The following is a 72089-nucleotide window of genomic DNA, read 5'->3' as shown; positions in this document are numbered from 1 at the left end:
ACATATACTGTAAACCATTTAGTTTTATTCCATCTGAATCTGTCTTATTGTGAATCTATAATCCTTTTTTGGCCAGGAGAAATTTTAAACTGCTAAAACAGGTGAGCTGCATGGCTAGGACCAACACAGCAGCCTTCGCTGCTGACTCCACCTCCCTCAGCTTCCCAACATGGCAGAGATACATTTACCTCCAGCTCTGGGAGCCATGCTCACCACTGACTGTAATAAGCAGTGGGTCTATGTCTCCATCAAGCAGCATGTAGCTCAGAAACTTTTTTTCATATTAGCAACAGCTAAACCTACCATGCAGTGCACTGTGTGGCTTAGAGATGCCTCTGTGTACTGTAGCAGGAATCTGTCATGCTGCTTAGCTTATGGCAGCTGATGGCCAGCTCCAGCTTGCAGGCAGCTGTTCGGAGACAAGTCTCTATGCTGGTGCTGGCATGAGACTAGGAGGCCTAGTGTAGCTCCATTTCTGTGCATTCAGAATCTTTAAGCTTTCTTAGGTCTATGTGGATCAATTCACAGTGGTGAGCACCAAATATAGCCAGAAATTACTCTGGTCCCAACCAGCCCTGTGGTCCTGCAGCCACTTATAAAATAATCACTCAGAGGCTTATATTAATTACAAACTATACCAACTATGGCTTCAGGTTCTTACTAGCTAGCTCTTTCATCTTAAATTAACCCATTTCTATAAATCTATATGTTGCCATGTGGCTGTGGCATTACCTGCCTGCTGACATCTTGTTGCTCCTTCAGTGGCAGGCTCATGTCTTTCTCAACTCTACCCGCCTTCTCTCTGTATTTCTGCTTGGATTTCTCACCTGGCTGTAAGCTTTCTTGCCACAGGCCAAAACAGCTTTATTATTATCCGATGGCAGCTACACATACTACAGCATACAGAAAGACATCCCACAGCATCTTTGGGGCATTTTTTTTAATACTAATTGATGTGGGGTGGCTCAGCCCACAGTGGGTGGTCGGGGTCATGGAATGTATAAGAAAGCTAGCTGAGCAGAGACTGTAGAGAGCAAGCCAGTAAGCAGCATTTCTCAATGGTTTCTGAATCAATTCTTATTTGAGATCCTGCCCTAATTTCCCACAGTGATTGACCATTACCTGGAAGGGTAAATAAATGATTTCCTCTCCGAATTTCTTTTATTCATAGCAACAGAAAAGGAAACTAGAACACAAGCACATGCACACACAAATAAAAATGAATTCTTACCTGCTGTTGTGTCCCTGCCCACATCTCAGGCAGATATTTACTACTCAGGAATAAGCCATACCAGTCAGAAGGACAGGTAACAGATCTACTGCATTCAGAAATGTCCCATTCCCTCTGTACTGGTCCCAAAGTGCCAGCACAGGGCTAATGTTTCCTAACCCAACTCTCACCACCACCCTCTATGCTAAAGTAACCTACCCTCACCACAGACAAATATCTATTACTCAGGTGCAGGCCACACCAGTCAGGAAAACAAGTGAGAGGCCCACTTCCCCTCAGAACTCTACCATGCCCTAGGTTGGGATGCCAAAATCCCAATCCACTGCTACCCTTCTTGCCCCATGCCACATACCCACTGCCATGTCACCAATTCCACCTCAGACAGATAGCTGCTGCTCAGGTGCAGGCCATACCAGCTAGAGAAATAAACTACAACAGCCAGAAGGATATTTAAGTGAGCTCAGGCAGAGACTCTCTGCTGGACCAGAGACCACAGCAGCTGCAAAATCTCCAGAAAGGCAAACCACCTCATGGACCTCCTCTACTCTTTCTGTACTGTTCCACAATCTCCAATCCACACTCCACTACTCATGTTCTACCCCCTAACTTGGGCAGAGAACACCTGTTGGGCCAAAGGCCACTGTAAATGCCAGAAATCCAGCACCCAACTCAGAAAAAGACTCCATCCAGGACCAGAGGTCACACCTGCTACCAGAAATTTCAGCCAAAAAGACCAGAAGACCATATAGAAAACAAAAACTAAGGAACAGAACACTCATCCAAAAAAGACAAAAGAAGAAATCAGCAACTAGACCTATAATCACCCCAAATCCAGATGCCTTGAGGGCAGTGTAAAAACACAATCAACAAAATCCAGGGCAATATGTCAGAACCAGAGCTCAGATATCATTCTACAGGAAACCTTGAATATTTCAACACAGTTGAAGCACAAGAAAATTACCATAAAACCTAATTTATGAAGGCCATAGATTTCCTTAAAGAGGAAATGAATAAATTCCTTAAAGAAATCAAGGAAAACACAAACAAGTGGAAGAAATGAATAAATCCATCAAAGAAATAGAAGGAGGACATATAAAAGTTGGGAAGCAATGAATAATTCCCTTTAAAGAAAGTCAGGGTGGGGGAGCAAATGAAAGTAATGAATAAAAATGTTCAAGACTTTTAAATGGAAATAGAAGCATTAGAGAAAACACAACCTGAGGGAATTCTGGACATGGAAATATAGGTAATCAAAGAGAACTAAAGAAACAAGTATTACCAACAGAATACAAGAGATGGAAGACAGAACCACAGGTGTTGAAGATACAATAGGCAAAGAAATGTTAAATCTAAAATATTCCTGACATAAAACACCCAGGAATTCTGAAACTCTGTGAAAATAATAAACCAAGAGCAATAAGCATAGAAGGGGAAGAATCCCAGATCAAAAGCACAGAAAATATTTTCAGCAAAACCATAAAAGGAAATTTTCCTAACTTAAAGAATGACATGGTTATAAAGGCATAAGAAGCTTGTAGAATACCAAATAGATTGGACCAGAAAAAGAAAGCACCACCACTCACATAATAATTAAAACACAAAAAATACAGAACAAAGAAAGAATAATAAAAGCTGCAAGGGAAAAGGGCCAAGTAACATATAAAGTCAGACCTATTAGAACTGCACCTGACTTCTAAAAGGAGATGCTAAATCCAGAAGGACCTGGACAGATGTTCTTCACACTCTAAGAGACCACAGATCCCAGCCCAGACTACTATACCCAGTAGAACATTAAATCACCACAGATGGTGAAAACAATATATCCCATGACAAAGGCAAATTTAAACATTATCCACAAATCCAGCCATAACCAAGGAGGTTAACTATATCCATGAAAACCCAGGAAATAATAATCTCACCCTAGCAAAACCAAAAGAAGGGAAGCACACACACACACACACACACACACACACACACACACACACACACACACACACACACACAAGCACACACACACTACCACCACCACCACTACCAACAAAATAACAGAAATTAACAATCATTGGTCACTAATATCACCCAATATCAATGGATTAAAATCCCAAATAATAAGACACAGGCTAACAGAATGGATATGAAAATAGTATTCATCCTTCTTCTCCATACAAGAAACACACCTCAACATCAAAGGTAGACATTACCTCAGAGTAAAGGGTTGGAAAAATACTTCCAAGCAAATGGACCCAAGAAGCAAGGTTGTATAGATATTCTAATATCTAACTAATAGACGTCAAATAAAAATTAATCAAAAGAGATGAGGAAGGATACCTGATATGAATGAAAGAAAAAATTCACCAGAATACTGTTTCAGTTCTTAATATCTTTGCTCCAAATGCAAGGGTACCCACTTTTCCAAAGGAACATTACTAGAGCTTAAATCGCACATCAAACTTCACACATTAATAATGAGAGATTTCAATACCCCACTCTCACCAAAGGATAGGCTGTCCAGATAAAAACTAAAAATAAAAAAAATAAGCTAACAGACCTTGTAAACCAAATGGACCTAACAGATATCTACAGAACATTTCACGCAAACACAAAAGAATATACCTTCTCAGCACCTCACAGAACTTTCTCCATAATTGACCACATACTCAGTCACAAAGCAAGTCTCAACAGATACAAGAAAATTAAAATAATCTTCTGTATCCTATCAGACCACAACAGATTAAAGCTGGTTTTCAACAACAACAGAAAGCTTACAAACTCATGGAAATTAAACAACTCTTTATTGAATGACTACTGGATCAAAACCAAAATAAATAAAGAAAGACTTCCAATAATTCAATAAAAATGAATGCACTGCATACTCAAACTTATGGAACATAATAAAAGCCAGGCTAAGAGAAAAGTTCATAGTACTAAGTGCCTAAAAGAAATTGGAAAGATCTCATACTGGCAATTTAACAGCTCAACTCAAAGGTCTAGAACCTAAAGAAGCAAGTAATCCCAAGAGGAGTAGATGGCAGGAAATAAACTGAGAGTTGAAATCAATAAAATAGAAACCAAAAGAATAATACAAGGAATCAATGAAACAAAGAGTTGATTCTTGAAGAAAATCAGTAAGATATACAAACCCTTATCCAAATTAACTAAAAACACAGAGAGAATATTGATCTTAACAAAATCAAAAATGAAAAGGGGTACATAACAACAGACACCAAGAAAATCTAAAGGATCAATAGGTTGTACTTGAAAAACTTGTACTCTATAAAATTGGAAATTCTAAAAGAAATAGAGAAATTTCTTGATACCACTTACCAAAGTTAAATCTAGATCAGATAAACAATTTAAATAGACCTATAACCATTTTTTGTTTCTTTATTTTTTTATTCACTTTACATACCAACCACAGGTCCCCCTCTCTCCCTTCCTCCTGTTCCCTCCAACATACTGCAACTCACCCCCATCCACTCCTCAGAAAGAGTAAGACCTCCCATGGAGAGTCATCTAGGCCTGCCATGTTCAGTTGAGGCAGGACCAAAGTACCCAACCCCCTACATTAAGGCTGAGCAAGGCATCCCACCATATGGAATGGGCTTCAAAAAGCCAGCTCATGCACCAGGGATAGATCTTGGTCTCACTGCTAGGGGTCCCACAAACTGACAAAACTGTCACTCACATGCATAGGTCCTAGTTCAGTCCCATGCCATTTCCCCAGCTGAAGGTCTAGTGTCTGTGAGCTCCCACAAGTTTGGATCATCTGTCTCCATGGGTTTCCCCATCATGATCTTGACCCCTCTTTCTCCTATAATCCCTCTTCCCTCTCTTCACCTGAACTCCTATTGCTTTGCCTGTTGTGTGGGTCTCTGTATCTGGTTCCATCAGCAACTGGATGAATGTTCTATGATGACAGGGTAGTAGTCAATCTGATTAGAGGAGAAGGCCAGTTTAGGCACCTTCTCTACTATTGCAAGGGGTTTTAGCTAGGGTAATCCTTGTGGATTCCTGAGAATTTTCCTAATATCAGGTTTCTCCCTAGCCTCATAATGGTTCCCTCTATCGAGATATCTCTTTCATTGCTTTCCCACTCCATCCTTGTCAACATGACAATCACATTCTTTCATGTTCTCATCCTCTTGCCCTCCCCTCTATTGCTCCCCCAACTCCTAGTTTTCCCAGAAAATCTCACTTCTTTCCCCTTCACAGGGTAATCCATGCATCCCTTTTAGGGACCTCCTTGTTACCTAGCTTCTCTAGATCTGTGGACTGTGGTCTGGTTATCCTTTGCTTTACAGCTAATATCCACTTATGAGTGATTACATATGCTGTTTGTCTTTCTGGGTCTGGGTAACCTCACTCAAGACGATTTTTTTCTAGTTTCATCCATTTGCCTGCAAATTTCATAATGTCGTTGTTTTTTACAGCTGAGTAATACTCCATTGTGTAAATGTACATTTTCTTTATCTATTTTTCAGTTGAGGGGCATCTAGGTTGTTTCCAGCTTCTGGCTATTACAAACAATGCTGCTATGAACATAGTTGAGCAAGTGTTCTTGTAGTATGATTGATCATCCTTTGGGTATATGCCCAAGAGTAGTATTGCTGGGTCTTGAGTTAGATTGATTCCCAATTTTCTGAGAAATTGTCATACTGATTTCCAAAGTGGCTGCACAAGTTTGCACTCCCACCAGTAGTGGAGGAGTGTTCCCTGTGCTCCACATCCTCTTCAACAGAAGCTGCAGTCAGTGTTTTTGATCCTAGCCATTCTGACAGGTATTATATGGTATCTCAGAGTTATTTTGATTTGCATTTCCCTGATGACTAAGGACATTGAGCAATTCCTTAAATGTCTTTTGGCCATTTGAGATTCTTCTGTTGAGAATTCTCTGTTTAGATCTATACCTCATTTTTTTAAATTTTTTATTTTTATTTTGCAATACAATTCAGTTCTACATATCAGCCATGGATTCCCTTGTTCTCCCCCCTCCGGCCCCCTTCATCTTCCCCCAAGCCCACCCCGCATTCCCACCTCCTCCAGGGCAAAACCTCCCCCGCGGACTGAGATCAAACTGGTAGACTCAGTCCAGGTAGGTCCAGTCCCCTCCTCCCAGGCCGAGCCAAGCGATCCTGCATAGGCCCCAGGTTTCAAACAGCCAACTCATGCAATGAGCACAGGACCCGGTCCCACTGCCTGGATGCCTCCCAAACAGATCAAGCCAATCAACTATCTCACCCATTCAGAAGGCCTGATCCAGTTGGTGACCCCTCAGCCATTGGTTCATAGTTCATGTGTTTCCATTCGTTTGGCTATTTGTCCCTGTGCTTTATCCAACCTTGGTCTCAACAATTCTTGCTCATATAAACCCTCCTCATTCTCACTAATTGGACTCCCAGAGATCCACACCACAAGAGCACTTGTTCAGCTATGTTCATATACCTCATTTTTTTAATTGAACCTATCATCCTTAATGATATAGAAGCAGTCATTAAAATCCCAATCAAAGAAAGCCTAGGGTAAGATGGTTTTAGCACAGAATTATACCAGACTTTGAAAAAAAAGTTAACACAAATATTCATCAAATTATTCCACAAAGTAGAAATGGAAGGAACATTGCCAAAATCATTTTTGAGGCCACAGTCACACTGATACACAAAACACACAAAGATTCAACAAAGAAGGATTACAGACAAATTTCCTTCATGAACACCAATGCAAAATACTAAATAAAATACTCATGAGCCAAATGAAAGAACATATCAAAAAGATTATCCAACATGATCAAGTATGCTTACATCCCAGAGATACAGAGATGGTTCAACATATAAAAATATGTCTATATAATCCACTATATAAACAAACTGAAAAAATAAAAACACGTGATCATCCCATTAGAAGTTGAAAACACCTTTGACAATATCCAGCACCCCTTCATGGTAAATGTCTTAGAGAGATCAGGGATACAAGGGACATATGTAAAATAATAAAGGCAATTTACAGCAAGCCTATAACCAACATCAAATTAAATGGAGAGAAACTCATAGCAATTCTACTAAAACTGGGAACAAAACAAGTCTGTCCACTCTCCATATCTATTCTATATAGTACTCAAAGTTCTAGATAGAGCAATAAGGCAACCAAAGGAGATCGAGTGGATTCAGGTTGAAAAGTAAGATGTCAAAGTATCATTATTTGCAGATGATATGATTGTATATGAAACTGATCCCAAAAATTCTACCAGAGAACTTCTACAGCTCATAAACATCTTCAGTGATGTGGCTGGATACAAGACTGATTCAAAAGAATCAGTATGCCTCCTATATACAAAACAAATAAGCTAAGAAGAAATCAGAGAAACAACACCCTTCAAAATAGCCACAAATAATATAAAATATCCTGGGGTAACTCTAATCAAACAAGTGAAAGACCTGTATGACAATGACTTCAACAAGTCTTTGAAGAAAGAAATTGAAGAAGAGATCAGAAGATGGAAATGTTTCCCCTGCTCATGGATCGGTAGGATTAACATAGCAAAAGTGGCCATATAGAGACTCAGAGAGGCTAAGTAAAAAGGAGGGATCAAGGGAGGACTCATGGATCTCCCTGAGAAAGGGAAATATATTTTGTGGGTGGACTGGGATTAGGTAGTGATGGCAGCAGGAGTGATTAACTTGTAGGTGGGATGGAGGGAGAGATGACTGGAATGTGTGTGGGGGAGCATTTCAGAGGCAAGGTAGAATCCTAGTGCAAGGAAACTCCCTGGAATCTGTGAAGGTGACCATAGTGAAGACTCTGAGTAATGGGTGATAAGCAGCCTGAATTGGCAATCTTCTGTAACCAGGCAAGTCCTGCAGTGGAGGGACTGGGACACTAACGCAGCCACAATACCTTTGACATACAATTTGTCCTGCTGCAAGATGTGTCAGGGTAAAATTGGCCAAGCAATGACTGGTCCACTTTAAGACCTACACCACGGGAGGGAAGCCAGACTTGACCCTGCCTAGAGGGCCAGAAACCAGAGACTGAATAGCTAAAATTCCTAGGATATAACCAAACACAACTAGCTAAAAAAAAGGAATTACATGATTCCTAATGATATTTTCTGTACTCATACACAAGAGCATAGTGTAATCGTTATCAGAGAGGTTTCATCTATCAACTGATAGGGGCAGGTGCAGAGACCTACAGCCGAACTTTAGGGGGACATCTGGGAACCAAGAAGAAGAGTGGGAGGATGGATTATAGGAGCCAGAGGGGTCAGGGACACCACAAGAACACAGCCTACAAAATCAAACAATTCGGGCTCATAAGGGTTCATAGGGGTTCACAGAGACCAGAGTGAAAATCAGGGATCTGTATGGCTCTTCTAGGTCCTCTGCGTATATTTGTGTAGCTTGGTGTTCTTATGGGACTCCTAACAGTGGGAGCCAGAGTTGTCTGTGACTTTTTTGTCTACTTTTGGGACCCTTTTCCTCCTACCAGGTTACCTCATCCAGCCTTGATAGGAGGTTATGTGCCTAGTATAATTGTAACTTGTTATATCATGTTTCATTGATATCCCTGGAAGGCCTTCTCTTTTGTGAAGGGAAATGAAGCAGTAGTGTATCTGGGGGAGAAAGGAGGTGGAGAAGGGAAACTACAGTCGAGATGCAATATATAAAAGAAGAATAAATTATAAAAGAAATTAAAAGTAAGTTTTTTTTTAAAAAAAGTAGGAAAATGAAAGCTAAGAAAACATCAAACAACGAAAAAACTTAACAAAATTACTGGAATGGATATACATATTTCAGCAGTAACTCTCAATATAAATCGATAAAACTTCTCAATCAAAAGATGCAGACTAACAGATTACATTAAAAAAAACCATAAATTTTCTTTTTGTTGCCTATACAAAATTTAATCTCACCAGGAAGGAGACTCTATCTTAGTGTGAAAGGACAGACAAAGGTATTCCAAGCAAATAGGATCAGGAAGCAATCAGGAGTTATTGTTTTGATATGACAAAATCAGAGCTGAACATGGCCGAAAAATATGAAGACCACTTCCTCTGATTAAGAGAACAGTCCATCAAAGATATATCACCATTCTAAACCTATGTGTACCAAACATGGATATAAATAATTTTATAAAAACCAATACTACTGGATTTAGTTTTGCAAATTTACCCCAGTACAATAATATTGTTACTTCTACACCCTACTGCTAAGAATAGACAGGCTACCCAGGCAACAAAATGAATAAAAAATTTATGAAGCATGTACCACAGATCAAATTGATTTAACATACTCTACAGAATCTTTAAATCAGATTACAAAATTCAAATCTTTTTAGTAGTCCATAAAATGTACCTTGAAATTGATCATATACTAAGATATAAATTTAGTCACAAATGTAAAAAAATTAAAACAGTATAAAAAAACAAAAAAAATATAAAACTCATGGAGATTGAACAATGTACTATTGAGCAATGACTGTCTCTTTTTAGAAACCAAGAAATAAATTTAAAAGTTCCTAGAATTCAATGAAAATTAAAACACTTTATGAAAACTTATGGAACACAGTTTAGTCAATCCTTTTATAGCTTTATAGCTATAGGTTTATAGCTTTATATAAGAAAAAGACATTTAAAATAAGTAATTATGCATTGAAGGCCTTGGAAAAACAAAAGCAAATGAAATGAAGTGCAAGTGAAACACAAAAGTTCCTGTCTTGACAAAGCAATTCTGAGCAATGAGAATTCTGCTGGAGGTGTTACCATATGCAATTTTAAGCTATACCAAAGAACCATAATAACAAAAACATCACGATACTAATACAAAATAGACACATAGATCAGTGGAATAGAGTAAAGGACAAATTACTCTACAACTACAATGAACTAAGTTTTGACAAGAAGGTACAAAAAAACGTACAATGGAGAAAAGACAGTCTTTTCAACAAATAACACTGGTAAAATAACAAGTCCACATGCAGACTAATACAACAGGATAGTTTTCTCTCACCATGCACAAAAACCAACTCGAAATGGGTCAAAGTCCTCAACTAAAACCTAAAACTCTGAAATTACCAGAAGAAAAAGCAGGAAATATGATAGAAGGCACGGGTATAGGTAGAGCATTTGTAAACAGGACTCCAATAATTCAGAAAATTATGGCCAACAACTTACAAATGGGACTTTGAGAAGTCAACAGGTTTCTGTAGAGAAAAGAAACTGTCAACGGAGTAAAAAAAAAAAAAAAACCAACTTAGAGAGTGGGCAAAAATATTTGTTACCTATACAGCAGACTGAAGATTAACACCTACAATATTAAAGAACTCTTTAAAAAGATAAATAACATTAGGGAAACAAACAAACCAATAAAAAATGAACTCTGGGAATCCAAGAGAACTCTCCGAACAAGGAAATATTAATTCTAATAACCACTTAAAAGCACCCAGATTCCTTGGACATGAAAAAGAAAATTAAAATGACTTTGAGATTCTATCTCACCTCATTCAGAACAGCTACTTTCAAAAATTCAAATGACAGCACAGTGATTTAAGTTGCAGGAAAGAGGAACACTATTCACAATTTTGGAGACTGTATACTATGGAGATCAGTGTGGAGGTTTCTCAAAAAGCTAGAATTGTAACTTTCATCATATGACTCAGTTATTCTATTCCTAGGCATATAGAAAAAGGGTTCTTTTTCCTGTGAGAGAGGTACTTGCTCAACTGTGCTCATTGTGGCTGCAATCACAATATCTAGGAAATTGAATTAATCTAGATGTCCATCAACAAGTGAATAGATAATGAAACTGCAGTGCCTATATACAATGGAATATTACTCCAGTATAAAAAAAATAAATAATTAAAATTGGAAGTAAATGAGTATCTGGAAAAAATTGTATTGGAATGAGGTAACCCAACTCCAGAGAGACAATGTACATTCTCTTTAATAAGTACATTCTAGCTTTGAATCTTATTTTTATGTGTTTAATTTGAAGTACCTGTAAAAGGCTGGTAACTAGAAGGGGGGTCCTTTGCTACTTTTCTATTACTATGACAAACACCATAATCAAGACAAAATATAAAAGAAGGCATTTGATTTGGGGCTCACAGTTTCAGAGGGTAGTAGTCCATGACTATCATGGTGATGAGCATGGCAGCAGACAGGTAGGCATAGCACTAGAGTAGTAGCTGAGAGCTTACATCTATTACACGAGCATGAGAATAAGAGGAAGAGAGGGTGCTAACTGAGACTGTTATGGGAATTTGAAACCTCTAGTATACCCCATGCCTAATCCTTTCCAAACAGTTCCACCAACTGCAGACCAAACATATATGAGACTATGGAGGTCATCCTCAATCAAACCATCATGTCATGCACTGAATCTATATTTTCACCTAAATGCCCATAACTTCTCAGGTGGACACAGACCCCTACACTCTCCAATATTTCTTGAACTCCACCAGCTTCATTAAGTTATAGTATTTCTTCAAGTTTGTAGGGTATCTATTTCATGATCCAAGTCATCTTTCAGGCATTTAGAATTTTATTTGGTGGCACATTTTCTATTTCTTATTCCTGATTTGGATACTATCCTCTTATTTGTGCTGTATATGTATAGTAACATGATACATGCATTTGTGATACACATATATCAACAGCAGATTCACAGTATCATTGAAACAACTGATCTAAAATTTTGACTGATACAATAGTCAATGCACCTAAGCAAACAGATGAATGTTACCATCAACATAGAAACCCTGAAGTTAGATTTTAAATAGGCACAAGGATGAAGTAAAATAATAAAAAGTACAGAATACACTAGTATATAGGAGTGATTAGCTATCCTAGATTTTGTTTTGTTTTTGTCAACTTGATAAAAGCTAGAGTCATTTGCAAATCAGGATCCTCAATTGAGAAAATGTACCCAACAAATGGTCTGTGGGCAAACCTGTGTGCCTTTTCTAAATTAATGATTAATGTGGAAGGGCTCAGATCACAGTGGTTGATACCATCTCTGGTAGTCCTGGGTTTTACAAGAAAGTAGGCTGGAGAAGCTACAGAGAGCAAGTCACTCTTCCACAGCATCAGTTCCTGCCTTGCTTGAGTTGCTGCCCTCAATTTCCTCAGTAATGAGCCTGAAGTATAAGATGAAAAACTGAAAAAAGAAAGATAGAGAAAAACCCATTCCTTCCATAGTTGCGTTTCCATAGTATTCTCACAGCAATAAAAACCCTAAGGAAGATGTTAGCCTTTCCTCCTTTTTTCCCCTACTTCTTCTAAGTTTCAACTTCTGAAGAGACCCAATCCTAAATTCTATACTGTTAAGTATTTGGGGGAAATGTATCTTTTAAAGATTTTTTTCTATAGGACTTACAATTAACCACAGGACATGTAAATGATTTTATTGTTTAGCAGAGATTCCTTCACCTAATGAGTGTGATATAGAAATCATATTTCTACTTAACTAGGGAATTTCACTTGGGAGAATATATTCTTCTTCTCATTTCTATTTAGTAGCATAGTAAAAGAAAAACATTCTAATTAAGTGATCAATAAGGTTCCTCATAATAGGAGATTGTGTTTCAGATGCTAGCAAGTAGGAATGACAGGCAATCCACAGGACACAGAAGGCAGCATACTAATGGGAGGTTTTGCAATTCACAGTCAACAATATTTACCAGGCATGGCAAAAGAGGGTAAGGAGAAGAAAAGAAACAATAATGATATTAAAGATATAGTATGAAACATCTGTAGATTGCCATTTTTAAAGACATCTTCTTCCCATTTAAAAATGAATTTTTAAGTAAACATGTCATTTGTTTCCCTTTAAACACCTCCATTGATTCTTTTTCACTTGTCTGTGTTGTTAGCTAACAGATTTCCAGTTGTGTAGTGCATGATAGCATCTACTGTGCAGACTGTAATGATTATGGAGAAAATGAAATTGAATTAAGATAAAATTCTGCTTATCATAGCAGTAGTAAATGGTGAGATGCCTGGTTTGAAATATGGATTTAGATTTTGGCCAAATATTGTAATCCAAAGAGATGTAAGTAGATAGCAACTATAAAAATTTCCAAGACACACTTGGAAGTTTCAGATGAATGTAAACCTAAAGTTTTATTGCAGAAATGAAGAAAGATGAGGAAGGAAGAGAGAGAACAAGGTGACATTGTGATCAGTTGTATGGTGGCATTTACAAATGTTGACCTAAATTTATAAAATTTGGGAACAGAGTATAGAACAGAGCCAGTTAAGGGCTTTCAGTAGTAAGGAACTTGACAAATTTCAGAATGATGCTTACTAGGAATCTGTGCCTTTTCCATTAAACTGTGTCAGTGGGGTTTAAACATAACTTTTTCCTTATAGGTATTAATGCTCCTAAATTATCTTTGATTTAGCATTTCATAGCTCAACAAGGCCTAACTAACCACTGAGATATAACTCTGTGGGAAAGTGTTTGCCTATCACATACAAAGCCCCAGGTTGTATCCTTAGCATTACATAAGAGTCCAGATTGTTGAATTTTCTGAAATTGATAAAACCAGTTCAACACAAAATGAACTCAATGGTATATTATCTATATTTTATGTTTCACTTTACATTGCTTGGGCATTTTTGTCTTATTGATGTTTTTCTTGTATACTTTGGTTTCTCTTTTTATGTTTTGATGGTTTTTCATGTTTTGATTCGTTTGTTTGGTGTTTCCTGTTTGTGTGTTTTTTTAGGAGAGAAATAACATGAATTTGGGTGAAGTTCTGGGATAAACTAAGGGAATGAGAAATCATGATCAACATACATTGTGTGAAAAATTCAATAAAAAAAGAAAAAGGCCAATTCAAATGTATTTTAAATTATATCTCTATGAAATTAAAAATACTGATTTTGGGAGTTTTTCTTGTTGTTTAGTGGTGGTGGTAGTGACGGTGGCATTATGTGTGTGTGTGTGTGTGTGTGTGTTTAAAGTGTTAAGAATAGGCCTCATTGTCATGCACATGTTGGTTTATTTAGGTAGTTTGGTTTTGGTTTGTATGAGAATGAAAATGTTAGTGTTTGGAAAGTTCCTGTATTTGTCAGGCTTCTTATTTCTCTGAAGAAATAGCATATGATCAAATTAAGTAAATAAGGATTCACTTTGGATTATGTTTTCAAAGGGTGTAGTTGGTCACTTGGTTTTGATTTAGGGCCCACAATATAGCAGAACTTCATGTTGGCAGGAACACAGGTCAGAGGATACTCATCTTATGGTGGATATGTGACAAAGAAGGCATAGCCTCTAAGACATACCCAAAGTACCCTATTTCCTCTTGCTGGGCCTCAACTCTGAAAGTACCCATAAACTCCCAAAGTAGTACTACTTGCTGGTGGCTATACAGTCAACATAGAAGCCTGTGGAGAACATCTTATACTCAAACTATAAAAGAAAAAATAATAAATTTTTACTATATTCTTTATTTCACATTAATTATGTAATTTCACTTTTTGTAATATCTCTAGGAAATAAAATTTGTTTTTAATTATAAGTCCCACATTATAAATGCTAAATTTGAGACTTTTTCATTTGCTCACATGAATCAGCATTTAAATTCTGATTTATCTTACTTAACAAATATGCATATACTGTCACATATAACTGGGAAACTGATTTTATCCTTTGAAAGACAAAATAAATCATATAAGAACAACACAGGGTAGAAAATATTCGATAGAAGTGCAGGAAAAAAAGTTCAATGTGCATGATCATAGTATTTGCACACTGAACTATACAATGCATTTGTTATTGTAGCAAAAACATTTGAAAACATTTCAGTCTACATTCATGTGAAAATTATCTGTGTTAATTACAGTATGTAAAAAGTGTAAAATAAAATACTATGACAGAGTTGATTGGTTACTTCGGAAAATTAAAGAATTGCATGTGCTCTTTTTTAATTTTGTCCTTTAGTAGATAAAGGAAGATATCTCTCAGAGTGTGATCAATAAATATGTAGAAGTTAATTATATATATTATCTCATTTAATGGCACCCAACTATGAGTTAAGCTTTATAAAAAAATAGAGATTTAAAAACCACTTCTAATGTCACAAAACTGGTAAAAGACAAAAATTGGGATCAAATATGACTACTATGGTATCGTGTAACTTCATGTATCCTTTTGATAGTACACAAATGGTGTTCAAAAGAACACAGCTTTTATATTAACAGAATATAATGATGCATAAGAAGGATGAATGAATCATTAGAGCTCTAAGCTATGGCTTTCTGTACTGGTAATACATGGTTTGCTTTGTTGGTTTCATCACAGGGACATAATAAATCAGCATATTCATTCAATTGTATATGTTGCTTGTGATCAAAGCCAAAATATCACACATGCTAACCATGGGCTCTATGGCTGAGATATACCTCAGCCCTCATTCAATTTAAAGAGCAGTAAATCACATAATCCTAAAGTCTCAAATTCAGTTAGTCAGGAAATGAGTAAAACTTTGATGCTCCTGATATTAGTGAGAACAGGAAAAAAGGAATGAATGTTTAACTATTTTGAATAGATAATGGATAGCCCAAGAAGATTAATTTCATAACAGCATGTGATAATAAGTTGCTTTCAATAGCTTATTGCATTTGTAAATACTATCTGCTGTGAGTCCTATGTAATAATGTTTAAAAGGAATAATTTTTATTGATGTCCATTTAATTGACTTATTTGAGTGTTCATATGGGGGAATCAATTTTAGTATTACTATTTGGCTCTCTATTAATCTAGTTAATTCACTGAGGCTCAGTAGAGGCCACTCAAGATATAGCAGATATCAAATCATTCATGTCATTTTGATGCACTGTTAACTCTAAATATATTGTAGACACATATGTCAAAAAGAGTCTGCATGTTTCCTTACATGTAATGTATTTGTCCATGTGGTTCAAGTACAATTACATATTCATTCAAGGAATAAGAATGAAAAATATCACTCATGTTTAGGAAAATGTGAGATAGAAGACAATTTGTGCATTTGGCCTTAACTCAAAAGGTCTCAAATTCTTTTGAGATTCTTTCTGAGAGTACTACTATAGCATTTAGTTATACCAGCTAAATTTCTATTTATAGGGGCTACCAATTAAGAAATAGAATGCTACAGGATTATTTTTGGCAACAGTCCAGATTTTTCAACTGTCTGCATAGTGCATAAATTTTATGAAGTTAAGGGCCTGGGACATTAGGTCTCTGGATTGAATGTAAGGTTATGTGTTACTATTATTTCACTCTATCCACTTTGGGAGCATGTCACCCAGGTCCCAAATAAACACAGAGACTTATTCTTCCTTATGAATGCCTGGCCATAGCTTGGCCATTTTATAGCCAGCTTTTCTTAAATTATCTCATCTACCTTTTGCCTCTGGGCTTTTTTCTCTATTCTATATACCTTTCTTTACTTCTTATTCTGTGACTTGTTATGTAGCTGAGTGGCTGGCCGCTAATGTCCTCCTCTGTTTCTCTTTTTCTCCTTCTATTTATTCTCTCAGCCTTGCAGACCCACCTATCCCTCTCCTGCCAAGCTATTGGCCATTCAGCTCTTTATTAGGCCAATCAGGTGCTTTTGACAGGCAAAGTAACACAGCTTCACAGAGTTAAGCAAATGCAGCACGAAAGAATGCAACACATCTTTGCATCATTAAACAAATGTTCTACAGCATAAACAAATGTAGAGATTCTTCAATTAATATTCCATATTTCCCCCCTTTGTCTAAATAGAAATGAAAGGGTTTTTAACTTAAATACAGTAAGACTATGTACAATAAGAACAATTATCAAGAAAGGATTACATTCACAATGTCCAGTCCATTTGTATCTGGCAAATATGAAGAAAACACTCCATTATCTATCCTATCTTAGTGACTCCCAAATTTTATACCTAATTTACTTTCTACCATAACTAAAGAAATTGGTAACTATAACTATCTAGTATTCAATTCCATCGGAGATCCCAAAAGGATGTAATATCACCTGAATAAACAGGAAGTGTGTTGCAAGCAAATTTTAAAACTTTAGAAATGACAGAGACATCTAGCTGCTTGGACAGTTACCCAAAGTTTGGGGTATTCATCTTCGGCTTACATGATAGAATATCTGGCAGACTTTTCAGTGAAGCAGGAAATTTGAACGACAATTCTGCCTTGCATTGCCAAAGTTCATCAGTCATTTTCTTCTGTGTCCTGCAGGATGTCTGGCAGACTTTTCTGTGAAGCAGGAATTCTGAAGGACTTTCCCGCCTTATCTTGGCAAAGTTTGGCAGTCACTTTCCTATGTGTCCTGAACATCCAGTTTGTACAGTATACTGTCAGGCAGTCCAGGCAATGTAGTTTCTTGCCCAGATGGCTAGCCTTGCCACATTGAAAGCAAACTCCATACAGAGTTTCCTTGATGTGCATCATCTTTTTATGGAGTAATTGGTGCTGCCAGGAGCAGATGTGTCTCATTGTCCTGAAAAGCCCTGCTAACAAAAACATTTTAAATGCCAAATTCTGTAGGTCTTTGAAGTGTTTGAAAATAGACCTTTTTAATCTTGAAAACATACCTAATGTGACTACAAGTTTGACTAATATATGTTAAGTACTAACCTCATTTCTTAATTATACATTCTATTTTTAAATGAGCTGCATAAGCACAATAATCCAAATAAGATTAGAAATATATTTAGTATAACAAAGATAATTTTAAATTTGTATCAATATACCAAAATCCATGCCAATGCAAGTTATTTGAGATTGATAGTTTTCTTTTTATTCTATATTCCTTTATTCCTCTAAATGATAACATAAATCCATAACTCACCAAATAATCAAAAACCACCAACCCTATCTCATGGGAATGTGGGCTTCATGTTCTCCATACTCCCCCTTGTTGTCTGTGGGTGAAGGCAACTTTAGGGGTCCCTGAGAAAAAAATTGAGATAGTGGCCAAGTTCTGGGAAGACCATCCATAACTTTTGTTGATATATATCACCTGTCAAGATTCAGGAGGTCTTCCCTGATCAAACTTGATCCATGTCAATCCTGAAGGAATCCATAGCCTCTTGTTTCCTGTGAAAAGAAAAGCAAAATCTCTTCTCCAAATCAATATATTTTTTGAGTTCCATTTTACAAATACTTTTTTTTTACTACAATTTTAAAGTTAAGGCATTCCTAAAGTATATTGGCTGGTTTAATTTAGCAGTCCAGTTCATAATCCCATGTCTGTCAGCAGCTGTCATTTGCTCATCAGCATTCAAAAAATTAAAAATCAATGCAATAATATACATGATTCTGATATTGTGTGTATTTCTCATCATTATGTGGCTTTTTCTTTTATATTAATTTTACTATCTCCTTAAAGACATTGTTTTATTATTTTAAAAGTATTTATCTCTTTCTAGGACTGTCCATGCCCTTTTTCTTTTTCTTATGCCTGGACACATTGAAACTTATTTAGAGGTTTTTTTTTTCCTTCTGGATCTGTCTTTACTGCATATCTCTAGTCAATTTTCTCTGCATGAGCAAAAAACTGCTAAGCAGTGTATTGAGGACCTCCATAACGGCTCTGGCAGCTGATTCTGCCCACTTTTTGGGACATGAGAGCCAATCCTAAAGCAGGCAGCCCAGTCAGAGGAATGCTGATTCTTACAATGCAGCAGGTGTTTTGCATTTAGCGTTTTTGTTTTGTTTTGTTGTTCTTACTTAACATACCAGCTACTCAAGGGCTTGCTATAAGGCAGAAATTCTTAAAGGAGCCATGTCCTTTTTTTTTTTTTTTTACTTCTTTTATTCTTTTTTGCTTTGTCAGGCCCTATATGAAATATGGGCCCACACTGGGGCATCAAAATGTTTGGATTTTTTTTTCTCTTTTCTCTTTGGGGGATCCTCCACCCACCTCCCAAATAAATCACACAGAGACTTATAGTTTTATGAATACCTGGTCTTAACTTGGCTTATTTCTAGCCAGCTTTTCACAACTTAAATTATCTCATCTACCTTTTGCCTCTGGGATTTTATATTTCTCTATTCTATATACTTTTATTTATTTCTTACTTCATGGCCTGCTGTGTAGCTAGGTGGCTAGCCCCTAATGTCCTCCTCTCCTTCTCCTGTTCCTGCTCTTCCTTCTTCTCTTTTTTTCCTTCTCTTTATTCTCTCTGTCTGGCAGCCCCAGGTATCCCTCTCCTGCCTAGCTATTGGCCATTCAGCTCATTATTAGACCAATCAGGTATTTTGGGCAGGCAAAGTAACACAGTTTCACAGAGTTAAACAAATGCAGCATAAAACAATGCAACACATCTTTGCATCATTAAACAAATGTTCCACAGCATAAACAAATATAACATGTCTTAAACCAATATTTTGCAAAAGTTCTGTCCAAGAATTATGTATCTGCCACCACACATCCCAAAATACAGTTGGAATATAGGTGAAAACAACTATGTTTATAAGTAGAAGAGTACATTGAAATAAAATGCTAAAATTAACTCTCAAGTAACTTTGAAAGTTAGTGTTCAGTTTCTTCAGAACTAAAGACAATAGGCAATAATTCCTTATCACATGGTATTATAATAGTAATTTGTGAATAAATCACATGAAATTACAAATATATGATAATTTTATTCACAAAAATGATAATTTCATTTGGATAAACCTATTAGTAATATTTTTCCATTTATTGAATTCTTTTTTTGTAATAGGCACTATGTTGATGTTTTACATGGGGCAGATTACAATGATAACATCAATACTTCACTTTCCCTTTATCTGCACTACTTTCAGTGTCCATTTTCAGTTTCTTTCCATCAGATTTACCTTGTCCCATTGGTCTTGGCTTGATAATATGATTTACTTGTCCAATAGATTATTTGGTTGTGTGAGCAAACAGAGCCATAGAATGAGCATATGCAATAGAGGCTTTGCTCTCTTCTACCATGAATTAGACAGAGAATTTGACACATGAAGAAATACACTCAGAGACACTAAGTCAGCCTACTCAAGACCATCTCAGATCTACAGACAGTCAACACTTTCAGACTTGTAAATGTGACTGCCCATGCCATGCATAGCTAGGTTCCTGCCAATCCCTAGCTGCTATTTTTTAGCTTGCAGTTGTAGACAATTATTTATTTTGGTAATCATATTGTAGAAGTAGTAATTAGCAGAAAAAATATTATCTCTACTCATACACACCACGAATCTGTTGGCACTGTTATTATCTACACTGAATGAAGGAAGACACAGAAAAAGAAAAGTCCAATGAATTTTCCATGGTAATATTACCAGACAGTAAATTTAAAAGGCCATTGAAAATGAGGAAGCCTAACTCTTACCCAGTACACTGACAAGTTTTTTTTCCTTCTGAAGATGAAATTAGATTATTGTTTAAGTGGTTTGTCAATGTTAAAGTACACTAAAAATATAAAAGCATTATTATGAGACTGTAATTCCATTTCAGATATGTTATAAAATTCCAGCTAATGATTTTCTGTTTCACATAAAAAGAAAACCAAAACAAATGTTAGATATTTTAAAATGTAGAGTTCTTTGATATGTCAGTTACATAAGGAAAATTGATAAATGTTGAAATTCAGCATACCACCTTCCTTCTGAATCTTTGACAAACTGCTACTATTTGCTAGGCAACTACCAAGGAAATAGGAAAACAAAGCCATGATTTTCTTGGCAAATGTCATTAAAAATACATTATGTTTCTAGTAAATGTAGTCTGTAAGAGATGATACAGACAAAAACCTGAAGGGGAAATAAAAGCATTAATATGATATTTCTTAATTTTATGAAGCATTACTAAACACATCAGCATACTGAATCAAAATAACCTCTGGGAATGCCAATGAAACAAGACATTTATTCTTGAGCTTCAGAAGGCATGAATACATAAATAGTGAAAAGCGAAAAGTTGATTACACCTTAAGCTTCAATAAACATATACAATAAAAATTCTGGAAATGTTAATAAGTGGTACGATTATATGTTGTGACTTTATTTACATTGAATAGTTTTTGTGCCCATACATTTTTAAAATTCCATTTGATTTTTCGTGTTTCTATATATTGAAACTTCTGAAGATCATTATTTTCTTGAAAGAATTAACAGTAGTAGTGGAATGAAAAATGATGAGCATGCCTATATTGAAGAGCATGAGCTAAGCTGAGCAGGACATGCCAGGCAAAGAAACAACTTTGAGAGTTTCAGGGGGTATTATTCACTTTCTTTAAAATCAAACACAAGCATCATGCTTTTATAGAAAAAATTATTAAAATACAGTAACAAATAAAATGATGAAATTAAAAGACAGAAACAGGATAGGGATGCCCACATAACCCAAAACATGATTTGACAGAATAAGAAAAATCTGCTTTGGAAAATATAATTGAGATTTAAAAAATAAAATTGTTGCATTTAATGGATTTTTGTTTTAGCTATTTGCTTATTTGATCATTTAATAATTGTCATTTAATTCTCTTTGTTCATATATAAAAAGATTTCAGTGGAAATGCAACATTCAAATAAGCTTGTTTGGAGGGTCTTTATATTACTTAGTATTCAGCTTTTAACAAGACAATTCACTCATTCATTTATTCACATGATAACTTAAAAATTAGCTGAGGGATGTGATCATTCTTTACTATGGTTTGTCTTACATAAATTTTACTTTGACAATACTAACCTTTCTGAATTAGATTTGGATATCATTTTTTTAAATATATCTTAGTTACATTATTCCATCTTCTTTTTAACATTTAGTGACTGGGGAAAAGTAGTGGGTTTTACTGGGAATTTTCATACATGAATATAATGTATTTTATCACATACACCTTCTATTACTCTCTCTTATCTACACTCTTCTCTCCACTATCCTTTTCTTCTTCCCTAATTGTACTTCTTCTACTTTCATGTCTTGTTTTTCTGTTTTAATTTTATTTATTCTTTGAGAATTTCATGTATGTATACAGTTGATTTTGGTCATATCTACCCCTATACTGCCTCTAATTTTCCCCATACCCATAAATTTAATATACTCTTTTTTATCATCAAAGACTATTGAGTCTACTCAGTGATATCCAAATGCTGATGGGTATAGATCCATCAAATGGAGCACAGGAACCTTCAAAAGACCACATCCCTGAAGAAAATGGACTACCCTGATTAAGCAGCCATCAACTCCGAGAGCTATGAGCTAGGAGTGGGGCTAGATGATTCCCTCCTTTATCCATGCTGAATGTTGAGTGGAATGATTTTGTTTTGTTCATGCAACCACTGATGCTATGATTTCATGAGTAAAATGTACAGTCATGTCAAGAAGACAATATTATTCAGTAGTCCTTTCTGATCTCTAACTCTCACAAAGTTTCTGCCTCCTTTGCCATGATTTTAACTAAGCCTTGGAGAGAGGGGCTGACATAGATATTTTATTTGGGTACGAACACTCCATATAGCTTATTCTCTCTGAATTTTGACTAGTTATGAATCTTTCTGTTAACAACTATGCACTGCAATAAAAAATATTCTCAGATGAGTGAGAGCTACATTAATTGATAGGTATAAAAATAGGTATTTAGAAGGCATTTTGATATTATATCAATTTAGGAAAACAATAATATGGGTTTTCTCCAGCCTCAGGTTCTTGGCCACATTTACAATAACAACATATGAGTTCCCTCCTGTGAAGTTGGCCTTATATTCCATCAGAAAGCTGTTGATTACAACAATATAATACTCATGACACTGTTGCATCTATGAGTACACCTTATCAGGCCAAATGTTACTATAGCTGCTATAGTTGACAACTAGAAAAGACTTATAGATGACCTTGACCATTTTTCTTCTCTCAGCAGCCTGTACAGCAACTTCTCTTACTATGAAATCTAGGCAGCAGAAAAGGAGCTTCAAGGTCAGTAATAGCTTGAAGTTTCCATGTCCTGTGTCCAAGGTGTGTGATGTATTCACCAGTAAGGTCTTAAGATCAAGTTCTGATGGGCAACCAAGAGCAGTGGCAATAGTCTATATTGTTAGGGTTCTTGCTGGAATTCCCCTGATCATAAATCATAGGGAAGTATCCTGGGCCTGGGATCAGGCTTTATATTTGATAACTTATGGCTTCTGATTATCCTCTTCCATGTTAACTCACTCCAATTAAACTCTTTTTAAAATTTTTAGGGAGCTTATAAAATTGTAGGTTTCCATATGGGTTTTTCAAACATGCTGTTAGTTATTCCTCAGGCACTACTCCTCATCTCTAACTTCTCATCTCCACTTCACTCTGCCTCACTAGTCCCCTTTCTCCTTTCTTACTACCTGTGCTCTACTATCTAGCTGCCTTAAGTATCCCTATAGGTGTTCCAAATTGAACACATAAATCTGAAGATTTGAAGTTAAGAACCATATATGAGAGAGAACATGCAGCATTTGTCTTTCTGGGCCTGGATTACCTCACTGAGAACAATTATTTCTAGGTCTTTTCTTTTACCTGAAAATTTCATAGATTCAGTTTTCTTGATAGCATAATCATATTTCAGTATGTAAATATTTTCATCATTTATTTGTCAGTTGATGGATGTCTAAGCTATATCTATTTCTTCGCTTTTATGAATAAAGCAGAAGTGACCATAGATGAGCAAGTATCTCTATAAGTATCCTGTCCTTTGGGTATATGCTCTGCGTTTCACTAATTTCCTAAGTATTTATTTATCCAATCAATTTGACAATCAAAATTTAGCACTGCACCATCCTTCCATGAATTTTAGTTGGATTTTCTTTCTTATTGGCCCATTAAATTTTATAGCTATTTATACCTTAATAACATGTTATTGGTAATAGAAATTTACTTTTTTCTTAAAGGAAAACATTTAGATTACAATTGAATAGGAAATCCATATGGATTTTTCATGAGTTATTCTTGATTAACCACAAATTCATTACCCCAAATCTTGCTATGTATTGAATACACTATATTATTAATAACAGCAAAATTAGCAAATTTATTTTTGAAAAATTAAGTCAATCCTCAATATAAGGGAGAATTATTATAATTATGTTCTCATCCTAGATTATAAGGATCCATGAAGTCAGAGCTCACATCTTTATCAACTCTACCACAAATACAATTTCATTTCCATGTTATAGAAACAATAAAACTGAATGTTTGGTGAATTTTTAAAAAGTGTGCAAAATTCTTATAAGAAACAAAAATGCCTGTAAATAAGTGTGTGTGTGTGTGTGTGTGTGTGTGTGTGTGTGTGTGTGTGTGCATGTGTATTTTTTAATCCAAAGAGAAAGTTCAATATCTGGGACACAGAAGCAAAAACAACTTGTGGGATCATCAATATGAAAACATTTTGGCCTTGCTAGGATTTGGTATTATGGACAAGTACTTCGGAGAAATGGAGAAGCCTATCTACAATGCTTGCTCCAACAGATTGAATTCATGGACCTAACAGGTAATAAAAGAAGTTTCTGGACCATGTAAGGGACAGCCCAGGCACAGCTAGGTGTGCTGGCTATTTTACACATTAATGCTAATTTCAAATAAATCATTTCTGGGTCTGCTTTGGAAGGCAAGAGGATATTTCTGTTCAGTAAGCGAATGAAGGATTACTGACTTGCTTACCTTTCCTGTGATAAAAGATGACTTACTTCCTTTTAGCAATACTTCAAAAATGGAAATTGCTCTTTTAAATGTGCAATGTGAAAATGAAGTTGGCAGCCAGCTATTATTCCATAAATAGATGGTGGCAGAGGGCACCCCTTGGGAAAGGAAGAATTCTAGGTTTTTTATTGCTCTCAGTATCCACGTGTTTGCATTTCAGGACTGCAAAGAATGAAGTAAGTCTTGAACAAATGTATGTTTAAGATTACAATTTTATTCATGCAACATTTAAATATAGTGTGTAAAATACATCACTCTTAAATGCCTTGTACTAAGTAAGTTTGCTGTTTGTAATCGTAGATAATTTTCCTGAAGAAAGAGTCAGGAATGCAAAATTAATTTTTTTCTGCATTATGAGTGCTGTGGGATGCTCTGTATGCTGTGAATCTGCTGCTCAGATAGGTTGATAAATAAAATGCTGATTGGCCAGTAGCCAGGCAGGAAGTATAGGCATAATAAACAGACAAAGAGAATGCTGGGAAGTGGAAGGCTGAGTCACGAGACGCTACCAGCCATTGCCATGAGAAGCAAGATGTACAGATACCAGTAAGCCATGAGCCACGTTGCAAGGTATAGATTTATAGAAATGGGTTAATTTGCCGGGCAGTGGTGGCGCACGCCTTTAATCCCAGCACTCGGGAGGCAGAGCCAGGCGGATCTCTGAGAGTTCGAGGCCAGCCTGGACTACCAAGTGAGTTCCAGGAAAGGCGCAAAGCTACACAGAGAGACCCTGTCTCGAAAAACCAAAAAAAAAAAAAAAAGAAATGGGTTAATTTAAGATGTAAGATCTAGCTAGCAAGAAGTCTGCCACAGCCATACATTTTATAAGTAATAGAAATCTCTGTGTGTTTACTTGGATTTGAGTGGCTGCAGGAACCGGGTGGACACAGGAAAACTCCAGCTACATTAAGATACAAATAAGTATGGAAAATAACAAAGCATGTATTTTTCCTTGACCCTGGAAATAAGACAATTGCCTGGTGTTTTATAAAAATATTGGATTTGCTGTTCAGCCACAGGAAAGGAAGGTGTGAGAGGATTGAACTTTAAATGTGTTGAAGAATCTCCTGAAGGCTGAGAAGTTTAAATAAATGAAAAAAATTATACTACTTGGTAGTATCAATTACTACAAAAAATGGGAGGATATCCCACCATGTCACTAAAATCTTTCATTACTTAAACCCAGAGGGATCCATCTTGCAGTCATACCATTAGTCAGAATCATTCTTTTGTTTTACTGTATATAAAAAGTAGGGATGGTATGTTATACAGCCAAATCTTCTGGTAACTAACTTAAAGCAATCTGCTGTTGATATTTTAAAAAATATTCATTTAAATTCATATCAATGTAATTTAATTCTTTTAATTACTTAAAAGGAAAAAACCTTCTCAAAATAGATGCCTCTCTCAGTCTCTGAATGAAAGCTATGAAGATAACAAATAATTAGGCTATCTATTATTTTGAGACTAAACAAGTAAACTGTCATAGTATATCATTTAAACATTTACTTTTAAGAATAAACTGTACTTTTCCTTAAAGGTGTTTATGTCATAGGTATATTTTAGATTGAAACACATATTGAACATGTAGATTTTTAAATAAATCTTTAGAAAAATCCAATGCACAAGCACACATGAGAAATGTTTTCCTCTGTGTCTTATGTAACCTCAGGCTGTGTTGGGAATACAAATATGCCAAAGAATAGGTCCTTAAAATGGGTTCAGTTTCCTGGATTTGTAGATAATTTTTTTTCCATGTATACAGTCACTATGTTAGCAGAAGAACAAATTAACTGTTGTATTGACTTTTAAAATTAACCATGCAGTTCCATCTGCAAGGTTCAAGTCACCAAAGTAACACTATTACAATATTACTGAGAAGATAATGGAAACCTCGTCTGATAGAGATCATTAGGCACCCTAGGATCAGAAGGAAATGTATTAAGAAATGTCCATGTACTTTGTAATTCTTTTTTGGAATCTTAACACAACCTGAATATGGATCCTTTCATTAAAAGGATCTTTGTCAAGGTTCTCCTGTGTCTGAGTAGATTTAGTTCATCAAAATTAAATTTTATTAGAAAGATAAGAGTTCTTCGTGGAACATAAGATAGCTTCATAGTACTAGAAATGGGGATTTTCTGGGTCATACATAGTTCTTTTTCACTTTTCTCTGTGTATTTATTTAATGTCTTCATTTCCTAGTTTGTTTTACTTGAATTTCTGCACACACCCCAGACCCCATAATCTACGCATTTTTATTAGTAGCTACATGCAGAGAACAATTTCAAATTAATGGGCAAGAGAAATGTGGTGGGGGGTAGCTTAAGGCCAGAAGCATCTCTGTTCTAATCATCTCTGACCAGGGTGTAGCAACATGTGGTGCAAACATGGCTGACTGCCAAGTCTTCTGTTTTTCACAAAAAAAAATCATTATGGGAGGACCATAAGTTCTAAAACCTATCAATTACATCAAACATTTTGATTTCTACTCGTTCTCATACCCAAATAGCATTATAGCATGCGGCTATGACTAAATGACAACACCTGGAAGAGCCGATTGCCTAATACCTTTGCGTGTAGGTTATTTTCCACAACCCTTACTTTTGACTTCAACACTGTAAGGATTGCAAACAATTTACAAAATGCTCCAATTCCAAAATGGATATTGTAAACATATTCTAAGTACATAAATGTATGGAATGTAAACATATATATCCTTATGAATCAAAACTTGACTAACTTCAGCCAAAGTTTATTACATTTGTTTTCCTCATCAAAACATCATAAAAGTCAGTTAGCACTAAGTGAAGCTAAACAGTGCTTTAGATTTGATGAGGTAGATGGTTTAACTGTTTGCCGCATCATCTTAACTGATGTATATCCAGTATAAAGAGTTCATGCAATCATTGGCAGTAGCTTACTAAAAGTTGAATTATCCTGGAGTTTCCAAAGGCTGAAATGCCTGGCTAAATATATACTGATATTCATTGACTTTCAGAGATGGCTAAAAAAAATATTGCATGTAAGGCTGACAAGTGAGGTAAAGTAACTTTAAGAATTCCACATTGTGAACATTTACTAGAAAGATGTGGGCAAAAGACTGAAGTTTATTCAATGAAATCTGAGAAATAGATTTTTTTCTAAAGTTCTTTATCATAAGGAAGCATTTAAAAACACCAAGTCTTCATTTGGAAAATGTAACTGGAAACTGCATATGAAACATTATTTCTCCATAAGGATTTCTACATCATGTCATATTTATGCCAAATATGTTCCAGTGGTCAAAAGAATTTATAACTTGAAATAAAACAAGAAGCATATTTTTCAAGACAGTGTACTAAAACTTTTATAAATTATTTTCTTATGTATTACATATATAAAATAAATACAACCATAATAGCTAAGTAATTTTTAAGAGGAAGAATCACCTAAGAGTTGATAACTGGAAAGCCTATGCTTTATGCCACAAGTTGGCACATTTCCCCAGAATACAAGCAAAAAAAAGGGGGGGCTTACTTTACAAAAAATAGATTGTAGTACACAATCCTGCGTGGGGAATTTATTAGCCTTATCTGCCTTTGTGGTTAACATGAAGTTATCACAACCAGCAAGATAGTACCTCTATGTCATTTAACCCTAACAATTAAGCTCCCATTCCTACCAATCGTAAGACAAATGCTCAGGTTTGAAACGGTTTTCTTTTCTTTAGTTTTATTTGTGACCTATCATTTTATTTAAAAACTAAATACACTATATAAATAATTGATATTTCGTATGATCAATTCAAAGCAAACTGAGGGCAGTTTAATGAACCATCATCTTACACATGAAATGTTTTGCTTTTACCTCAATGTCTAGTTGGGTCTCATCTAGAGGGTAATACTCCCTTAGGTCACCAACAGCTGCATCCTCACTTATGTAAAAATTAAAACACACACACACACACACACACACACACACACACACACACACACACACACACACACACACACACACACTTCATCAATGCTTGACACATGTAGATTGAAGTATTCCAGGTTTCCGGTGGTTTGATGACATGTTTCCAGCACTTGTTCCAAGCTTCTTTTATAGCCATTCTATGAAGTCATTCAACTTGGAAATAATTGCCTGCCAAAACTGAGTTTCTCTGGTGAACCGCTCAACACAGCCTTAGTTTCACAAAGAAGACTATTCTTTGTGTGTTGTTAATCTTGGCTTAGAAACACCACATATTATCCTTTCCACTTGAACAGTTCAGCTGCTGTTCTCTTAACTAAACTTTGGAACCCTTAGACATACTTCTGGAATATAAATGTGAGTTACCTACCTCATAAAGATGAAAACAGATTTTTCCAAGTGTGTGTACACATTCTAATTTTTAGATAGATACTGGTGCATCTTACACTCTAGACTGGACACCACCTTTTCCCAGGGTAAAGTTTATGCCTAAACAATATTCAACTTGCTTACATTAGAAAATGACTTGCATTTTGTTATGCTGAATTTGGATATTAAGTCTGACTTTAGGGGTTACATTGTTATAATAGTTTTCTATAACTTGACATAGGATTTAAATCCTTCAAAAAATTAGGCTCCCTGTGAAAATATGCCTAAGCTCTAACTTCTAATTTTTATTTAAAGTTTCAATTTTATCTCAAAAGACATTGCACTTCTGAAACCCTATTAATAGTAAGTCATAACATGAAAATTTGAGGTCTTAAGGGACTTTTAAGGATACACAATTTTGCTATCAATTTATTTTCTAAACAAAAGGACCTAAACTATGGAAATGGAACATTGTTGACATAGTACAGGCTTGACTTAATTAAGCTGACTGCTCATGCTACATGACCATTATGGAAAAATAAATTGAAATTGCTTTCCTGTTTTATGTTCACAATGAAACCTCTGAAGTTAAAGGATTTTTCCTTGTCACATCCTATGAAGCTATGTTTCCATGTCTGCAAATTCAGAGAAACTAGGTCATGCGTAATTACCAGGCTAGACATGTTTACAAAGGTGATTTTCTCATGAGAATTTTCCATGAAATCGGTAGGCATTTATATTGAAAACGTAATAGAGTAAATGAATGACACTGGGTCACTGAAAAGGAAAACCATTCAAACAGAAAAACTGAGAAATTGAATTTATTAAATATGTGTATTTTAGTTTGTGATATTATACATTACATTAGTGCTCTTAGCAGGAAAACTGTAAATAACTCAAATTTGAAGATTCATGAGATTAAAAAAAAAGTCTTTGTGACAAATACATTTATAATCAAACCAGCGTTTTGAAGAAAGTTTGCTCAATTGAATGGTTCTACTTATATCTTCAGGCAAATTTTCTGGTAAACATACAAGTGGATTTTATTGAATGTCTAATTGAAATTGGTTTCTAAGCATAATATATATACACACAAAAGGTTAGTGGTGGATTCTTATTTTGATTTTATTTTTTTCATAAAGATATGTGGAAGTCTATTTACAGATCCACACTGAATATAGTATCCCTCTTTAAAAGAGGCATTCAAAAACATGCTTTAACACAATACTGAAATCTACACTAAAACATCATACCCTGTCTGTACATTTTAATGCAAACAGCTTCAAAACAAGGAGACAATATTCCTTGATGTTATCACTGATTCTCCATTTGGCTCACTTGTAGAAGACAGGAAGGATCATAGATGAGAATATATGAAAAAAAAATTTAAACTGTATTTTTGGGGCTGAGGGTGTAACTTCATGGTAACATGCTTGTCTAGCTTGTATAGGGGTCCCAAGACCCAACCATAGCACAGCAAAAATACACACATATACATACATATCCATAGCATAGTGAAAAATAAAACATATATATATATATATGTGTGTGTGTGTGTGTGTATATATGTGTGTGTGTGTGTGTGTGTGTGTGTGTGTGTGTGTGCGCACGCGCACATGCATGCGCGCGCACATACACACAAACACACCCATGAAATTCAAAAAGAAGACCATTTGGGAAGAGGGAGTGGGACCTATGATAGGAGAAAGAAATGTGAAAATATAGTCCAAGTGATGTTGCTGCACAAAATGTCTGTGCTATCATTTGCTTTGTACAACAAATAAACATTAATGACTTCAAAATAAAACTATAAATGTGTTCCATTATGCTGGGTTTTCTATATATTTTAAAGTAGAAAATGAACCAAAGATATGCAATTTAGAAATTTTGTCTAAAGGGCTTATGAAGAAGAGAAGACATCAAATGAGAGCATTGTCAGTGAGATCACTTTTATTTTTATTTGATCACATAGATAACTTCAGGACAACTACAAAAATCATGAAATGAAGAACTGATCATGGGACTGCACACTCAAGAATCACTGGAGTGAAAAAAAGGTTTCACCAGCTGACTGTTAAGAAACAAAAAAGAACCAGGATGCTATAAATTCAAAATTATGTAGTACACATGTCAGATATTTAAAAATAATAAATACAGAACAGTAAGAGAGAAACTAATAGCATAAAACAGTATGGAGTACATTTTATTTTTTATTTTCTTTAAGACAGATGAAATTTCTAGGCACAGTTTTAGGCAATAAGGAGGACACAGAGGCATAGGTTAGTGTGCGCTGCTCTGTACAAAAATACAGTCTGAATAAATTACATTGCTAGCCATACAATTAGACAATCACTTACCAGTCAGTTCACTGCATGTTTAATAATATACAGGTACATGCTAATCCATATATATCATTTATATTTCAAACACATAAGTCTCTCTATATTTGTCTTTAAAATTTACATGTTGACCTTACAAAAAGCTAAATACTTGTGCAAGAAATCTGAATAACTAGCCCTGCTGAGTACTTTTATGAAATCTCTCTCTGTGTATATTATCTCTCTAAGATAAACCATGGGTTCATGATTAACAATTCTGCTTAAGAAATTACCAAACAAACCTAAAGCTACAAAGACATGATGCTAGTATAGCTGAAATTGTCACTTATGTTTATTCTGATAGACACAATACTGCTTTGGACGAAAAACAATTTTCTGTTAAGATTTGTTAGCAATGTAAAAGTTCCAAATATTAGTGATGGTAAAAATATGGTGTAGGGCTTGTTAAAATTACAGAAGGAATCTACTTTTCAGTAGACTATAAATATGTGTGCTTCAATCTGTATGTAATCTGTCACATTTTGGCTTGTCACATGGATAGAAAATGCCACCTCAATAATACTCTAGATATGATACTGGTCCAATTGCAAATTGTATCCTCCAACAAGCCTCATTGATGCCAGCACCACAGTACTGATCTTCCATTATTTAAGAATAAAGAGATCATCTCACAAAAGTCCATGGTCAGTAGCAGAAATCCCTATCCAAATATCACATTCTTCATACTGTTCTGACAATATGCAATGAAGTTTATAAGGAACTCTGCCCCAGATTTTATGTTAAGAAAGCTATTTCAAAATATCCTATAATACGAATACCTTTCTGAAAAATTTCAAATCAGTTACTTATGATTCTTGATAAAAATACAATGAGGTTTGATTGCTAAGACGAATTTCATAACTTTTGTTTATCACTACTAAAACAAAAATGAGTTAGGTATTCATATTTACTTTGTGATTCCACAGAAAATTCACAATTGGTTTTGGCATTTGAATAAAATCCTTTGGGGGGCAGGGAAAGGCTATTGTTTTGGCAACCATTCTTAAGCTGAAAGCAGAAGTTTGCTCTGGGAGGCTAAGCAAATTATTAAATACCATTGACATGGTCCTGTTCTTATTGGATTATATAACATATTAGCAAATAGGTACATTTTAAAGTTTTTTCCCCCAATGTTTCTTTCTTCAAGAGGGTCACATGAGAGCATACTCGTTTTAGTGTCTTTGTTAACAAAAATAATCATTTACTACTTTCATATCAGAATTGTATATTTTATATAAAAATAGGTTTATACTTAAACTATCCAGATTTGTATAATAAACAAAATGAACACAAGTTTGCAGTAGGAGATTAATTGCAAACTTTTCTTCTATTGTTGATATTTTCTTCCCTCGGAACAGTCAGTGAATGATTTCCCTAACATAAATTCATCATACTTGTGTGCACAAATCAGTTAGCCCATCAGTTAACATCAGAGGACCAGGTGACAACCAAATAAATTCTACTCGTCCACTGAGACATTTTGACATTTATAGAAATCTATCACTATTGCTTTCTTTTAAAATGAAGACATTTAAAATACTTGCAAAAATAGCAGCCTTGTATTTCAATGAATTTTACACAAAGTGATCATCCTAATTCCTACTTTCTTTTGAACTACAGTGCTTATAAAAGAATCATTAAATTTCAGATTAACAGCATTTCAATTTTTCTTCTTAGGCAATTCTATTAACACCTTCCAGTGACTCAGTAGAGAACATAGAGCAAAAGCTTTAAGGTATATGAACTTTTGAATGGTAATTAACTGTGAATACCAATCTAAGCCTCTTAATGCATACAAGGTTAGTGTTCAAATTACTTCACTAGAGCAAGTATTGAATATATGCATGATAGGTACATGTATGTGGAGGATTAATGAACAACTTATTATCATTTATACTAATGACTCATGGTCTAGAAAAATAAGCTTGTTACATATGCACAACTGTTTGCTGCAAATTTTGGTAAATAATTTAAAGGGAACAAAAGCAACTCATCTACGTTTCTTTCTGATTGCCTCAGGGGAAAGCAGATACTCTCATTTTGCCCCATTTGAGAGGAGGCTGAGGCACAATTTCTTAACCGCATAATGAAAAACACATGTCTCCAAACTTTGACTTCCTTATTAGAAAACTATAACTTGCCATTAACAAGAACATCCTTAAAGGCAGAATTAACCAGTTATATCTACGATTATCATTTGGTTCCCAAAAGGCAGTTTTGCTTTCAAAAGCTCACTCAAGCAAGCAACCAATAACCAATGTAGTCACTGTGTGGTATAAACAGGTGATAGGGGCTCCAACAGTAGAACTTTTGTCAGAGCAAAGGAACTTTTAAATGTTGCTTATGCCAGCTGCTCCCCTGCAGGCAATATGAGATTCTGGCAATTTTCATTCCAACTAGCTTCTCACAATGGTTGCTGTTATACAGACCCTTCACTTGTCAAGAAAAATGGCATGAGCATATTGGTAGTTTACAGCATGTGCCTACATCTAATCAGCTCTCTTAATTTGTGCAGCTCCCTAAAATGGATATAAAAGCTGGTTATGATGCTGACAGCCAAAAGGCAAAGGATATTAAATCAACTGAGCAAACTGCTTGATGTTCCACAACTGTTTTAGAAAATAGACATTAATCTTTTTTGTTGGATGGTTGGTTTCTCTCTTAGTGTGTGTGTGTGTGTGTGTGTGTGTGTGTGTGTGTGTGTGTGTGTGTGTGTGTGTGTTTTGACACTTGGTTTTAGTAGTAGTCTTCGTAGTTCTTAGGGTTCAAGCAATAAAGGATGGCACCCCCAAATGAAAATATAGTTGCGCCCCAGGCCAGGCCATAACCCCAATTGAACTCGTGGTAAATTTTCAAGCTCACAGTTTCAATGAACTTGATTGGGTAAAGGACCAGGCTGCAGACCTGCAGAACAACTGAAAAAAAAAAAAAACAAATAAAATTATGTTATTTACAGCAAATAAAACAGCATACATATAAATGTAAATTCATGAGTTAATTTTTAATAAAATAAGTATAAAAGCCAAAAAATTAAAGCATTGCTAATTCTAAACGTTATCCTTTAAATATTAACAACTTTTTCTTTCATTTTTTTTTTCACTTATCTACTCTGACAATTGCTATTAGCAATTAATGAAATTAGTAAAATACAGCAATTCATTAAAATACAAAGTAGTGATTCTTGCTTTCATTGTACATTGCAAACACATGTACAATTATTACTACTGACAAATAGCAGCACTGTTTATACTAAACTGTTTCATACCAAATCTATAAGGAGCACACAATAGTGACATCAATGCAGACTTAAACCTTCACTGTTTTTTTTTCTATACTTAAGGAACTGAAGAATTCAGCAGTTTTAGTGAATATTCTGGGCAACCTATATTTGAAACTGTACCTTTGTTCACAACCATCTGACTCACCCCAATATTTCAGGAAGATTTATTGTGATGCTTTTGCATCTATTACTCTAATTAGAAAATATTTTCACCTTTTCCCTCCCACTCAGCCTACACCTCTCATCTTTAAAAGAGACTCAAAAGTCATCTTTATCAGAAAGCTGCAATTAATTATACCTTTTCTATTAGATCTTACCCATATTTGCATATATATTTCCCACTGGCTTTCAAAAAGAATTAAGTCAATGAAGGAAAGAGGAATAATGATCCAGAAAGACATAGGCCAAGAAGACTACTAGAGCAGAGACAAAATGTAGATATTAGTTCCTAGTTAGCTCTTGGTTTTAACTCAGGAATGAAGGGGAAATGTGGTGAGTCATGTTTAATAAAATAAAAAAAATGAATTAATCAGGAAGGGAAGGAAGGGGAAGGCTTGTTTTATCCATCTAAAATTACAGTGGCATATATCCTATGGGTACTTTTATATGAAAGTTACTACACTGGATTACACAGGAGATGAAGTCACCCATTTAAAATTCATAATTTCCTATTGGGTCAACTATTATATAATTTCTATTTTATTTAAATTAATTTAATTAGAATGTATGGGGCTAAACTTGCCACATTTGCCTGCTATGGCAGCTTTAACACTCAAGAAAGGTGATTTTTTTCCTTAAAAAATCTAGGTAGAGATATACATAAAAGGAGCTTAAAATTACTCAAACAGGGGGAGCTGGAGAGATAGCTCAGAGATTAAGAACACTGGCTGCTCTTCCAGAGGTCCCGAGTTCAATTCCCAGCAACCACGTAGTGGCTCACAGCCATCTGTAATGAGATCTGGTGCCCTCTTCTGGCCTGCAGGCACACATGCAGGCAGAACATTGTATACACAATAAATAAATAAATGTTTAAAAAAATTACTCAAACAGTCATGCTCATTCAGTTATACACTACCCACATCATAATGGCAGAGGTATAGTTACAAAAAAAAAACAATATCCTAATGCCAAAAGTATTTGTTTTCTGGACATTTGAAAAAGTTAAAGTTTGACATATGAAACAAAATTTTTGTTAAACATGATTATTGTTTAGCTCATATTAAAAATACTATAAATTCTAGCAGTTCAGGAACAAAAAATTACACAAATACAACAAACTTTGGTATAGTGTATATATGCATATAGTTTTGATATTTTATTAAACTTAAAAAGAACAAAAGGATTTCAGAATTTAAGATCTATCCTCACTTGTTCTCAGAATCTGTAAAGGGTCACATTACTGATATGATTAACTCTCTTAGCAAGTCTACATGGCAATCATCTATCTTTGGCATAAAACTGATGAAGTGGCACATGGTTCCTCAAAACCATACATTTCTTTAACAATGACAAGAGAGTAAAGACTTTATCTGGATCCAAGTAGAATTCCAAAGGTGATTGCCTGGTAGCTCAATGCTACTCTGGGCTTGCATCTATTTGCCATTCTTCTACATTACTACAAAGAGTAGATAAACAGGAAAAAGGAAAATCTCTTGACACCAAAAATAGAAACCACATCTTTTTGGTTTAAAGTTTTAGATCATAGTTAAGCCTCTGCCAATAGCAAAATTATATAACTTCACTTCATCTATTTCTAACCACATATGTCCATTAATAAAAAAAAATTGGTCAGCTTTCTTCCTTGCTGAAGGAAAGGGAATTCTCTTGTTTTAATGTCATAAAACTAATGAATCAATTATCACTACTCATGTATAAAGACAAACATTAGTTACTGTGCAGGGCTTTCTCTCCCTTTTAAAGGCTTGCCTTCTTAGACTTTTATACTCTCTTCACTAAATCATGGATAAAGTATTCAGGATATGATTAAAATAGTGATGTAAGTTACATATGTTATTTAATTTATCTGATAAATTACTCCGTTCAATGAATATTTGAATGTTTCTGAGTTATACAGTTTTAGGCATTATTGATAATAACAGAAACAAAGCTGCTATTCTTATGTTTAGGCAGTCTATCAGTAAGTGCATACCAACTAAAAATATGGCCACTGTAGTGCATGCCTATGAACCCAGCCAGCACTGGGAAACTGAGGCAGAAGAATCATGTACTAGAGGCCAGACTGGGCTACACAGACACATTCTGCCTCAAAACCACCAAGTCACCAATCAATAAACTGTATAACACCAAATACTACTAAGATCCAAGAAGGACCAGAAAAAGAATTCAGAGCTGCTTTTAAGATTCACAAAGGAAATCAGATGCTTCTGGGAAGGTGATAGGAACATAGATATGAATGAGTCCTGAATGGAAGTTCAGGTCAACATAACAAGAAGAAAAATGCCAAAGGAAGGAAGTGTTAAATTCCTGATGAGAAATGTGCCTCTGGAACAAGGAAGATGACAATGCTGTTGTCCTGGTTCAGAGAGCAAAGAGGGTAAAACCCAAACCAAATAAACCAAACAAAACTCAGTACAAAACCATCACACATCAGTTCCTGGCTAGGTCTTAACCTGAAGACCACAGTTGGGGTTTTGGTTTCCATTCTAAGTGACAGGCAGTTGTTAGAGAAATTTGAGCAGAGAAATAACAACCAACTTGAATTAATTAAAAAGGTAACCATCCAGTCTCTAGGGTAAGGTGTTAACATAGGCTACTTTAAAGGTTCATTTCAATGTGTTTCATTTAGCAAAATCTGAATCTCCATGGTATAATGTAATGACATAATTTCCTGCTACAAGGCAAGTGAATATACAACTCCATTAAGGGTTCAGTGGCATGATGAAAAATTACCCTAAAATGATATAGCCCTCTGAATTGTGTCATTCTTTCTGGAACCACAGAGAAAGTTGCATGCAATAGAAAAACTGAGAAAAAATAAAAACCAAATAAATGTTTTTTTTTCCATTTACTACAATAATATAGCAAAAGCAAAATGCCTCCTTGCTTTACAGAAATTTCTGCAAGAGGGTGTAGTATAGCATCATGCTATATTTATATCTTACTACCAATCAATGAAATATAATATAAATATAACGGAAATGTGATATTCTGTACCCTCCATTAGATACAGTACCGGGAAAGTTGTGAAGCATTTCAGAATTTGAAGACAATCTGGAATTTACTTCGTTTTTTAAAAAAGATGCAATGAAAATGAAATTGTGTGGCTAGAAACACAAGAGGAACTTAAAGCTACTAATTTCTGTGCATATTTGATTTTTTGTTTTATCTTCTTGCTTAGATTTGAGATAAGGTTCCTATATAGGCCAAATTAGTCTTAAAGTTCTATCAATCCTCCTGCCTCAGCAGAGAAAGATCTTAAACATATGATCCTCATACCTCTGCCTCCTAAGTGCTGGTATTATAGACATGAAACATAATATCTGGCTTCCAGTTTTAAACAGGCGTTTGTCAAAAAATTCATGTCAGCCATGTAGTACAAGTCAGTTTGTGGTCTTTATGACATTTCAAGCTTCTGACTTCCTTTAAGTATTATTCCTGAAACTGCATTTACAGGATAGATCCACCTGCAATAAAGTTGATAAGTAAATTCAAAACCAAGGTAGTTTCTGCCCTGCTATTCTGGATGTGATAGGTAACCTGTAAGATGATTCAGGAATTTTAGTCTTTTACGTCAGATTGATGCACTGAATTGAAATCCTGGCTCTCCAGTATAGCAGTTGGGTCATAGGGCATCTTTTATCAGTCATATAAAGATGATTTCTTGAGTATCCATGGGTTCCTGGCATAGAACTGTGTAGAATATTTTCTAAGTGGAAGTGGTATGTCTGTTTTGAATACAGGTACTGCCCATCTCCGCAAAAGAAATGTTTCTTTCAATAGATCTCATTGTCTATATGAACGAACACAGACACTACTTGGTGGCACAAGACTTATTGATATTTGGAGAGGAAAACATTTTGTTAAGAGAAATTATTACTATTTTCACAAATGCCAATACAAATGTAAAGGAAATGCTACCAGTTACAGATATGCATTTATAAAATCACGGAAATGAATTACAAGTGAAGTAAGTCAACTGCTTCAATACATTAGTTTCAATTATGGAGACTTTCTAAGTTTTTCAATCATAAATCCAGATTAATAATTGATTACTATAAGCAATGAACACACTTTCCAAAAATCAATCAAATGTAATGATTTAATTTCTTTCCATGGTATTTTACATATAAACAAGATGTTTAATCTTGTTTATATAAAAAGCCAACATTAAATTAATGGTTATTTCAAAATAAGTTTCAGTAATCAATGCCAAAAAAAGAGTATAATTAAATCTGAGGGCATGTACATTTTAAATTATAGCAATCAGTATAACGCTCACTCTAGGCCTCAATGCATGCTGTAACACTATATGTATCTTGCTACAGAGTTTCCATTCATCATTTTTTCATTTACTAATATATGATACCTAAAGCTAAATCAAAAACTTTATTCTGGGCAAACCTATTACCAATATTTTTTTTATAATCAGTATTTATTTTCATCAATATTTCTATACTTGGAAAAAAATTTTAAGCAGAAAACTGGAAACTCCTAGTTAGTTTTCTACAAATGTCTAGATGGTGCCAGCAATGGACTTCTTTACAGAGTTTTCACTTACCATGATACAGTGAGTCAAAGGCTAAATGGAATGGTGTTCACAATAACATGGAATATTAAAAAAAATAACGAGTATATCTGTATGCCATCCTACAATAAGAAATGTCTATTATTCCAAAAATGGCTTGTAACAATTCCAGTTTTAAAGCCTCTCATATCCATGAGGTACAATTTATCAAAAAAGGATTCAACTTATTATCTCATTGTTATGTTCTTAAGTCTTGGCTTCAAAGACAAACAAACTCATACTTCAATTAAAGCATCTACATTTTTTCATTCTAAAAAAGAAAAAGACCCAATGGTAAACCAATGAAACAAGAAATAAGCTAGCAAACAGTGATGAATATCAAGGGTGTTTTTTATTTGGTACTGTATCATTCCCAATTTAGGCTCTCATTACAAATGGCAGCAATAGTGTAATAATACTGTGATATAAACACTTCAAAATATATTCTCAAGTCATGCTTTGTAGTCTGCTAAAAAGTTTTGTGGTGATACTTTGACCAATTTTAGAGCTGTCTTAAAACAATATTTAGTCCATAACAGACATCCCAGAAATAGTTGAATCGATGAATGAGGAACTCAGTAGTGAATGAACCACTTGTTTAAGATTCATTGTCTTCTAGTCCCAGCTATGCCAGTAATTACTTGATCTTGATTAGATCACTTAAATAAGTAAATTAGACATATTTCTAAATTTCTGTTCAGCCCTTTGAATTTTCTTTTATTTGTTTTTTTGTTTTGTTTTGTTTGGTTTGGTTGGTTGGTTTGGTTTGATTTCTGGTTTTTTGAGACAAGGTTTCTCTGTGTAGATCAGGCTGTCCTGGAACTCGCTCTTTAGTGCAGTCTGGCCTCAAACTCACAGATATCCACCTGTCTCTATCTCCTTGGCACTAAGATAAAAGGCCTGCACCACCATTGCTTGGCTCGTACTTTATGCCTACATTTTGATCTTTGTTATAAGATGAACACAAGCAGCCAGGCAGTGGTGGCACATGCCTTTAATCCCAGCACTCGGGAGGCAGAGGCAGGCAGATCTCTGTGAGTTCAAGGCCAGCCTGGTCTACAGACCGAGATCCAGGCTAAAGGCACAAAGCTACACAGAGAAACCCTGTCTCGAAAAACCAAAAAAAAAAAAAAAAAAGATGAACACAAGCAGCAGGGGGCAGTAGAACACTTTGGGTTTTGTAGTTTTAGCTCACACTACCCTTTAAATCCTGAGAAATTTGATCTATTCCGATTTTTAACTAGCTTTTAAAACTCCATCTAACAGCCTAGATGGTTCTGTCAGTATCTTCATTATTGACAGTCACAGGGGCTTATTTTACAGACTTCAAATCAGATATGACTGACAAGGAAAATTGAAGATACCACAAGAATATTTCGGTTAAGAGTCAAAATGAATAATATATTCAAGCATATTCTTATAACTGAAAATCAAAGCTCACATCATGTAATGAACTGGGCTTGTAATAGTCTACAAGTTCATGAGTGCCCCCCCCACACACACACTTTTTTTTAAACACAGCTGTTGGTCTTTTGTTTACTCTTTTTGATATTTCGATTTAAAATGTGCTTCACAGAATAACGGTTGTCATATTAATAGACATCCAACTGCCCTCATATAATTAACTTCTTTGATGGTTCACATTAACTGTCATAATTTTTCCAAAACATGTATGCCTTTAGGAGTACACTTTTTGAAAATTCCCTTTTCTTGTTTCCTGTCAGACTTACTGCTACTGTCCTAAGATCACAAAGGAGGCTAGGAGTAAGGGTAGGGGACAATGGATGCTTAAAATAAAAACAAAACCAAAATGACAAAATACCAGACTTGATAAATCCATCTGCTACAATTTCTAAGGCAATAGGCCAGCATCCCTGTGGAGAAGGTGTTTTGCATTTGGGGTTTTTATTTTTGCAGTGCCATGAATTGAACCTAAACTCTAGTCCCTAGGGCCTCAAGTCATACTAGGCAAGCATTCTATGACAGATCTATATTTCTAGCCCGAGAAGTTTTATTTATTCATGCTTTAGCAAGAAGTTTAGAAGTTGCCACTGTTCTGTGAAATGCTTAACATGCTGAAAACCGGTAATATGATAATCCTTCAGCCAATTTACCTTAAAAATATAACAAATGCCTCTCAATTTTTATGTAAGTAGCAAACACATACTGATGCATGAGAGGGAAGAATGGTATAAAGGTTCATGAATCTTTAATGCTGGTTTGAATGTTATGAATACATTTACCTGCTGCAAAAAGCATGACAGCAACAGGTCTGTAGAAGCGCCTTCGAGATCCCACGCAGATCGAAATCAAGCCCACCAGGAATGCAACGAGAATGATGGCAGCACCGCCCAGGAGTAAAGCCAGAGTAGCAATCTGCCAATCTGGAAAGTGAAAAAGAAAAAAGCATGGCTTTTAAGCAATAAGGCTGCAAAAAATCAACAGAAGCCTGTTCAGCACCCTTCACTTTGATGCAGCTCAATGGAAGTGATTTAACTGCATGCTATGCATCTTTTGGGGTTTGAAATGCTTTGCTACAAAAATTAATATTAATGTCCTTTTTCAGAAATGGTTCCTGTGCTAAACTCAGCAGAGTTTTTAGGGCAGAGGTTTGCCACACTTCTTATATGGGCTCTACTAATGTTAAATCGAGCACCCCTTTCTATGACCTATTTATTTTCAATATTAACATTTAAATTTTTATTGAACTATAAAGTTAAAAATATTAACTATAGAAAATATGGATAAGTATATAACCATAATTCAGATATAGATTTTAGATATTGTCATCAGCAAGAAAATCACCCTTGTGCCCTTTCCCAGTCAATAACTATCCTACTCCTAGGGTAAATGACAAGATCCAGGGTCATGACCAACTTAGTTTGGTCTGTTCATAAATGATATGAACTATTTTGTATCTTTCTTTTAAGGCAGTAAAGATAATCTCATTATTATAAGTGACAATAAAACACACTTTTTAAATTCCTTTCCTTCTTGGAAAACTTTCCTTAGCCTCATAAAAGCTCTGAGCTTTAGTTTGCCTTCCTTCACTGTCAAAACAACTCCCTAGTTAATTCTTATCAGGAAGGTTTATTAATGGTTTATTTATTTCATTTCTGACTACTTGAGTCACCATCAACAAAATGGTTTCTGAAGTAAAGATAATTTCAGGGAGTCAGACTAGACTCTAAATGATTGCTCAGCCACCTTCTTCAATCAAGAACAAGTAAATCTATAATGACTATTTGGCATGCCTCTGATTCAGTCAACACTAAATCTCATTGATGACAATTTATCATTTCTTATAAGGATGTAGCAATGGTATGAAAGAAAGATGTTTGATTTTACAGTTAAGAAAAAGAAAGATGAATTTATTATAAAGTACATATAGATCAGGAAGCATCACATAAGGGATACTATAGCAATTGGCACACTTTGGTGGTGGTAATTTGAAGGAAATTCCCAGGATGCCTCTTCTGCTCCTCAGTTTAATGTATGCACAAGAAATGCAAATACATTTTAATCTATTGTTAAACTGCAATGAATTCTACTCAAAGTCCATAATCCATGACACTTTGATGATTCCTTCTGAAATTATCCTTCCAAAAAGCTTCTTGAGTGCTGAAGTATAAGAAAGGGTTAGCAGAGAAACCTTAAGATGTTCTTTTTGTATTTATACTTGAACAGTCTTTTCCACATTCTTGCCTCCAAAAAAGTTTTGGGTGATTGACTGGCTTTCAACTTGAACCTGCACAGCAATCAAGAAACAAATACATAAAACAGGTCCACACATCTGAAAATATAAACATGAATCACAAGAAAGTTCAGAGCATTTTTAATGCATCTATTTGTAACAAAGCCATATAACTTCAAACAAAAAGTATTATCTGGCTTTCAACTAGAAGTTAAAAGGATAGCCATATTATGGTATTTTTATTCCCAAACAGCATGTAGCTTTGAATTAAAAAGACAAAATAATGCTTGTACTTGGAAACCTCTAAATTACTTTGAAAAAGTTTATGCAGAGTATATTATTTGACATTAGAAACTCATAAGTTGAAACATCCCAATTTTAAAAAAATCAGTGTAATTACACCAAAGCTATTAATAGGGAACAAAGAAAAGAGTAAAATCCATCTATGCATTCACAGATCAGTGAAACACCTGGCATTTCAGCAGCTACACTGTGGATAATTTTAGTTGGATTACTACTTTTACAAAATGATTATCACTTTAAAAGAAGCCTTAGCTTTCTTTGAATAAAGAGCAACTAAAGAGCCACCTCCGTAAAAAATATCAATACAAACTTACAATAGATTGATTTTCCTGATAAGCTCTTCCATGCAACCAAATAAGCACAAAACGGCAGTTTTCACTTTCAACTCAAAATAAGGCAAGAAATAATCTTGGCCAGTATTGCCTACCTTTAATAGCCTCAAATATCCAAGTCATACATTTAGTTGCATTTTGTAAAGACGGACTAAGAAAAAAATTCAACACATTTTCAGATTCATACCCTCTTAACTGTGACATAGTGCTAATGCCGCCACAGACAACAAGTAAATGAACATATGCTAATAATAATAAATTACAAAAAACGATTTTGGTGGGACAGTCAGACGGCTTAGTAAGTAAAGGCACATACCAGGCCTGAGAAACTGAGTTCAATGCCTGGAACACATCTGGTGGAAAAAGACAATTGACTACACTAACACACTGACTACAAAAATGTGTATGTGCACACACACACACACACACACACACACACACACACACACACACACACGTAAAAACAATAAAGCCAAAAAAGGAGGGGGTAGGCTAGTGTTTACCATGTCCTAGACTATGCGCTATTTCATTTTCAAATGTTAAACATTTTTTTTTCTAGCAAAGGCTAATCAAACAACTGAAATCACATAATAATGTCAATGGGATGAATCTGTAATCCCAAGTGATACTCATCCAAATTTGCAAGGAAAAACAAAACAAATCCTAATTGCACATAAAGTTGAATTTTCTCAAACAATGATATTTCCTTTCACATAAAAAATAGAAAATGCAGTAGTAGATACAGGAAAATAAGTTATTAAAAGGAACTAGGAACTAAGAAAGGAACATCTTACAGGCCAGGAAATACATTAAAAGCAGATGAACAGAAGCAGTTCTGGGTTTTCTACTAAGTGCCCTATATTTATTTTTAGTGCTGGCTTTATAGCTAATGAAAAATATCTCTCTACACTCAAAGTCAACAAGGAGAGTCACCACCGTCATTGCTGTGATATTGCCATCCTTCTCTTTGGTTTGCAACCAGTTATAGCTCAAACAGAAAAACTGTTTTCTATTCCAAGAGGGACTAGAAATGGGCCCTGACTGTCACTTTCCTGGCCAGAACCTAGGGCTTGAAATGGAATATCAAGATTATATTCCTAGTAGAGAATGGCAAGTTTTAAATTATTTTCAGTACATTCATTTGGAAGAATTCACTCAGGCTGTTTGCCTAGGACCCAAACTTTACATTATTGCCCAGTTAATACTCAATTCACAAGCTAAAATGGTGGTTAGGAAGAGCTACTATAATCAAGGATGTTCAGTATGCTTTTCAGGGCTCTGTTTGGTCCTTTGGAGCTAAGAACAGGGCTTCTGCTTAGTGTCTCTACCTAGAATCCATGATTTAAGACTCAGGGCAAGGCTAAATGGTGATATTTAAGTCATGGACAAATAGTTAACATTTCCTTTTTCTCTTACTAAACATCACTATGAAATGGAGAATTTTTTTTTAAAGTAAATAAGATTTATATACTTGGGTCATTAAAGTAAAAGGCTAGGGTTTATAACATTTATTTCTCAACCAATCTAAAAATTGGATTTAGCACAAATGTACACAAAACACCTGAGTAATTTTAGAGTAATACACTAAAAAGTGACCAAAATACTTATTTCTACGTTAGTGGTATTTTAGTTAATGTTTACATGCCACAAAAATGCACTACCCCATATTCAATGTGTATAAGGTAAATTAAAATATCATAACATTTGTGGTTTTCAGGCCTAATTTTTTTTTTTAAAAAAGTCGTGTTTTACGTTTTCACTATCAGTTAATTTCTATATTAATCTTTGCTCTTTGACTTAATTGCCTCATGGTACTAATCAGATGCACTATAAAAATCTGAGATTATTCTTTTTTTCTTTTTAATCAATTCTGTAAATGATGATGTGATACTGTAGTAGAACAGTGAACATAAAAACCAGTCATGTTGAACATCAATGGCCTATGGCACTGATTTAAACACTGTAGTGCTCTGTTTAACATTAGGCCAGCTGATTGCAAATCTAAATTTGCTTTCCTAAAACCTGAGAGAACAGGTGGTAATCAATCTTGAGAAAATACTGGATGTTCTTAGTGTACAAAATTGGTGAGGGCTCATATGGGCAGATAACATACTTCGGATCTATAAACCAAACTGAAATATGGCTTCCATAGTACATGTTACATTCCCTCAAGAGCACATGGGCAAAAGTGACAAAGGAATGCAGTAGAGGCTTTGGAACTGAAACTAGGGAAGCCACAGCCTAAGACAACTGTGTACTTTTCCTAACAGAAACAAAAGTAAAAAATAAACAAACAAAAATGTACATGCACAAAGTATTTCCTTCCACAGTAACAGGATAAAAATCAGGAAACTCCTTATTATAAGATTATGTTCAATATTAACATGCAGGTCAGGAACTAAATTTGAGTCCTCTTTCAAGGTATTTTTACTCGCTAGCATCAGTCTCCATTATCTATAAATACATTAGTATTCTACAGAACTGTGCTGACATATTTTTAGCAGTGTAATACGTGAGACTGGTCAGAAGTTGCCAGTACATTATGAAAATTCTATAGCCTATGTTACAACTGACCAGCTGGAGAATTGTTTTCTCCCAGGGGAATTCATATTCAAAATTCATTAATGATTTCCAGGAAAGGAAAATCTTATTAAGAATACATTGTCTACTTTGAGCCAAGGTCAGGGAACTAAAAACAGCAGTGTCTAAAGCATTCTTTCTCAACTTATTTCCAAACCTTAACTTATCAAATACTGACAAATTTGTTTAACTTCCCATTCACAGTTTCTATGCTGAGATTAGTTCTACTATACATAAATCTTACTTCTTTCAGGAACTTAGGTACCATAAAAAGCAATAAAAAAAATGTACTTTTATTTTAAAATTCAAGTTCCACTATTTGGGTGAGTAGTATTTCTCTAAATGTATTATATGATTTATATTAATGTATTAATATAATGTGTTAATGTACTAATGTTTTATTCTTCCTTTTCTATAATTCTTGTTACAAACTAAAATACGGATTTTTAAAAACTTGTATAATCACAATCAAATTTGTTTGTCAGCCACTTCCATTTTCATCTTTAACTGCCCCAAGAAGAAGTTATATTAGTTAAAATGAAACCCATAACTTAAGTGAAAGTCACTCAAATTACCTAAAAAGGTGATTTTTACCTTACTCCTCATAAATTTTCCTCACATTCTCCATGATCTACCTAAATAAATTTGAGCACTTTCACTCATTCTTATCAAACAGCAACTAGTTCTTCTGACTAATTTTATTTCATTGTAGGACATATTTATAGCAAAACATTTCAGTTTAATTATTGATAACAACTTAGAAAACTAACTCATTACTGTGAATTCCTTTCTACCATTAGGAACTAAAAACACCAAGGTGATAAATTTAAGGGAAAAAAATCTCAGTTGCAGGTGAATTACTAGTGTTCAATCACGACAATTTTGTTCAAACCCTTTGGCTCTTTTTTGTTTGTTTGTTTGTTTTTTCATTTTGTTTTGGGGTTATTTTTCTTTGCTAGTTTTAAAAGAATAAACCTTTTTCTAAACAAAAAAACCTCTTGGCTGTTTCACATAGTTGTATATTAGAAAACTCAGTGGAAATGTAATTTAAAAGCTGAGTACTGTAACATATGGTGTTTCCTCTCAAATAAAACTGTTATATACAGTGCTTAGCAAAGAGTCTTGGTATTAAAGCATGTTTTAGCACTTACACAGAAAGCCAACATCATGCCAAATGACTGCTACATCTTCATGTGCTATATGAGGAAACTTTCACTGGCATTTGATGATGCTAGTAGCTAACACACATTGTTACTTCTCAATAATAACTACTGGGGGTATTTGTACAATGATGTGTTGGGTATGGTTAACTGAACGCTGTTTCTTTTCCATTGTTAAAAAAATTAAAAATTAAAAAGCCAAGATTGCAATTTAAAAACCCGAGTTTCTTTGAGAAAAGTAGAAAGCTGAAAACCCACAAGCGGAAGTGGGAGTGGGAGTAGGAATGGGTGGCCTTCTAGCCACTATAAGCTTTGAAAATAGGTATAGGACAGCTCATACCATTTAGAGAGTAGAAGGACAATCTTCAAATAGCCGCCCACATTAAATAATTTCCAGGTAAATATGAATCACAGAGGTGAGCTAATCCCTCAGACAGCTTTTTCTTTCACCCCTCCACTGCTTCATTTTCAGCATGCTGTAAACTTATTTCATTAACTTAAATCATATCATTTATTCCATCCATCACTTCATTCTCTCCACCTAGCACAAAATCGAGCACACAGACTTACCGGCTATGCTTAGATTAAGATCATATCTACCCCTTGCTATTGAACCACTGTCAATGAAGTTAACTTACTAGGGTTTTGTGAGAAGGTTCAAAGAAATGGAGAGAAGTCATTTCTATCTATCTGTAACATGGTAGTGCTAGGAATAGACCCTAGGTTTCATTCACAATAGACTATGGCAATGCTTTGGTGAATATTGGTTTAGAAATCTTAAATGTGACATTAAGAAATTTTCTTGTAAAAATTTAAATTTCAGGTTGAGTGCCTGTTTTGAAACAAATAATTATGAAATTTGGGAGATTTCATCATTTATTTTTCCTACATTATTTTTTTCTAATAAGAGATACACTTTAAACAAACAATGTAAATGTAAAGCTTGTGGCATTACATTCAAACAGCTCCTTAAATTATTACCTTAAACTTCACAACAGTTAATAATACCAAAAAATAAAAAAATAAAAAAAACTAAAATGTTTTCTTGGTTCTTTGGGAAACTGCAAACGTCTCTTATTCTTGTATATGTATGCATTTTATAAATGACGGTTTGTATGGCAAATATTACAATAGAATAGAAAATTGAGGATTTACTAGTTTCCCCCAATTCCATATAAGCTTAAGAGCAAAAGAGTCCCCTTCTCTAATTTCAAGAGATCTAATAATTTGAAAAGAATCATAGATTTATCTGTCACTGCCTTTGGCATGAAATATTTAAACCATTCCTAATGAGTTTCAACCTTGGTTATGTGAATTCTATATGTGCCTATCTAGTTACCCACCCATATTTGTAATTATGTTCTTATGCTCATTTCATCACACAAAGAAAAAATTATAAATTCTTATAAGTGACTAACTATTAAAGCCATGTATTGGCTAAGGGCAGTATTTATCCTAGCTAGGCATTATTTATGTATGGATTAGAAAAATCAAGTGCAAAAGCTACATATGTGGTTCTCTTTGTTCTTCAGAGCCAAAAAAAGTTTGTATAGATGTGCAACAAACTGTGTCAGATGGTATGCTTCATTGAAACGTGGAGTCTGACTCTCCCCTTAAATCTGAGCCGGTCATGCCACTCTGTGTAACCAATAGAATGTAATATGAGAGCTGGAAGACTTCCTAGCTAGTTCACAGAGAAGATAGCTCTCTTCAAATTCTCACTCTGTGGGTAACTAGTTTAATTATCTAGAGACACCATGCTAAAAAGACTACCTACAAGTATTCCGGACAGTGTTTTGGCCAAGACAAGTCTTCCAATCATTCCCACCAAAGTGTCAAACTCTTGAGTAAATGCATTTAGAAAAGAATCATGCAGTCCCAATATTCCAGTCCCTGACCATGAAAGTAATACTCAGCTACAACCACAGATATCAGCACCAGTGACAAGTTAGACTCATTATGTACTATCTGCATTCCTGACCTTCAGTGTTCCATAGCATGAATTTCTGGTGCTGTTTGTTTCCTGTAATTAGTAAAATGAGCAAATGTTCATCTCTATCACAGAGAGCCTAGTAAACTTAGAAAAGTCCATAATGTTCTCAATAACATTGCATGCTCAAAATTGTGACACTGGGAACAAGTGAGGTATCCAGCCTTTCAGTCCTGAAAAAAAAGTAGCTACTAAGATAAAAGCTCTCTGATCATGATCTACAAGAGGTTTTAATAAATGCTAGGTAACTCATATGAATATTTAAATCTGATATGAAAAAAATTACCTCATTGTCCAATGCAAAATCTTTTACTGCTTAAAAAGGAAAATTCCTCCCACCGAAAAATATTACTTTGAGTTTGCTTTTCTAAAGATAAAATATGAAAGAAAAAGATTGTTTCATATATTTAATCTTCATGACATGCCATCTGAGAAGGTTAAGTATGTTCTATGTACTTGCATGATTGGTGAGTGGCCAAGTTCAGATCAGAAGGAAGCTGAAGTCTCATGTAGTCTTCATAATAGTTCTTTGTTCTACTGCAAGATTATGTTATAACTTAGCATAGTTCCTAAAAAGCTTATTTTAGAGACTTATTTTGAAATATCTACAAATATTTTCATTGTTAGATCCTAAAAATACTGGCAATATCTTAGTTCTCTCTAAGCTGTCTTATGAATAAACAGAAATAAACAAAGTCCTGAAGAGAATTTCTTGTCAACAGGTGAGATCTTTTGCTTCAGAAAAGTTTTTGTTTTGTTAGTTACCTTGTGTTTTCTTGTTTTGCAGTGCCAGACTTTTTTTTAAATGTTTTCACACTCCTATCAAACCCCTTTGCTGCAAGAAGACTCCACTAAGGGATTCCCTGGGGATTGTAATCTTTTTACGAACAGAAGAATTCTATTTGACCACAAACCAAAATATCCTTTAAGGATTTGAAATTCAAGAACACATTACAAGGAAAAAAATCATCATGCAGACCTTGATTTAATTCATACCTGGTTTTCTTTGGTTTATTAGTTAAGAACGTTTGGGTGCTAACTAGTACTGGTACCTTTCCACCCATTAGTGCATTTGTCCTGGTGATGTTCTTTTAGAAGAAGCTGGAAGAGGGTACACTTGTAGTGATTACACAGCTTGTTATCTGTAAACATTCATCAGAGTTAAGGCTCCTCTGGGACCACCTAAACTTTCCAAGACCAAATCATATTGGGAGGTTTCCTGATGACATCCCATTTCCAAATTAAGGTGTAGTCTCAAAATATGCACAGCTGACATGGATCTGAACTCAGAATCACTGTATGTTAGATTTTCTAAGAATTGCAGGTGTTCGGGCAGTTCCATTTATCTTAAACTACACCAAATGAAGTTGTTAATAAATTGCTTTTAAAGGGAATTTTTATAGTAAAGTTAAAAAAAGGGATAAATGTACACATCTTAAAAGAACCTTCTGTCAACTGAAAATAATATTCACCTGTTTTAGCACACAGTGCCCTGTCATTTCAAAACTCCCAATGACTCATGTTACTAATGCAGCTATTCTTAGGGCAGCGCACCAATGATGTTAATAATATTCCTTGAAAAGGGTACTATTTAATCAAGTGTTTTGCCGATAGAAAAATGGATAAACACACCCTTGTTATAGTTCCAAATCACTGTCAGTTAAAAATGTTTATTGGGCCACCTATATGTCCTCTCTTTTTTTTGCTGAGTCAAAAATCAGACAATAAAAAGCCATCTGCTTCATAGGAAGTAGCTACAAATTAATTGTTTTGAACAGAAGCATAAAATCATCCTAAAATTACAAAACTTTGTAATGTGGAGTTTAGGGAACCTGTATTCTTTATTGTCTTGTAATTGCTATGGTTGTGAAACCCTAACTACTATATTCTAGGGAGAAAATGACCAAACTAAACAGGGAGCAGAGGTTAAAACATTATAAAAGCTTTGGATAACACTGAAGACTTATTAAAAGACTATCCAAAAAGTACTGGGAAAATCATTAGAAAAGAATTCTAGAGCCTGCAGTCTTGTGATTACTGCATATTCCAAAGTTCCCCAACCAATGACAACCAATTAGCAGTTTCCTCCTTTGTCTTCCTAAAAACATTACAAGTAAAGATGAATGCTAGTGTTGTCCCCCACATCTCAAATTCAGACTCCAGAGAAAAGCATTCTGGCTGAGTGACAACCAGATTACTGGTTCATACTAGAAGTGCTGACGCAACCTTCGATGTATGAGGACACCAGAGGCATGGCTCTGTTCTAGTTTAAAACCATAGAACCAGTTATAAACAGCAAAGAAGGCATATCTGGTAACAAAACTGAAATGCAATTTTAAAATAATGGCTTAGGGGAAAGTTTCAGTAGAAACTGGGCCCAAGTAGGAAATGCTGTCCTCAGAAGAAAAACATTCCTGAAATTTTCCTTCTTGAAATAAAACTTTGCCTCTTCAAAGGCAGTTTTAATTGTAATTAAGACGAAGATTTTTAATTAAACCCTGAAGATCCTGGGGAAGGACCTTCAGTAAAACTATCCTTGTTGTTTTCCCCAAAGTGTTTCCAGAGAGAATGAAGTGGATCTCTTAAAATATTCCGACACACATTTTCCTTCTATCCCTCTGCTACTTGCCACAACAAACAGACCGAATAAGCTGCCTGCCCCTGGAACAGGCAATAACAGCATTCCTGGGCTGATCCTAGTGTCCCTCTTTGTCTCAAAACACTGGGAGATCGAAGTTTCAAGTCCATATAACATATTTAAGAGCACATTTTCTAAGTGAGAACAGCAATTTTCTGTATTTTAGCCCCTTCCCTTCACAACTTTTCTGCTATAACACAAGTCACAAACTTGTTTTACAGAACTTCTAACAAAACCATCTGTACTTGTAACCTATCTTGTTATCTTTAAGGGGACACAAAAACATTTTTTAAGCAAAATGAAGCTAAATTGGATTTAAGGAACCCAAACTGAAGGGCATGAAGGCAGAAAAAAGGCGCGTGTGGTGGGGGGCTGCGCAGAAAGTGTCCCTGCCTTTGATTTCCCCTTTTCACAGTCCTATGGACACCATATTTGCATTAAGCTTATGCCTACTTCTTTCTTTGTCCAGCTAAGGTCTTCTTTCTTTTCTTCTCTTTCTTTTTTCCTTTCATTCTCTCTCTCTCTCTCTCTCTCTCTCTCTCTCTCTCTCTCTCTCTCTCTCTCTCTCTCTCTCTCTCTCTCTCTCTCTCTCTCTCTCCTTTCTTTTTTGTCCAGCTACAAATTTCTTTGTGGCTAAAATCAATGAGTATGGAGGCAATTAAGGAAAGATTAGCAAACAAACTGGGGCTGCCTTCACTCCATTCCCCACATTCCAGGCCAAGGGAAAAGGATAACAGCCTGAAGAGCAAATGGGAGCTGAAGCTGGTTTTTCCAACCTATCTGAAAAGTCTTTGTGCAATCAGAGGGCTATTATTTCAGGAGACACAGAGAAGGGGGCAAAAGATTCACGTTGCTAAGGAGACCTGCTGAAGCTGGCATTCCTACATAAATTTCCATTTCTATTGAAGGTGGAAAAGAAAAGATATTTTTTTCCAAAGTTTATTTGCATCCCCTGGTTACCAAAGAAAGGCATTTTACCGATTTATTTTATCTTTAGTTGTAAACAACTAATCCTGAAAGAATTAAAAGACCTAAGTGTTGACCTCCTGCTGCTAGCCAGTCCCCTTCACTATGAATCAACCAACAAAGAAACCCTTCAATAGGAATTCTGAGGTAACAGCAAAGAAAAAGCCTTTGTAAACACAAAATTAAATTTCTGGAAGGAATTTAACCAAGTGAACTAATCTTTCTTATAACAAAAAAGAAAGACAAAGAAAAGTCGGGGGTTTTTGTGCTATTTCAACTTCATTGGAACTTGAAACGTTTCCAGTAAAGCTTTATAAATAGTCTCAGAGACGACATGAAACTGTCAAAAATGAATTTAATGAGTTTCTCAGGTCAGTGTGGGGTGTGTGTGTGTGTGTGTGTGTGTGTGTGTGTGTGTGTGTGTGTGTGCGCGTGCGCGCGCACACACACGCGCGCGCCCATGCATGAGCGCGCACACCAGCATAGAAAACCATCAGCAGAGACTTCCTTTTACACACACTCCTTAATCTCTGCACACACCAGTAGCTGAAGAATCAGAATTTGAGATGGCATAGTTTGCAGTAAGAAAATGGAAGTTGGCAAAATCCTACTAAGAATAACTGGAATGCTGGGAAGGGGAAAAAACAAAAACAACAACAAAAAACAAAAAACTGGAGGGTCATGAAGTGAATGAAGCCATAAAGTTCCTTTGGAGCTAGTAGTAGCCACAAAGGCTACTACCTACTCTACCCCTCTCCCATCTTCATGCAATTTTCACCGCTTGCTGAATAAAGCACAACTTTCCAAGCAACTGTGAGTAACTAGCTCATGAAGAAAGGGACAGGAAGAGAGGGGAGTTTCTTACTGCGGGAGTGAAAGAAAGGCAAGTCAAAAGCAACAACGGTATCGCCAAAAAAGGAAAGGAAATTCATCAGTCTCTCCAGGCTCTCGGTATCCTTCCCCAAAATTTAAAGGGGGGTAAAAGTGAAAATTCATTTGGGAAAACCCAGATAAAGTGAAATAGAACAGAGAAATGTGGGCCGAGAGGAAAACTTAAGCAAATCTTTTCTTACAGTATTGGGAAAGGAGGGGAACAGAGAGGAGAACCCACACATCTTGAATTTGGGGCGTTTTGCCTGTTTCTTTTTAACGGGGGTGTGGAAGGCGATGCATCTTTTTCACAGCCACATGGTTCTCGCCTTCAATGATAACAGTTACCCAAAATAGCATACGTGTTACTCCAAAGCAGGAGAGACCGGCAAGAGAAAAGGAGAGGGCGTGGGAGGTCTCCGGAGTCTTAGCGACTCCTTCGAGAAAGGGGAACATGCAGGGGCTGCCTGGAGCCTGAGGGTCTGATTAGAGGAGGGGAGGGAGGAGGGAGGGAGAAGGGAGGGGAGGAAGGAGGTGGATCGGAGAGGCGGTGGCAGCAGAGGAGCGCTGGGCGGCAGGGGCGCGGCGCGGGGGCCTCACCGCTGCCGAGTGTAGACTCGCAGTGCCAGATGTCCAGGTTGGCGGGCTTCCGACAGGACTCCCATAGGGACAGGTAGTACTGGTGGTCCGCGGTGACCCAGGCCGGGCTCAGCACGGCTCCCAGATCCAGACACAGTGCCAGAAAGATGCACACGAGCCCGACCAGCTTGAGCGGGGTCAGCACCGACACGCGCACCTCTTCCATGCCGCTGCCCGCTGAAGCCATGCCCGGGCGCCGCTGCCGCCCTCCCCGACGCAGGCGAGGACGCCAGGAGTGTCCAAAGAGCCCGAAGCCGAAACTCCAGACCAGAGAAACGCCGGTACACCGCGCCGGGGACTCGACCCTTGCGGCTCTGTTCCGCACGCCTAGAGGCCAACAGGACTCGCCTAGCTGGGATGGCTGGCCCGAGGAAAGTCGTGGGCAGCCAGCAACGATAGCTAATGCACAGTGGCCCTTCGAGGAGCAGTCTGCCAGTGCCCGCGCCCGCGCCCGCTCCTCCCTGGCGCGGCTAGGCTGACTCCGCCCCGGCCCCGCCCTAGGCTGCAGGAGGCGGCGCCCTGCAAGAGAGGCGGAGGATCCGCGCCCAGACTGGGGAAGGCTCTGGTTTCTGGCGCCTGGACCCTTAGCCGGCTGGCCACTGTGAACAGCAATTCTCTGCTACCAGCCCGACCACGCTTGCTCCAGGGTCCCTCCCTGGGGGATGTCTCTGAGTCACGTGGCTTTTCTTTTCGTAAAAAGCAGGTTTTGACCCTTTTTTTCTAGAAGGCGTCTGATGTGGATTCCTAGGCTTCCTAGCCTGTGGCGCTTGGTAAAAGAATGGGTCCCCACTCAGCGACGGTATACCCTCTTCCCAGCCAATTCACATCCAGAATGATGTTATGGAAGGAGGAGAAAAGTAACTGGAAATTCTTTACACTCTCCAAATTCAGAAAGAGCCCAGGAGCCACCCTTCTATTCCCCCCCTCCCTTGCAGCTCCTTATTAAGTCAGTTCTCCTCAAGCTGACTGCAGCCTCTGCTCTCCCTCTGAAGGGCAAGTGGGAGATAAAATGGAAATGAGAGATTTCACAAAATGTAAAGCAAGCCCTATTTGCATCTCTGCTGTTCTGTCCGTTGTACTTTGACTAAAATTCCTAATTTACTCAGCACTGTGTTCGGCTAGATCTGAATCCCTACCTTGGTATTAATCTTTCCTTGTTCCTCAGTAAGCTCTACTACAAGGGCCTGAGATAGGAAAAAGTGGTGTATCATTCCTGAATGGGAAACTAATGCATCTACATAGATTTTTCAGGAAACTGATGTAAGGACTCTTCAAAGAGCATTGTCTTGGTTCCTAAGGAGTGGCTTCATGCTTTTAGTCAATTTGCGAGAACTGCACACCCCTTGAAATTGAATTTGTGGTTTTGTAATCGTCGAATTCAGCATGATTGGCGGGCTGTTTCACATTTTTTTTCTCTCCACCTTGCCTTAAACAAAAACAGTTTATCGACTAGATCTGACTAAGGATGTGTCCAGATCATTTACTTTTTCAATAAATTAGTGTGAAAGTAAAAAATGAGGATAATGACCTGAAGAATGCCCCCTCACGTGCTCCCCACCCTTCACACAATACCATCCTCAACTCAATGGCTCTTTGTGTGCAGGGATGGGTAAGGGGGCATTTAACAGTCTTTCTCTTCTACCTGCCTGATTCGACAGGCATACCACATTTTAACAAGAATACCTGGAGTGGAAGAAGCAATCAAAGTAGTACCAGGTGACCTGAGACTAAAAAGAAATCCTAGGTGAAATAAAACCCAAGGTTTTTTTTTTTTTTTTTTTTTTGCAACTGTAAATAGGAGACCTCTCAACCATGATCATGTTAATTGCTTGAGGACACATCACAAACAAACAAGGCACACTCAAAGGAATTCTTTTACTTGGATCTTCCAAAGGCTTCATTGGTGCCAGATTGGAAGACTAAGAACCCTACCCCTTACTAAAAACACATCTTTATGGAATATTGAAGAACAAACCAGGAGGATCAGAAGGATGAACTCTGGTGATCAGGTTTGTGATACTTCCTTTTACCTGGACTTACACTTTCAGGTTTATAATTTTCATTCAAAAAAATTAAGAAAATTTCTAGAGCATGTTCTCAGTTTAAAAAAACACTGTTTTTTCTTCTAAATTCTATCACCTTACTTTTTTGAGTCAACTTATATGTTTCTTATCCATCATGCTTATTATTCATTCTATACCACTCATACTCCAACCTCCACACTTTAATTTTTCTGGATTGTTCTCAAATGCTTGCTGGAATTATTTCTTTGTATTATTTGCATTTTTTCTGTTATTTCCAAAAGTAGAAAAGTAAACTATTTCTAGTAACAAGCCAAATTTTACTAAAATGTTTTAATTCCTCTACCAATCATTTATAAAGTAGGTTAACCATCCTCAGTGTTCACCTTTAAAATACAGAAAGGCTTCAAACCAAAAATACTATTTAAATTTTTAGCAGCTTCATTTGGTAGAAAACTACTCCAAACTATGTTGAAGTGAATTATAGCTTTGATTTATCTCAGTATTAATGATCAGAGATGACACTGTATTCTTGTGTAACTTATGTAACAAACAAAATGTATCCTTCAGTGCATCTGAAAACTTTTGATTTTATAATCTCAATTGGCTCCGAAAATTTCACTGACAGAGTGGTAGAGCAAATATTTCCCACAAAAATGGCAAAGTAGGGAAATCTAACAAAGATACTAAAAGATAACTGATTGGAAGTGGAGGTGGGATAAGACATGACAACTGAACTACAAACACACGCATGTGCGTGCACGCATGTGCGCAAACACACACACAGTGTACATATATTATGGGCTATCATGTATGTACATATTATATATACAGTGTTGTGCAATCTAGGATAGAAATAGATGGAGATTGAGAAATGAAATGGGTCCATGGTGAACTGTAAAGAAAGTTACAACTACAAACTCATGGAGAATTGACTTGCAAGTAAATGAAAAATGAGGACATGACTACTTTAAGGTATAGTTGAGAACTAGGTTTATTGTAGACGTGAGGTAAAGAACAGCCAGAGGCATCCGAAAGTCCAGACTAAACGTGGCTAGCAGACTGAACCATGTCATGAGGGAATTGAGGGGAGGAGAGTGAGAGAGGACAGAGGGGGCAAGCAGACCAAGAGATATCAGGAGCAGAGCTTGCGGACCAAGAGAAAGCGTAGCCAAAATGGCTGAGGTTATACAGGTAGACGAAGCTGGGGGAAAGGAATCTGGAGAGTTTTGGTTTAGGGGATGGGGTGAGAAGGGCTTGGAGGAGCCATAGGTATTGAGACCTGTTCCAGGTTTCTTTGAGACCTAACAGCAATCTGTTAGGCACGATGGCTTTATTGGTCCAATACTAGCATATCACAGAAAAGCCACATGTTTTGTTTACTTAAGTCTAGCCTAAGATGTATACTGCCTAATCACTCCTGTATCTGGACCTCAAGGGGGAAAAAATAACTGCTAGATTCACTAAGCCTGTTCCATGATATAGGAGCTATATGCAAATGAAGTATGTGTGTGTTGGATTGCAAAGGCAAGGCAGAAAGTAGTCTCTCTAAAGACTCTGAAGTTGATGATGAGGTCATCCCCTATGCTGGCTAGTTTTATATCAATATAAAATAAGCTACATTCATTAGACAAGAGGGAGCCTCAGTTGAGAAAAATGCCCACAGCAGATTGGCTTTAGGCAAGCCTGTGTGATATTTTCTTGACTAATGATTGATATAAGACTACCTAGCCCATTGTGGGTGGTGCTTCCCTTAGGCAAATGGTTCTGAATGGTATAAGAAAGCAGGCTGAGCAAGCCTTGAGCAACAAGCCAGTAAGCAGCACTCTTTCGTGCCTTCTGCTTCAGTACCTGCTTCCAAGTTCCTGACCTGACATCTTTCAGTGAAATATAAACTGAAATAAATACTTTGCTTACCAAGTTGCCAGTGCTCAGTCTTGTATCTCAGCAATAGAAACCCTAACTAAGACAGTCCCGAAGCTTGAGTCAGTGGAGCAAGAAGAACAAAAAGGGTCATCAATGTGAGAGCTCATGTTGCAGAAGATATTAGAGACTCTACCAAAGATGTAGGATATGTCACAGCTGCAACACAGGGTGAATAAGAGATAGGGAGAAGGTGTGTTACACTATTTGAGCATGTCTAAAAAATTAAAAAGGGAATTAATATCACACTATCTGAGCATAGCCTATAAGCAAGGGCCCCATCTCTGTTTGCTTGCTGGTTGAAATGTAAGTGTGACAACTAAGGTCAAGAGGAAGAAGAGTTTATTGTTTTCAGGAATGAACAGTGAAAAACTAGTATACTGTTTGTGTCCTCAATTTGTCACTATCATGGTAGCTGCAGGTTACTGTCAGTTCTACGCCCTTCTTTAGTTAAGCCATGTGGAGATGGCCTCCATCTTTTCTAAACTCAGTCAGCCATCCACATGAAGCATTCTCTGCAGAGTACAGGGCCACTTTCAGACAGATTTTGCCTTTCCACACCCTAGAAACAATGTTCTATGCTGGAATCATTCCAGACATGCATGGCCAGGACTCTTTTGTTCCCAAAGAGAAATGAAAATGGCATGGAGAAACAAATTTTCTGGAAGGAAAACAATGAGAGATTAGAAATAACTACAAAGTACTTTTCCAGTGTGGCTGGCAGTAACGTTGAAAACTTTCTCTGGGGATCAGAACCTAAGATAAACACTTTAGAGGTTTACTTGTTTTACTTCTAAGTCCATTCTCCAGGTCACTCTGTTGGAGTGTGAAGTGAATTACAGCATGATATAATGAGACCTGCCTGCTACTTATGAAAATTAATGAAGTCATCTTCAGGTTATATATATTCTCTATTGTGTTTCTGGAGTTTCTTGGGTTATGCAACATTTTGCACTTAGGATTATAAAATAACTGTGATTAGTTATTGTTGATCCTGCCTTTTAAAGAACAACAGTTATAAAAATTAAGATTTCCACATCTAACAACTGAATTCCATCATTTTCTAATATATCTTCTGATTTTAAAATTGTATTAAATTGTGGATTTAGTTCAGTTGATAATAGTATATTAACTATTCACATTGTATTGATGTTTTGATTTCACGTTAATTGTTGTTTCATATTAATACCCATGACCATAATAATTTTCTAATCCATAAAAGAAATTGAAAATATTAGAGGACAGTGGAGGGAAAGGATGATTAGTTCTATAATAAATATGTTTATTGTAATGAAACTAAGTCCAGGAGGTAAGAATATGGGGAATTTAGAATATTCTCAGTGGAAATAAAGGCATTTAAAATTAGCAAAGCTTGTCATTCCTGAATATTATTCTTTTTATTTCTCTGTTTCTGTCACTGTCCATCAATGTAGTTTGGAGTACTCTACCAACACAAACTTGATCCTGAACTGATTTGGAGTTTACTTGAACACCATCATAGAGATACATCATTTCAGTATCTGGTACAGAGTGACTTCTTGAGAAGGATAAAAGCCTCAGAAATACTTACTCTGATAGTTGAAACTTAGGTAGTATGAAAAATTGCAGCTTATGTTTAGTGGAAGAGGCTGGAATGGGGTATGCTATTGAAGCATGGCCTAGCTGTGGATTTGGGCACAGACCAATGAAGTTGCAAGTAGAAGAAAGCATCAAAAATCATCCTGAAGAACTGGTCCCATTTTCCTCCTCTTGCATTCCTTGGAGCTCATTAGCTAAGTATATTCCATTACTCTAAATTCAATCTAAAGCTATCTTTGTACATTTCAGGTGAATGTTCATAAAAATTGTTTTCATACTGGCCTTTTTTTATTTGAACATTCAAATGGAGGCTTTTGCAGGCAGGAAGAAATATCTAAGAAATAATTGCTTAGATTCTTTGCTAAAGTGGCATAAATTTATAGCATCAAATCAACTTCCTAATGTAAGAAGTTAGGGCTGGGGATATAGCTCTGTTGGTAGAGTGCTTGCCTAGCATGCACAAGACCCCAAGTTCCTTGCCCAGCACCTTCTAGACTAGGCATGATGACATATGCTTACAATCCCAGTATTCTAGAAGTGCGGGCAGGAAGCTTAGGAGTTTAAGGTCATCATCAGCTACATAAGGAGTTTAAGGCAAGCCAGGGATATGTGAGACTGTATCAAAACTAACTAAATAAATAAACAGAACTAGTTTATCTATGTTGATATACTGATAAGCAGTATTGTATTCTTTCTCATGAATTAATCTTTGTGATATAAACATCTCAAACCTATTGTATCTGGGAATGTTTCTCTTGTATTCTGGCAGAGACTGCTTCTGCAGGATCAGAAAATTCTTTACTTAAAAAGGAGTGTGCATGCGTGTGTGTGTGTGTGTGTGTGTGTGTGTGTGTGTGTGTGTGTGTGTGTGTAGTAGAGGTCCTTCCCTTCCTTTGTGGTCTGAAGGACTCACATATTCAAATGGGAAATATGAGCCCCACAGTTTACATCTCAAGTTCTATCATGCTTTGGTCTAATCAAAGGAAAGGTTGTAGGTTAAAAAATAAAATCTTACAGTGAGGGGGTACCTGGGGCAATTTATACTCACAATTCCCAAGTAGAAGAATGCAGCTAAGCAATTACTCCCTGGGGTTTCCAAATGGGAGTCTTGAATGTCAGTAATGCTAAAGGATTGAGACTAGTGGGAAAAGAAACTCCTTTTTGAAACCTTATTTTAGTGTAGCTCTTACCTCTAGACTTCACCTTTTCAATTTAGTCTGTAAAGTGAGTAAGTAGGATATATTTGCAGTCTATCACAATTCAAAATGTCATCTCATTCAAGTCCAAACAAACATAGGTGGGAAAATACCAAAATAATTTTGAAGTTTACTGTATCATTCTATGCCCTCAATCATTTTCCCACTTTTCTTAAGCTTTAAAATTGGAAATATAAGAAAATTCTTTTGATTGAGCAAGCTTAAGGTTAAAACATTCACTATGGAAGCTAATGATTGTGTAACTTTGGTCATGCCATTAACTTCAGTTCCTTCCTTTATAAAACGGGATGGTATACCACTGATTGTTATGAGGATTAATAAAGTAATTTCCATAGATGTAATGCCAGGCATATGGTAGGCACTGATCACAATTATTACATTATTGAAATCCAGATGTCAGCTAAGGCCTCTCAGTCCCTAGGAGATTTAGCAACTTTGCACAGCCCCCTAATGTCATGATCCTTCACAATCCAAAATCATTTTCTAAATCCCTGGCTCTTCAGTTCTTCTCTTGATTTGGTTCTGTATCTATTCAAATACTTTGCTTATAGAAAAATTGGGTCCAAATCTGCTTCTTCATAAATTTCTAGGGAAAACATATTAAATGTCATGTTATAGTATTGAATTGATGAAACATCTGTGACTATTTGAGAGTTTCTTTAGAGGTTCTAGCAGGGTACACAGCTGCTCCTCAACCCTTGTCTGAAGGAAAAAACAAAGAACAACGAAAGGACTTCCTGTATCTGGTAAGGTGGTTCTCTTTAATCAAGTGGGAGGGAAACACATGCAGTCACAATGCAGGGAGGAAGGCAATACCCACCTAGGAGACTGAATCAACTCCAGCAATCAGTGGGGTGATAGATGTGGCATCCAGATCACCTTCACATCCATATTTGAGAAGATATAAGGAAAAGGTACGAAACTAAGAAAAGGAAAGGATTCCACAGCTTGTATACTCACAAGAACCCACATATATTTTCTTATCTATGTTAGTTTCATATTTTCTCCCCTCTCAAAGGACACATTTCATTTCATGAAGACTGTGGAATATTCAGCCTTATATGGGAAATCTGTACCATACCCTGCCTCTCAAGGCTCTTGGATCTATGTGGAATAGGAGTTGTAAAGATGGTAACATCCAGAGGTGGTGGATAACTTCAGAGAAAGAACATTTTACAGACTAAAAGGACAAGATGTTTGTATGACTCACAGAGACAGTGACAGCATGCACAAAGTTTGGACAAGCTCTAGCCCGACAAAATCTTAGTATGGATCAGGGGAGGTAGGAATGATGTCTACCTCCTAGTCAATTAGATACTGACATTTGATTGTCCTGAGTAAGAAAAATTCAGTTTTCTTCAATGGCGTGACACTGGGTATAGCAAACATTCCTTAGAAGACCCCTTGTCAAAGTGTAGTCAGCCATTGTAAACTGGTCTCCATGGTTATTTGCTGTTGTTTATTTGCTTGCTTTTGAGAGAGAGAGAGACTGAGACAGAGAAAGAGACAGCAACAGAAGGTACATGAATTATTTGGGTAGGGAGATGGGGGAGGATTTAGGAGGAGTTGGCAAAGGGGAATGAACGTGGTCAAAATATATTGAATAAAATTCTCAAAGAGTAAATAAAAAATGATTAAATTAACTGTGTTTAATTGGTTGGCAAGTCAAAAGAAATAAGAGTAATAAAGGTCAGTAATTTTGTTAGAGTTGATGATTAAGAATGTAGGACAGACTGCTAGACATTTTAAGGACCAATTATTCATAGCTGATATTGAATCTTGGATATTGACATCACCATTCTATGTTTTGAAGCCAAAGACCTGAAGTAAACTAAGTGAAACTGTGATTTCTTATAACTTTTTATTATTCTGTGATAAGATAGCACTAGTTTTGATAAATCTGGGCATATAAAGCAGATTCCTAAACATTGAGAGACATATTATTTTCCAGTATATTCTATTAATGCCTATGATAGTTTTTCTATAGCATTTTGGATAGCTTTACCAATTCATTGTCACTTTCATTTTAGTCTCTAGACATTCCTTTGACTATACATTTTAATAATTCATGTCTGCCCAGGGAAGGAAATACATGTTGTATGTGTTCATGTATGAGCAGTTACTCACATGCTTTTAAAATATCTAATAGATCTAGTTTTCTTATATTAATTTGGATATGGACTTTGAAATTTTATTTTATTTTATTATTTATTTTTAATATATCTTAAATGAAAATATAATTATAAGCTCTATAAACTACAATACCAACCTGCCAATCAAGACATGCTTAATTATTCCACTATGGTACAAACTCTTGTGGATGTAACAAATCACTATTTGCTAGAACCTAAAGTTTGTTCCACAAGAGAAATCCATTTCTGGATTTTCTGTAAATTTCTACCAAAAGTCCATGCCTAGGGAAAAGGGTCAGAGAAAGGAATAAATTATTGTTGTTCAGCTAAATAGATATCAAAATTACTTTCTACTTATGCATATCCATAAGCAAATGCTACTCTTAGCCTTAGTCAGAGAAGCCTGTCTTTATAGTGAAGGAAACAAATGCAGGGACACATGACTGGCGAAAGTGCTGAGAATAGGTGAAAGTGAATTCTCAGTCATTAACAAGACATTTATACTATCCTCTCAGAGACTCAAGGAACATTGTAGAATAAGGGTCAGAAAGATATAAGATCTGGAAAACAGGAAGAAGAGCTATGTAATACCATAATCTAAAAATGATACAATCATTCTGTTCATGAACTCTGTCCAACAGCACTTGCCTAAGATGAGTCTGTGCAAGAATAGGCCTGCGAACTATCAACCATGGTTGAGGGAGAGGCTCAAGAGTTCTGTCCTGCTTCTAATAAACTAGTGGCCAATAATGTATTCTGAGAATTGGGTTGTCACTGTTTCTAGTTGGTTAAACACTTGTGAGCCCACCAAGCTCCAAATGAAGAGCTCCAAACACATTCAACATGATTGTGCTAGTTAAACACAGAGTTAAAACAAAAGCATATAAGTATTGAAAAGAGACTTATGGGGCAGAGAGGAGGATTGATAGAGATGGAAGTGAAACAGAGGAAGATAAAATGAGAGTAATAGAAATTCATTGTATACACAATGAATGTATGAAAAAATGTTGAAGAACAAATTTAATTTTTAAAAAAGGAAATGTTGTGGTTTTAATACTTCATAGACTTGTTACAAAATAATTTGAGTTGTTCAATACTTCTCAATTCTACATTCATTTGTAATATCCCTTTAAGTTTATGGTTTTTTTAGTTACTTTTTTCCACACTCTCTAAATCCAATATAGGAGAAGCAAACCAAGATAGAAATAAAATCAAAAGACACCCATATATCATCCATATATATATATATATATATATATATATATATATATATATATATATATATATATATATAATTCATTTTTCTAATTAAAATCTTATTTCACAAGCTGACAATATAGATTGGTGGTACAACATATATTTATAATATGCAGAACCATAGTTTGATCCCTACCACCACACTTGTGTGCACAAACACACACACACACACACACACACACACACACACACACACACACACACACACAAACACACAGAGTTCAAAGTTATTATTTATTTTATTGTGTTTTATAATTATCCTCATAAATGTCTTGATCTGTTCTAGGAGAGGTTTGGAATCATCTTCCATTGGAGTATATTAACATTTCATCAATTTGAATATAATCTAGCTATATAAGGGAGACTTCCTAATCGCCACTTTGAGGAATGTGATGCTGGTTTTGACATTACCAAGCCAGATCCATTTCAAATAGAATCTTTACTAAACCCAAAGTTAAGATGCATCATCATACAAACTAGCTGTTATAAAGAATAGCTAGATAAAATATTAAATTCAAATTCAGGACATTTTGCCAAATACAGATACAGCATTTCTGAAACTTTACAATAAAATGACCACTCATTTTTCGTCTATATTTTCAGTCAGATTTTCTAATGTTGACACCATGTATGACATTGTCCCTATCTTATTTTTTGCATTTATTCTTTCAAATTTTATCCAATTGTACTTGAATTTCTCATAATACCTATTATGTGTACTGTTTATTCTCTAAATGTGTTTTTTCCTTTCTTACCATTCATCCTGAAAACATTGTGATAATTTGAAATTGTATGTTGTATGCATAAAGTAGGATAGCTTTGGTGGTGTTGATTAATGTTGTAAAACTTCAGAAAGGTCAGATGTCATTTAGAACTGAAGCAATGGAAGATGAATTAGTATTTAGGCTACAACAGATAACTGATTCGATAAGGATTTGATGGAAATACATTGGATATAAAATGTAGGGGCCATTTGAACAGAACATGTGCAGAGCCTAAAAAGTTTAAACTTAGAAATTATTTTGCTACTTTGAACAAGCAAGAGTCAAAAGACAACTTTAATTCTCCCATTTTTTTCCCAAAGTTTACTCTACTCATCATCAGTATGTTATAATCTTCCTCCAATTACTCCTTTTTGAAATAATGCAGAGCACATGATTGTCTGTTTACATTCATGTCATAAAGAATACAGTATTGACTTCAAGTTCAAATACAATATCTTAGGGTACCATTGACTGGTTGATGGGTGTGGTGATATTGTGTTCCCCAATATATTGTGCACCCTAATAAATTTATCTGGGGTCAGAGAACACAACAGCCACTAGACAGACATAGAGGCCAGAAAATGGTGGCACACATGCCTTTAATCCTAGCATTCCAGAGGCAGAGATCTGACTGGATCTCTGTGAGTTCAAGGCTACACTGGAAACAGCTAGGCGTGGTAACAAGAGCCTTTAATCCCAGGAAGTGATGGCAGAAAGCAGAAAGGTATATAAGACATGAGGACAAGGAACTAGAGACTGGTTAAGCTTTTAGGCTTTTAAGCAGTTCAACTGAGACCCTCCGGGGTGAGGATTCAGAGGCTTTCAGTCTGAGTAATCGAGGATAAAGGTCAGCTGAGGAATTGGCAAGGTGAGGTGGCTGTGGCTTGTTCTGCTTCTCTGATCTTCCAGGATTCACCCCAATACCTGGCTCCAGGTTTGATTTTATTAATAAGACCTGTTAAGATTTGTGCTACAGATTGGCCTGCAGATGATACTTTGTGACAGAGTACATGCCTAGTTAGTATGCCACAGATCTCCAACACTTAAAAAAATATCTGGCATATAAAGTGAAAGCATAAGCACAACTCAGATGACTATCAAAATAATATCATAATCATAAATGTTACCATATAGGTGCACTAATTATGTCAAATGTAAGTGATATAAACAGCTCCAAATAGGACTTCACTGCACATCATTTTACTGTCATCATCTTCATTAATATTATTAGTAGTAATAGTTTTGTTTTTATTTATTTTTCTCTCATATAATACATCCTGGCCACAACTTCCCCTCTCTCCACTCTTCCCATTCCCACCTTCTCACCAAGATCCACTCCCCTACCCACCCACAATTCCCCTCAGAAATAGCTGGCATTCCAGAGACATCAAACATAGCACAAAAGATTAATACACAAAAAGATATAAGACATAGCATAAACGCTCATATCAAGGCTAGGTGAGGCAACCCAGTAGGAAGAAAATGGTCCCAGAAGCAGGCAAAAGAGTTAAAAACACCCTTCTACTCCCACTATGAAGAGTTTCTCCAAAACACCAAGCCAACAACCATAGCATATATACGCAAGACCTAACACAGACCCATGCAGGCTCTTTGGTTGCTGCTTCAGGACACTCTTTGAGCGTCCATGAGCCCTCCTTAATTGATTCTGAGGTCCTGGCTCTCCCAATATCCTCAACCTGTCTGGTTCCCATAATCCTTCCACTCCCTCTTCTCCATGGTTTCCCAATCTCAGAGGGGAGGGACACAATAGAGACCTCTAACCTAGACTCTTTCTCCACCTAATGTTTTGCTGTGGGTTTCTGCATCTGCTCCCATCAGCTGCCCAAGGAAGCCTCTCTGATGACAGCTGGTTTGACACTAATCTTCGAGTATAGAAGAACATCATATGAAATTGTTTCTTTAATGTTTTGTTTGTTTGTTTTCCCAGTCCTGTTTGGTTCTACTGTAGGTCTCTAGGCTATCCAGCCACCTATTCCCAGCCATCCAGGCATTGTCAGCATGGGCCTCACAGTAGACCAGTCATTGGTTGGATACTCTCACAAGTTCTGTGCCACCATTGCCCCAGCACATCTTGCAGGCAGGACAGATTGTAAGTCAAAGATTTTCTGGCTGGGTTGGTGTTCTTTTCCCACCACTGGAAGCCTTGCCTGGTTAGACAATATGGAAAGTTCAGGCTCTGTATCCTCTATTAGTAGGAGTCCTTACTAGGGACACCCTCATAGATTCCAGGGAGTTTCCACTGCACTAGGTATCCACATCATCCCCCAAATAACCTCCAATTCCAGGTATCTCTCCCAGTTCTTTCTCCTTCCACCCCCCAGCCTCTACCTGACCTTCCTGCTACCATCCATACCTGCCCCCAGTCCACCCCCAAAATACATTTTATTTGCCCTTCTCAGGGTGATCCATGTATCTGCCCTTGAGCCCTTCTGGGTTTATAGATGGATTACAAGATGATTATCCTTTACTTTACAGCTAATATCCACTTATAAGTGAGTATATATTATGTTTGTCTTTGTGGATATGGGTTACCTCATTCAAACAATTTTTTTTCTAGTTCTACACATTTGCCTGAAAATTTTGTGGTTTCTTTAAAAAAAAATCTGCTGAATAATACTTAATTGAATAAGTGTACCACATTTTCTTTATCCATGTTTTGGTTGAAGGACATTTAAGTTATCACCAGTTTCAGACTATAATGAATAAGGAAGGCCCCTATGAATACAACTGAGCAAGCGTACTTGTGATAGGATGGAACGTCTTTGGGTATATGCCAAAGAGTGGAATAGCTATGTATTGAGATTGATCTATTTCCAATTTTCTAAGGAACTGCCATATTGAATTCAATAATGGCTGTAGAAATTTGCACTCCCACCAACAATGGAGGAGTGTTCCCCTTGCTTTACACTCTTGTGAGCATGAACTGATACTTGTGTTTTTGATCTTAGATATTCTGACAGGTGTAAGATTGAGTCTCAAAGCAATTTTGATTTACATTTCCATGACTGCTAAGGATGCTCAACATTTCTTTAAGTATTTCTTAGCCATTTTTGATTTCTCTATTGAGAATTCTCTGTATAGATCTATACCCAATTTTTTCATTGGATTATTTGGTTTGTTGATGTCTAGTCTCTTGAATTTTTTATGTATTTTGTATACTAGCCTTCTATCAGATGTTAAATCAATGAAAATATTTTCCCATTCTATAGACGGCTGCTTTTTCCTTTTCATTACGGAATCTTTTCAGTTTCATGAGATCTCATTTATTAGTTCTTGATATGAGTGACTGCACTATCTGTGTCATTTTCAGGAAGTTGTCTCCTGTGCCAATGCATTCAAGGCTATTTCTCACTTTCCTTTCCATCAATTTCAGTGTATCTAGTTTTATGTTAAGGTCTTTGATCCACATGGACTTGAGTTTTGTGCAGGGTGATAGATATGGATCTATTTGCACTTTTCTACATGCAGGCATTCAGTTAGACCAGCACCATTTGTTGAAGATGATTTCTGTTTTTGATTGTCGATTTTGGGCTTCTTCATAAAAAATCAGGTGTCCTTATATGTGTGGATATGTGCCTGGGTCTTTGATTCAATTCCATTGATTAAGGTGTCAGTTTTTATACCAAAACCACGTGTGTTTTATTACTGTAGCTCTATAGTACAGCTTGAAATGAGGGATGGTAATACTTATGGAATTATATTATTGTTCATGATTATTTTAGCTATTTTTTCTTCAATTGTATCTTTAATGCCTGATATTCTCTCTTCCATATTTTATATTCTGTTGGGAATGCTTGTGTCTGCATTTCCTGTTTGCTTACATAGATTTTCCATTTCCAGAATTTCTTCAGTTTGTACTTTCTTTATTGCTTACATTTTCATTTTCAAGTCTTGAACACTTGCTGTGGGATGGTCTGTATGTCAAATGTGTTGCTGATTGGTCAATAAATAAATCACTGATTGTTCAGTGGCCAGGCAGGAAGTATAGGCGGGACAAGGAGGAGAAAAAACTGGGAAGTAGAAAGCTGAGTCAGAGAGACACTGCCAGCCGCCATGATGAGAAAGAGCATGTAAAGATGCCGGTAAGCCATGAGCCATGTGGCAAGGTATAGATTAATGGAAATGGATTAATTTAAACTGTAAGAACAGTTAGCAAGAAGCCTGCCACGGCCATACAGTTTGTAACCAATATAACTCTCTGTGTTTACTTGGTCGGGTCTGAGTGGCTGTGGGACTGGCGGGTGACAGAGATTTGTCCTGACTGTGGGCCAGGCAGGAAAACTCCAACTACAAACACTTTTATTTATTTCCTCAACTGATTTTTTTCCTTGGCTTTCTATAATGGATTTATTCATTTCCTTCCATTTTTGTTTATCTTTTCCTGAATATTTTTTAAAGGGATATATTCACTACTTCTTTAATGACCTCTATCATCTTCATAAAGTTGTTTTTTCAGTCTTTTTCTTGTCCTTCATCTGTTTTGGAATATTTAGTAATAGTGGTAGGTTAGCTGTGTTCCTGTGGAGACATATTTCCCTGGCTGTTATAATTGTGCTATTATGCTAGAGTCTAGGCATCTAAGTTTTGGGGGATTATAGGTTCTAAGTATTGATTTCTGAGTTTGTCTTTGTTGGATGGGTGTTTATTTTCCTTGGTTATTATTACCTCTCTGGTCTTCTAGCTACCAGTGGATGTGGAGTTTGGTTTAGCAGATGATCACTGCCAGACTTGTGGCATGGGACACAGTGATGACAAGGGGTGGAAGGATTGGGAATATTGTCACAGGAAGCACCAAGAGAGTTAGAACATACTTGGGCAGTGGCCTACCTGAAGTTCTGGTGGCCTGTCTGGCCTCTGGTTGAGCAGGGAGTCTCCACATGAGTTGGGGACTGGGACATATTGATTAGGAGGAGTGAAGGGATTTGGAATGACATTAGATATGGCAAACATTAGATATGGGTAACATCTACTTGAAAACCCAAAACACATCAGGGTATTTGTGGGGCCAGTGGTTGCTCCATACAAAAAGATAATAAGACCCTATTTCTGAAAACAACACCTACTTATGTCATTGAACACAGAGAAGTTTAGCTTGTGCCTAAATACAGCCTTTATCCCTACTGACTAGTGTTTATGGTACTGAAAGGTACTCTGGCACACTACCAGAGGATAAAGCTAATCTCAACCCAGCTACAAATCCTGTAATCTACAATGGTGACCTGCCTACATGATATACTGGTATAATCATAGCACAAAATTGTGAGAGTAATGAACCACTCTCTGAATATAAGGGCCACTCCAACAGATGGAACCCATGCCTGACACTGCTCAGATGGTTATGAACCTTAGACTTGACATGCCATGCACCTAGGGGGGGAAAATACTACTGCTTTGTGAAAGGATCATACCAATAAAATGATTTCAAATGATATTCTGCTATATCCATGGATCAGTGTCTTGCTCTGCCATCACTAGAGAAGCTTCCTCTTAAAGTATTATATGGGAAATATCAGACAATGTGCAGAGACCAAAAATCCTAATAGGATGTCTTCATCAATCTCTTCCCTTCAGGGTTCAGAGATTTGTGCAGAATAGGAGGAAGAATGATTCTAAGAACCAGAGGGGATGGACAACTGTAGCAGGAATATTAGATGGTCTTAATAATAAAATCAACCTGGGGCCAAGTATTGGGGTGAGCACTGGAAGATCAGAGAGACAGAACAAGCCACAGCTAACATCACCTGGCCAACTTCTCAGCTGATCTTGTTTCCTCAGACTGGAAGCCTCTGTGTCCTCATATCCGAATGGCTCTCAGGTGAACTGTGCTGCTCAAAACCTAAAAGCTTAACCAGCCAAATGCTTCTAGTTCCTGGTCCTCATGCCTTATATATCTTTCTGCTTTCTGCCTCACTCCCTGGGATTAAAGGCTCGCTTTCTGGGATTAAAGGCATGTGTCACCATGCCTGACTGTTTCCAATGTGGCCTTGAACTCACAGAAATCTCTGAAATGCTAGGAATAAAGGTGTGAGTGTCACCATTTTCTAGCCTCTGTATCTAGTGGCTGTCTGTTCTCTGACCCCAGATAAATTGATTAGGGTGCACAATATTTTGAGGAACACATTACCACCACAGACAACTCCAAAGAAACAGTATATTCTGGACACAACAGAACTAACACACATATGAATTCACAGAGACTGTGGCATGAACAGGACCTGCACAGGTCCTAACCAGATGGGGTCCCAGTGTTAAGAGGAAGAAAGGTACAAGAGCTCCCATTCCTAGCCAAGAAGCTATTTCCAGTTAACAAATGTTTTTAAAGGAAAAATTGTTTCTCTCTGAGTTTTACTGGGTATACAAA

The 72089-nt window shown here is 36.2% G+C and overlaps 1 protein-coding gene across 1 annotated transcript; it reads right to left on the bottom strand.

Annotated features, from left to right (window-relative positions):
• Window positions 1-31173: 31173 nt before the first annotated feature.
• On the bottom strand, window positions 31174-55350 carry Tmem47 (transmembrane protein 47). The gene is made up of 3 exons (XM_052731586.1): window positions 54777-55350; window positions 41887-42027; window positions 31174-34534 (listed from the first exon to the last, which is right to left on the bottom strand). Exons 1-3 carry the CDS (start codon window positions 55000-55002, stop codon window positions 34356-34358), a joined length of 546 nt encoding a protein of 181 aa, XP_052587546.1. The 5' UTR covers window positions 55003-55350; the 3' UTR covers window positions 31174-34355.
• Between the last annotated feature and the right edge of the window lie 16739 nt (window positions 55351-72089).

This window comes from Peromyscus californicus, unplaced genomic scaffold (assembly GCF_007827085.1).
Source record: "Peromyscus californicus insignis strain IS unplaced genomic scaffold, ASM782708v3 Scaffold_10__1_contigs__length_136768540, whole genome shotgun sequence".
Lineage (NCBI taxonomy): Eukaryota > Metazoa > Chordata > Mammalia > Rodentia > Cricetidae > Peromyscus > Peromyscus californicus.
This window is presented reverse-complemented; position numbering and strand designations above follow the sequence as displayed.

Bases quoted from the DNA above. Each gene is read 5' to 3' on its own strand.
- Tmem47 (XM_052731586.1), bottom strand. From the start codon at position 55,002: ATGGCTTCAGCGGGCAGCGGCATGGAAGAGGTGCGCGTGTCGGTGCTG. The intron at 42,028-54,776 runs GTGAGGCCCCCG...TTCACTTTCCAG, and splicing joins CGAGTCTACACTCGGCAGCG to ATTGGCAGATTGCTACTCTG. The intron at 34,535-41,886 runs GTAAATGTATTC...TTTTTTTTTCAG, and splicing joins TGTCATGCTTTTTGCAGCAG to TTGTTCTGCAGGTCTGCAGC.